The sequence below is a fragment of the Hordeum vulgare genome, chromosome 6H (genome assembly GCF_904849725.1).
Source record: "Hordeum vulgare subsp. vulgare chromosome 6H, MorexV3_pseudomolecules_assembly, whole genome shotgun sequence".
Lineage (NCBI taxonomy): Eukaryota > Viridiplantae > Streptophyta > Magnoliopsida > Poales > Poaceae > Hordeum > Hordeum vulgare.
Window position 1 is genome coordinate 19,885,070 of NC_058523.1, and position 72,089 is coordinate 19,957,158.

The 72,089-nt window shown below is 45.9% G+C and overlaps 2 protein-coding genes across 3 annotated transcripts; both read left to right on the forward strand.

Moving 5' to 3' along the window:
* The first annotated feature begins 27,634 nt into the window (after positions 1–27,634).
* Positions 27,635–34,593, forward strand: LOC123404512 (protein NRT1/ PTR FAMILY 8.3-like). Of its 2 annotated transcripts, none has more exons than XM_045098442.1 (3): positions 27,635–27,879; positions 32,509–32,776; positions 32,863–34,593. In XM_045098442.1, exons 1-3 carry the CDS (start codon positions 27,757–27,759, stop codon positions 34,434–34,436), a joined length of 1,965 nt encoding a protein of 654 aa, XP_044954377.1. In that variant the 5' UTR covers positions 27,635–27,756; the 3' UTR covers positions 34,437–34,593. The 2 variants fall into 2 exon arrangements, with proteins under 2 accessions (XP_044954377.1, XP_044954378.1); XM_045098443.1 differs by lacking the exon at positions 27,635–27,879 and adding an exon at positions 31,195–31,582.
* Positions 34,594–37,933: 3,340 nt separating this feature from the next.
* On the forward strand, positions 37,934–38,274 carry LOC123404940 (auxin-responsive protein SAUR71-like). Its single transcript, XM_045098841.1, has one exon. It carries the CDS (start codon positions 37,934–37,936, stop codon positions 38,225–38,227), a length of 294 nt encoding a protein of 97 aa, XP_044954776.1. The 3' UTR covers positions 38,228–38,274.
* The last annotated feature ends 33,815 nt before the right edge of the window (positions 38,275–72,089 follow it).

A 72,089-nucleotide genomic window follows, 5' to 3' on the forward strand; every position in this document is an offset into this window, starting at 1 on the left:
CATTTGAAATGGTCGTCGTTGGTGACCACACTACGAGGGCAGATGAGGAAATGAAGGATGTTGCCTCTGAGGAGCATACTGATGAGGAAATACAAATTGATGACAGTCCTCAACCTCATATTCCTCAGAAAGAGACTACTGAAGCCTCAGCTGCAGCAGCTGATGAATCTGCTTCTACCACAAAGTCAACTGATGAAAATCAAGCTGAAGAAAATGTCCAGTCTGAGCAGGCTCCTCCCACTGAACAGGCTGATCAAACTCCTCAAGCTGAGAAGGATGAAGAAATTCCTCAGCCTGATGCTCAGCTAGAACAAGAAATTCCTCATCCTGAGGAAACTGCTGAAGAACATGTTCCCGCCCCTGACAATGAGTTCATTGTCCTCAACCCAGAATCTGCCATGGTTGTTTCCCCTCCCATTCCTCAGCACAATCTCAATCCAGTTCAGCGCCTGCCATTCTCGAAGAGGCCAAAGTTTCAGAAAGAAAATTTCTTTGAGGAACGCATGTATTTCATCGGAGAGAATCCTTATGACAAGCCTCAAATGCGGCATCTGAAGTTTTGGACAAGAACGCAGATGAACTACTATGCTTCTGTGCTCTGTGGCCGCAACAAGATATTCCAGCACAGGCACATTCCTCATGCTGAACTTGAAGAAATTCCCTGCATGGAACCAGTCCTCAGTGTAATACATGATGCAGGTTTGCTCCCTATGTGCTCTGACATATCAGATTGGAATAGTGAGCTCATTCTTCAGTTCTATTCAACTCTGCACATCTCGGGCAATGCTGATGACATCAACACTTGGGTGTTCGACTGGATGACCCAAAATACTCACTACAAGGCTCCAGCGTCTGAACTCCTCAGAGAACTGCCCGTACCAATTCCTTCAGAAGGGGCCGTGAAGCTTTATGGTGAGCGTGAGCTGCCAAATGGAATGATGGAAGTCCTCATGAAGCCTTTAGCTGCAGGAAAACCCTCAAGAACCACATTCCTCGTCCATGAGCTAAAGTACACACCACGGTCTGTCTACCGCATTCTCTGTAGTGTGCTAGCGCCAATCAAAGGCCATGATGATGACGAAGATGTCGTCGGCCTCATGAAGAATATCCTCTTCAACATCATTCACGGTATCCCCATGAATATCCATGATTTCTTCTTGAGGACTTTGGCTGACAATGCAATGTGCCCATATGATCACAAAATTTATGCACCGTGGATCATGAGATTCCTCAGGACAAGGACAGGTATCAACTTCCACGCAGATTTCCAGAACCATGTTGGTTATATGCCTCCTATCCGAGTCAACAAGAAGATTTTCGAGCCTATTGAGGGAAAAGGAAAGTCTGTAATTGATGAAGGAAGCAGGCCTCTTGATGGTCAATTTAAAGAGCCAGATGAATATTCCTCATGGGACGATACTGAGACTCGTCCACCAAGCCCAGTTCCTCCTCGCGTGCTAACCACCAGAGAGCTTCTTCTCAGTCTTCATCAAAAGGTGGATCACAACCACAAATGGGTCAAACGCCAGTTTGGTGCCATTGTGAAAACCCTCACTGAGACACAGAACAGTGTGAAGCTAAATCATCACTATCTGCATGAGGTTTTTGATCGCACCTGGGCTACCCTTGCACATCTGAAGACCCAGACTGAGCTTGAAGAATTGAACTTTGAGCAGGACTTTGACTGGTCGTGGCCTCCCAAGAAGAAGTTCAGGCCCATTCCAGTGCCAGATCTTGAAGACAGCTCCTTCTCGTCCTTCCGCACCGCCGAATCTGATGAGGAACAACTTGACACCGCGACAGGCCCAAGGAAGAAGACTACACCCAAGAAGCGCCAAGGATCTTCATCAACTGCCAAGAAATGAAGTCTTCACGGGCGTTAGTCCTCAGTTTGTCCCTTTTTGTCACTTGATGACAAAGGGGGAGAAACTTGAGAGTTAGTCTTCAAACGGGATTTATTTTTGGGGCTTATAAACTATATTTAAGTTACAAACTCTTGGCTCTTCTGAAGTTTTTATGTAATGAGTTGTAACTTAAGCCCGATGGTACTCTGACGCTTTTGAACGTTTTTCTTCGCATGCTTATTCCTCAAGTTTTAAAGCACGCATGCTGAAATTCGTCAGATACCATTTGCCATCATGCATCCTCATTTTCTTCATATGATATGTTATATGTATGCATGATTTACAAGATTCAGGGGGAGATCTCCATGATATAAATCATCAATGTGCATAAGCTATGAAAGCAAAATCCTCAAGGTATGCACATCTTCAGGGGGAGTCTCTGTGAATCTTGTCTTCAAATTCCTCAATTAAGTATTTACACTTCACATTTTTTATTCCCTGTTGAAGACTTAACCTAATTGTCATCAACCACCAAAAAGGGGGAGATTGTAAGTGCATCTAGTGCCCCTTAGTGATTTTGGTGGTTTGAAGACTTATAGGTTAAGTATCTAATGTGTTTATAAGTGTACACAGGATCTATAAGTCATTGAGGAGTTTGAGATATTTGAAGAATATCGACCCCTAAAAATATATGTCTTCAGTTGAGGAAATTGGTCTGAAGCTGAAGAAATGAATCGCGAAGAAATTGCGATGAAATTGATATTCCTCATGAAGATATTGATATTGAGAAGATCGGTGGTTCCTGAAGAAATCGTTTTGAAGAAATTGAAGCATGAAGATTTACGTTTTCTGTTTTACTTTCTTCGCACTTAATGAGTAGGAACACCGTACTGTTAAAGGGGGTCAAAGTAACACTATGGAATGGATTTCCTCATGATGCTCAACCCAAGCCAAATCCTACCAAAAGCCTCAAGTGAGGAATATGAGTGACATGAGGACTCTCACAGTTGAGAGTCCCGACCGTTTCGATAAGCCACGCCAAGTCACTGATCTTATCCACTCCAACGGTCATATTATTTAAGGGCATTAATGTCAAATCATGTCGGGATGCTCCCAGGCTATAAATAGCCGCCCCCCACAACCACTAGCTAGTTGGCTGCTCCGCTAAAAACTGACACTTGTCATAAGAGCAACCCAATTCCTCAGAGCTTTAGAAAGTAAATCATCAGTGAGGAAATACACCACCCACCGAAACCACAAACCAAACGTAGTGATTGAGCATCACTGAAGAAGTTGTTCCTGTGTGGGACTGAAGCCTTTTACCTTTGAGGACTGTGCATCCTCCAGACGGTTAGGCGTCATGGTCTAGAGCAATCCAGCAGTCAATTGTGGATCGCCGGGTGACCGAGTTTGTGAGGGTTTGGAAGTCTGCCCTGAAGACTTACCACGAGTGTTGGGCGAGGACTGTGTGTCCTTAGCTCAAGGAGAATACGGTAGGGACTGTGTGTCCCGGGACTGGGTGTCCTTTGGTTTCAATACCAAGCCGCTCCAAACCAGATGTACAACTGTCACAGCAGTTGGAACTGGGTCATCAACAACAGTCTTCACCAAGAATCGGGTTCTAATTCCTCAACTCTTTACATTCTCTGTATTATGTGTTGATGACTTTCACTGTGACTGTTTGAAGAATTTGCTGAAGACTTTCTTCGAATTTCCTCAACCCCAAATTCTTCACAATAGTTAATCATCATCTGTATTCTGCGTGCCTGCTTACTGTGCAATCTGTTTTCACATTCTTCATTCTGTAATACTGCTATTGTGAAAGGTTGCACGTCTGATCTGTAATCGTTTCCGCTGTAAGTTAGTCATCAGTGAGGAATTTCCTCAAAAGGAATTTCCTCAGTGATGAATTTCTAAAAATCTCCTATTCACCCCCGCTCTAGTCGATATAACGCACTTTCAATCCAGCCATATGTAATGGTGTCTTCAACTTGTTGTCCCATCTAATGTCAATGATGTCCCACACTTTCAGAAATTGAGACTTGTCATTGTCAAACCTCACAGAGATATCCTTCTTTGCATCCAACATACAACCATGAAGAAACCCCATTGCTGGCACATCGCTATCCATCCTCCTCAAAAGATTTGCCATTGGCTCAAAGAAATTGACAGCGGTATCTACTGGCTTCCAAAAAGTTTCAGAGCGAATAGTTTTAGCTACAATCTTCCCCCTTACCTTCTTTAAGTAGTTCATCTCATTGAGTTCGTCGAACCTGAACAACTTCCGCAACTCCTTTTTATTGTCTTGCATGCTCTTCAAGTTTAGATATGTTGTGGCAAACCTAGTAATACCAGAACAGACCAAGTCTTTTCCAAGATACTTCCTCATCAGTGCCAAAACTCTTGGATATGTGCATATACGGACATAGTTAGAGACGTTCCTTTGGCAATGGTTTGATCAATTATAGGCAGCTTACCTACGTCCTCCAACATCAAATCAATTGTGTGGGTTGCACAACCATTCCAAAATAGGGTCGGGCGCTTCACTTTGATCATCGATGCTGCTGATATATTGACAGAGGCATTATCCGTTACAATTTGAACTACATTCTTCTCCCCAATTTCTTCTATGCATCTATCAACAAGCTCAAATATCATTTTGCCATCTTTCTCACATCTGAACAGTCAACGGAATCAATAAAGACAACACCATATGCATTGTGAACTATCAAATTCATCAATCCCCTTCCTCTTTTATCTGTCCATGCATTTGTCATGATAGTACATCTAGTGAGCTTCCATGCTTCTTTATGTCCAGTGAATCTTTCCTCGACTTTCTTCTTGCTCTTGTGCAAGAAGGGGCCACTCATTTCATAAGGAGTGGGGCCTTTCATGTCTGTTCCAAATGCTCCAACTGCTTCGAGCGTAAGTTCAAAGCTTGGAAGTTGGACTGCATTGTGGGTAATGTGTGCTTCATAGAAGAACTGAAAATGTACTCACAAGCACAAATCCTCCTCTCTTCCCTTCTTTGGGTGGACAACTTGGTTTACAACTTTGCAGAAAAGCCTTGCCCCTTCCTTGCATCCACGACCTCATCTGGTGTCTTGATGCAAAACTTATCCATAGAACCATATGTGGTGCCCTTACTCTGTTGTTTCCCTGATATCAGAATTAAACCGCCGCCACTACCACCGCCCAACATGTCATCTTCATCAGCAACCCTAACATCATTTCCATCCAAAGTGACATCACCTATATGTAATGCTGCTTCCATGGCCTTCTTTTCCTTTACTTCATCTTTCTTTGAGATCAACTCCCTCATTTTTTGCTTTACATCAGCAGGAACTAGTTGGAACAAAGTAACATTTTGATACTTGACATTTGCAAGGTGAAACTTCATTCGAGTAATACCACCAAAGTAAACACCATGGCAGAAGTTGCATTCTACAGAGGCCTTCTTGTTCATGTCTGGAATCGTGCAATGCTTCTATGTTGGGTCATCAGAGTTCACTGGAGGTACATGAGGTGTTGGGATTGTTGGTGAAGTGCTTGACCCAGCCAAACCTACAAAAATCAAATAGACATATATAATAATTAAATCAATGCGGGATGTGTCACTGAGAGCATCCTACAAACATAATATCAGGAGCTGTATAGTTTATGTTACAAGAGATAGTGGCATGGCATCACAAACCGTACAATGAAAAGTTGTATAGTTTATGTTACAAGAGATAGTGGCATGACAGGTTGAAGTCAACAGGGCGTGGGGTAGCACGACCAGCTACATGGAGTCATGTTGAAGGTGGAGTTGGAGTCTAGCGGAAGACTTCACTCTGTGTTGATGGAGGGGCTACGATGTAAGTTAACAAAGAGTCGAAACCTATTTCAGTGGGATAGCGAGAGACACGTGGATCGGACTGAGTACCCGTGGTCTGATGGAGACGTGATATTCGACATCGGTTGGTGATGATTGATGCTTCTCTGCAGTGGGGGTTGAGGGAGTGTGGGCTAGCTACCTGGGAGACTCGACCAGGACAGCAGAGGCTCGGTAGTGATAGTGGTGAGGCGTGCGGAGAGCACGGGACACAAAGACAGACCAAGGCACTGGTGATCAGACATGTGGTCAGAAAAAATTGTGCAAAGGGTGCTGAAGCAGTGTTGATGAGTATCAGATTCAAGTTGGTGACTCGGTCAATCGGTGCCGGTTGATGGACACGAGTTGACCATGAAGAATCTTAGAAAGTGATGAAAAGTCTGAATTGTCATAAACAGGGAGAGTACAGGGCCATATATTCTGTGGTGTTCCGTGCACATGGAAAAGTGCAGATGACAAGTACAGAAGGAGACCGAGTGCTATAGTTGTGGGACATGTGAGAGACTATCCGGAAAAAGGATGAGACAACTGCGAATTTGACTCCGGGGTGATACAGGGCGACGGTGAAATTCCTTCAAGTTTCAGACACACGGTCAAGGAAGAGCGATAACTCTTATATGTGGCATGCAATATATATGTGGGTTGTTCACTTCACGCAGGTCAATAATCAGTGTGTGATGATGTTGAATGGATACTCCGGAAGTTGAGAGCACAAAGTAGAGTAATGAGGAACTTAATTTTCCTCGAGTGTTGATTGTGAAGAAGACAAGAAGGGACTACAGTTACAGGTGGAGTCACGTGGAGTCTGGGAGTAGCAGCGGTGCTCGTGGTATAATCTCAAATCCAATGTACATGGAGGCTCGACGCATGAATGAATCCAAGATGGTGGTGAATATTCGCCAAAGTGAAGTTTGTTAGAGTTGTGTCGAATATTATTATACAAGGGAGGTTACAATTGAACTTGGAATCGTACGGTGTGTACACAAGGTAGGAGTCGTGTCCTTTAAGGACACCTGTACCCCTAGGCCTCTCATATATAGCGGAGGTAGATACACGATGTAACCTATGCCAACATAATAGCACAGGTACGCGGGGGAGCCCGCCGCGTGTGCTGCCGCCCAGGCGACTAAGGTGCGGCATTGTGACGATGTCATGGGGAGGAACGCATGTAGTCATGCCCCAGAGATGTAGTCATATATGTGAACCTCGTTAATAAATCTTGATGTCGTGCTCATGTGATTGTTTGGTACTCGGATGATCGACGAAGTGTCTCGAATTAATTTTAAGAGACGTGAGTATTTTTTATAATATATATCTCTTATTAAGTTGGTCAAATAAACGACCTAGTTACATGTGCCAGACATGTAAACTATATGATATGTATATATTATGTATCTAGATAGTTAATTTAATGATTAACAACCTTGCATACAGAACCTGTAGGTGCATTGAACAAAGGTCGAGAAGCCAAACTGGACAGTATATGTCTGGAATGTGTGACAAGAGATTGGGCATTTTAATTGCTACTTGTACATACATGAAAGTAATTGGACTGCACTGTTGAAACTCGGCCATGGATCGACCACATCAAATCACAATAAGTACGAGCACACAAAAACATGTAGCCAACGGCCCTTGTTGTATCATAATTTTTCTTTTTGTTGCTTTTCCTGATCTCACGATGTTACAACTTGATCCATCAAAGCATAGCCGGCTGATGTATATATATATATTGTCATCACCACCGTAAGATATGTCATAATCAGACCCAAACTAATAAACGTATATCTAGACTTGCACTCCTAACCGGACTCTACTACTAGCACCAGAACAAGCATCAAGGTACAAGTCCTAACCGGACAGGTACTACTTTCCTAATCACCGATAACCTTAATTACTTGTTACCTTAATCTAACATAGACTTCATAAACTACTCAAGCTTATTGCTAATTATATTACTACTCACAATGGAAGTAACATATGTAGTAATATAGATGCCACCTAAGCAAGAAATATGGTGTGACAACTAACTAATGAGAAGAGAGAGAAATTAAGTAACATGTTACTCATGCTAGTAGTAACATAATGTATACCAAGGCAGGATGAGTCAATAGGCTAATAAATGTAAAAGGTTCAATGTTACAATCATATGTTACTATCCACTGTGGAGGTAGTAACTTAGATTCCTAACATATGTATGTTACTACTCTATGTTACTCTTCATTGTGAGTGCCTAATGCACCGGGAGGGAAGAAGTAGTTGTTTTTACAACAGAGGGGCTCGCTCCTTCCCATCAGACCACCCACAATGGAAGTAACATAGGTAGTAACATAGATGTCACCTAAGCAAAAAATATGATGTGGCAACTAATTAATAAGAAGAGAGAGAAATTGAGTAATTTAGCATGTTACTCATAGTAAGAGTAACATAGCAAGATTAGTCTATAGGCTCATAAGTGAAAGATTCAATGTTACTACCTCTATGTTACTATCCACTATGAAGGTAGTAACTTAGAGGGTGCTTGGATCCAAGGGACTAAAACTAGTCTCTTTAAGAGGCTAAAGTCCAAGCACCCCTGACTAAAGAGAGGCTAAAACTAGTCTTCAGGCTAAAATCTTTTAGTCAGGGGTACCCCTACTAAAATGTGCATTAGTCCTCTCTCTCCTCATTTAACTCCTCAGACAAGTTCTGGATTGAAGGGTTTGGAGGATAATAAATGCTCATTAACTTGATTTTAGTCTCTTTAGGCCCTGTTTCTTTAAGAAGTCTTAGGACTTTTTTTAGTCCCAACTAAAAAGTCCCTAGTCCCTACCCGTTTCTTTCCAGGGACTAAACAGGGACTAGAGGTCATTAAATGACATGCAAAAAGACCATGTTACCCCTAGTAATGTAATAGAAGTTATTAAATGACATGCTAAAAGTAGGGGCACTGTTGTAAAAAGTGTCAAAAAAGTCTCAAAAAGTCCCTCCCATAGGGACTTCTTCCTTTAGTCCCAAATACCCCCTTTTAGTCCCTAAAAGTCCCTCCTGTTTCTTTCACATGGGACTAAAAAAGACTTTTTTTAGTCCCTGTAAAGAAACCCCCTTAGTATTTGGATCCAAGCATGAGTAAGGCTAGCAAGTTTTAGTCTTATTATTTTTAGTCATGAGACTAAAACGTATCCCAGCACCTTCGTAAACTAGTAACATATGCATGTTAATACTTTATGTTACTCCTCGTTATAAGTAGTCTCGAATGCCCTATGTGCCACTGAGAAATGTTCGAACCGGGAACAGAAAACCAAGAACCAACGACGGCAAGCCCTACCTGTAACCTAATCAATGCTTGCTCTGATCAGGTCGCTTTCTGTCCACATGTGATGAACTTATTCTCGAGCGAAGCAGTCAATGTAGTAAACAAAAAGAGAGTTCAATGCAACCAAAACAATTAATACTAGATGATGTTCCGCGCGTTGCTGCGGGAAACATGATAAGCTGATGCATAAATAGGTGTTAAAAAATATTACTAAAAAATATTAGGATTGCTCTCGTTTTGTATTTTAAGAAATAACTCATATGAAAAATCTCGACAAAAGATGCGTAAAAAGCTGAAATATGATCTATAGTATAACTCTAAAATATATAGGGCTTATGCCTATAATGAAAAATTAGTGAAAATATGTAGATTAATGCACACACATTATAACTTATGACTATATGCATGACTTGATGATGTGACATGGTTATATGAGAAAAAAAAAGTACTTGTGACTAAATGCATGCCTTGATGATGTGACATGGTTGCATGAGAAGGAAAAATAGGTAGTGGATTGTAACTGTTTAAGAATAGAAGATACATAGAGAGAACCACCTTGCTTAAAGACCAAATTTGCCATCCATTAGTTATTAATCGACTATCCGCAGTACTAGGAATTTGTTCGTTCCGTGACTAAAGAAACCTAGAAAACATATGCATCTGAGTTCCGAGATAATTACAATTTGAGCTGGTGCATCCCTCTGTTTCATTCTATGGCTGCTTTTGTTCTCTAGGCTTGTTGCTACGATGTGAAGTCATATGATCACCACCTATCCTACGTGGCTTTGCCCTTGCTACACATGGCTGTGACCATCCGGTGGAACTGCCGGCTATCGCAGGGGATCCTGAGGACGCCGGGCTGGCCGTAGCCGAACTGCTGCGCGGCCATCTCCAGCAGCGCCGCCATGCACGGCTCCTTGAGCGCCCCGATGCGCACCACCACCCGCTCCTCGCCGTCCCCATCCTCGCCCACCAGCGCCAGCGGGAGGTACCCCTTGGGCACCTTCTTTCCTCCCTCGCCCCCGGCATCGGCGGCGAGGTAGTATGCTTCGGCCGTCTCCTTCCTTCTCCAGGCGGCCATTGCTGCTGCTGCTCTGTTGGTTGCGTAGCTACCTAGCTAGCACGGGAATTGAAGGTGTTAATGGTTTGATGATGGTCGATCGTGTGGTGATGTCCTCAGTCCTGATGATGGAGAGAGCCATGCTAAGTGATTTTATAGTGTGAGAGAGGAAGATCGTCCCAGCTGGTTAATCGATCAGCATGCGGTTGATTTCGGAAACGCGACGCCAAGAGCACTGAGCGAGTTTGGAAAGCCGTTCAGTTCAGATAGTTAACGTAGGCTATATGACAAGGTGTGTGGTGATGGTGACGGCGACGTGGACGATGGGCTGTGATTCCGGCCATAGTGATTATATTAGTTAAACCATCTGCAAGTGGCCCCGGTCAACAGAAAAAAATAGTATAATACTTTATTGTTGATAGGTTGTTTGATAGTTTTGGAATTGCTTATCACGCTTGGCACGCGATAGTATGGGTGTGTTTTGTAAAATGCATGAAGGATGCATAAGCTCAAAAATTCCCTTCTCGATCTATTTTGGGTGTTTGGTAGCCTGTACAGACCTTTCTCAGCATACACGAACTTAGAGCATCTCTAGCGGACTACGTATGTGGTTAAACTCGTAAATTTTTTGCGTTTTACAGTTTTAGTCATAAAGAGTGTTCAGAAGAGAAACCGTAAAAATGGTCCATCCTGTAATTTTTTTAAGAGACACGGAAAAGCCATACCCGAAACCCTTATTTTTGAAGGTTGACCCGTATCACTGATTTACAGTTTGCGTTTTTACGGGTCTGCTAGAGATGCTCTTAGCCAAAATACCCTCGTAGCATGCATGAAGAGAGAACACCTCAACAGCCGTTCATTGTTCAGCATGCATGAGCAATGCGAGCGACAATGTGTTTAAAAAAATGTTTAGAATTTAAAATAAATAATTTATTTTTTAGAAATGTTCAAAATACCAACAAAATGTTCACATTTTCAAAATTTCATCAAGTTCTCAAAATTTGCAAAACAATTCCTGATCAAAAAGCATATAACTTCATTTTTTGTTAAAATTTTCAGAAAATGTTTGGAATTTTTAAAAATTCGAATTAGAAAAACAGATTTTAAATTTTGGTTCAAATTTTCAGAAAGATAAAACTTTTAAAGATTTTTTAAATTCACAAATAAAATTATATATTTTCAGAAAATGTTTAAATTAAAAAAAAACTATTTTTTTATGTTTCATTTTTTTCCTTCATATTTTTGAAATATTTTGTTCCCTTATTTGAAAATACCACTTGGTACACTACCGCCCATCATGTGTAAACAGATCCAAGCTACCAACAGATGCAAGCTACCAAATAGACTCTCAGCTTAGCATGTCTCAGTACATGCACCGCTACCAAACAATAGCAAATATATATAATCAGCATGTCTATATTCAGCATGTATCAGAGAAGAACAACCATGCTAGATTGGGAATGCTACAAAACACACCCTATAATACTCAGGGCTAGTTCTTTTCGTAGCTTCTTTTGGGCTTCTAGAATAAGTTGTCCTCTACCCAGCTTATTCTAGAAGTCCAATTAAAAATATATATTTTAAAAAGCCTACTAGTCAAGTTTAAATTAGTAAGCTTTTTATGAAATAAATTTAATTGAGTTTCTAGAATAAACTGAATAAAGAGCAACTTATTTCAACTTATTCTAAAAGCTACCAAAACAATTGGCCCCCAGTTGTATTAAAACAGTTACAATTAACATGGATTCAAGGGAGTAAGTTAATTCATCGGTGTTATATGGCTTTATACTACATGCAGATCTTGACGCTGGATAAGGCTGGACGAGCCAGATGGGTTTTTGAGCTCAGCCCCGCCCAACAAGAATATAGACCAATCCTAGTGGGCCTTAAGTACTTTTTTTTAATCTTACTTATTACCAGCTCCGCGCAGTTGAACCCGTGCACTAAATAGATGACCGGCCTGTGTAGCTGTTTCTTTTCTTTTGGGTTTCCCTGATTTTTGTTCTTGCTTTTTATTTTTAATTTGTTTCGCTTGTTTAGGATTCCGATCATATTTTCATATATATTTTTTTCTGTTTTTTTCTTATCTACTTATTTCAAAGTACGTGAACAGTAGAAAATGACATTATAATATATGAAAATGTAAACATTTTTAAAAATCTAAATATTTAGCAAATTAATAAATATATTTCAAAATAAATGATTTTACGAAAAAATATGAACATTTTCAGTCATCTATAGGAATTATATTAATAGTAAATCTGGCAACAGTAAATCATTTTCTTTGAATATAAGAACTGACAGGAAGACCCGTGGAAAACCACATAGAAGCCTAAAATGGGGTGGCTCGTAATTGCATGGGTGCTTGTGCTTGCGCAATTTATCTTAATATATATTCTTAGCTTAAGGTGGAGAACAGGATAACTCTGTGTTGGGATATTTTTCTAATGTGGTTTGTGAGGAGATGATCATTTAAAGCCTTTTAGGCAGCCCAAATGAGATGCAAAAGTCCACTACCCATTCGGGTTATGACCTAAGGTCATTTTGATCTTTGGACGTGAGTGGATGGGGACGCTTTATGCTTCATCCAGCAGCCACCACGTAGGATGACGAAAATCTGTTCAGCCTACATTGGAGAAGAAGAGAGAAAACCAAGTAAGAAAGGAAAGAAGAGAAAGATTGAAGGTAGAAGCAAAAGGAGTTCCTTCGCAAGGTTGTGATGATTTAGATCCACTACCTTGTCTTCTGTAAGTTTTGGTTCCATCATCTTTGATGAGATTGTTTTTATCCCCAGCTCTTGAGCTCCAAATCTTGTTATGTTAAATCATAAAGTATGAGTTCCTCTAGTACTATCTAGACAAAAAAGTTGTTGCATCCCCACTTTGATAATAGTGAGCCACCTCGCATGCTCTTCCGCTCCTCAGGCCTCGTTTGTTTTGCGTGGGTCGAAGAGGTTTTCAGGGGATTAACCCCGCGAGGCCCAGAATCCCCACGAAACCCCGACGGCCCGTTTGATACACGAGGTTACATGGGCCAACCCACTCGATTCCTCCTTCGATCCGCTTCTTTCCACGCGCTTCAGAACCCTCGAGGGTGGGCTCGAGGATTTGGCCGCCGCGCGACTCGTCCCCAAGCCGCCGCCCGACTCCTCAACGCCGGCGATCTGCTCCGGTAAGTCTTCGCCTCGCCTCCCCTCCTCTCCTTTCCCCGCGTTGTCTAGGGTTTTATATTTGTCCAGCCATGGCTCCTGCCCCGCATCCGCATCGTCCTTGCCTCGCTGCCTCCATTGCCGCGCGTACCAGCCAGGTCTCGCCCCGCAGCACCTGCATCTGCCCCTGCGGGTCCACCTCACCTCGATCCGAGTTCGCGTGCCTTCACTGCCTCAAATCCGAGCCCCTGCATAAGCCCCTGCTTAACATTGTAGTGTGTTGACCATCTGGATTTTGCTACCTCAGGGTCGCTTTGACTTCAGCTTTGCCATGGATATTCCCATCAACTCTAACATGCGCCGAAACTGCATAAACTGTACCAGCAGATACTCTATCTGTAATATCTTGTTCAAGACCTGTTCAGTTCTCTTTGAAACAACAGCATAATTCTGAAACTAGCACTACTGGTATTGCTGCAATTGGACAACACAAGTACTGAAATGCCAGCCAACTCCACTGACAAGTCATAGCTTAGGTTCTCGTTTTCATCTATGACGATTACTATATTCCCGTGTAGAACGAAAGGACTTCTTGTACCTCCGTTTGTCAAATGTTCACAGCCGAATGATACGTATACCAGAGGCGGAGACTGACAGTGACATACAAGATAAAAATATGACTCTGGAGGCAAGACCTAGTTAATTAGTACTCTACCACCACAGTTCATACTCCATTCATCTAATTCTACACACTAGGCTATTTATTCATTCCCAATCTCGGTATATATATGTATGATACGCACCTCGCGAGATCAAAATGTTGTGCTCCTGAATTAATCTTGTTTTAACATTTGGTTTGGTTTTGATGAAATGGCTCCCAGGATTTATTTTTCTTCTTTTTTGTGAATCGATCCTTGATGATCCAAGAAAAACAATTCGTGATCAGCCCAGCAAGAAAGACATGTTGGCAGCTGGCATATATATTTTCTCTCTTCCAAAGAGCAACTGGGGTGTTAGATAAAGATCCACATGACAGATAGCAGAGCCAATCATTCTCTGAATCCTGAATCGTTCGCTGTTTCTCCAGATAATGAGCAGTACGTACATACATACAGATAAAGAACACTCAAAAAAAGCAGCACATGATTATTTGTTGCCCGTGGATACATGTCGGCACCCACACTTGCACTAGTCCAGAACTCCAGATAGACAGGCAGAACCACTGGCCACTAGAAAATGCAATGGCCATAAATGCAATGGCCACTAGCAGAGGAGGAATCTGCTCTGTTCGCAGCGTCAAAAAATGCCCAACAGTCCACCATCAGTTCATGCATAAGCCCCTGCTTAACATTTGATATTCTATCATATACTATCTGCATACTTTTCAACTATGTCATATACTATATGCATACTTACTTCACCTGCATGTAGCTGTACATTTGATATTCCAGAAACAGTCATCAGTGTTCTGTAATTGGATTATCGATCCTTGCATTCAGCGGTGCTCATGTCGCAAATTCAACCTAACAATCGCCGACTTGTTTTCACAGTGATGTCAACCACAGTTTACAGTGTATTAATAGCTAGGGTTCTTGAACTGATGTACCATTATTTGAAGGTACAACCTTCTTTCCAAGTTTAACTGCTAAAAGTTTTAGGTTCAGCGTATAAATAGGGGCAGTAGATTAAAAAGGTATACAATTTACAATGTATTATGCTTACAGTGTATTAAATTCTGTGTAAACTGGAAGTATACACAGTTTACAGTGTATTAAAATTTAGTTCATGTCCCTTTTAACAGTGCTTCATTGTCCAAGTTTACAGTAATTTTAACAATTTGTACAGCAAATGTTTTCTTCATTTACAGTAACAACGTTCTTGAGTTTGCAGTGATTATATGTTGTTCCAAACTGGAAGTACATTTTCCGTAGGTGTATTATGCTTCATCTTTTTGTTCCGCTTAGTAGATAGCCTCTTTCCCGCAAAAAAAAAGCAGATAGCCTCTTTCTAGAGTTTAGTTTGAATGTTCTTTTGTTAGCTACTAAGATAACTAGCCCCTTTTCGAACTTGGGATGCCCGTGTATTTCTGTTTTGGCCGAATGTTCAAGTAAGAACCCCAGCAACGCATCAACCCATTCAACTGCTTGACTTAAATTAGTTTCTGCAGATTATGATCTGATTTTCTTTTGTTCCTATGATCTATCACTCTATCAGCCTTTGTAATTTGCGCCTATGTTCTGTTACAATGCTTGATGATGTTCAGAAAGAGCCATCTAATGCTCGCAACAACATCAAGTAGATCTAACCTTTGGACCAATTTATCTATATTTTTTGTAGGGACATGATCTTGCAGAAGACGGGCGACCATGCTTTGCTGCCACAAGTCTCCTTCACACAGTGCCGCCCGCAAACATGTCACACAACATTTGCCGATTAAACATGTGTTCATGTTGTGATGAACCATTCACTTTTGTTGACCGAACATCTTGTATTTCTCATTTGGATCATGGTTGTGTGAAATTTTATTGCTGGAAAAGATCACACATGGCATTTGATTCCAAGTAATGATGTTAGAAAATTTATGTTGTCGTTGTGATATACTCCATGAATGTGATGATATATCGATTGAAATTCATGCAAAATTGTGTTGTTGCTACAAAATTATCCCCTGTAGCAGTTCAAATTTTTATTTGGAGCCCTTTTTACTTTTGTAGCAAACTCTTCTTCATAAAATATTACATTTTTAGACGTTTCACAATATTGCATTCCCTGCCTACCAAACGTTTGATTCCGAGAGGATTGTGATTGGAGGGGTTTCAAGCGGATTTGAGGGGATTGGGTGGAAGAGGGGGATTCACCAAATCCCCTGAAATCCCCTCCCCTCAAAACCCCCTCAATCCCTTCCTATCAAACGAGACCTCACTGAGGTTGTGGCAACATTGCATCGTCACATCAACTCGTCATCGAATCCCGTCAGCCAATGAATATGGTCACGTTCCACCACACCAGCGCAGCCGCGCTCTGCCACGCGTTGCCCACGCTGCACACTGACATCCTCACCATGCACACATCGATCGCCATCACACACTCAGACCCGTCGATGAGGGCGGCCAAAGTGGCCGGCCGCACAGGGCCCCGGTCGAAGAAAACTGCCACGCAGGTCTGTGTGTGCGAGCCACCAGAGTCTGATGAGATCGCTCCCTCAATGCTGCGGCAAGCCCTAGGGTCGTAGCCCTCTCCAACACCACCCCCACTCACCCCCCCTTGCACTGTAATCTGTCGCCAGCCACTGCTGTCCCCTAATCCAGCTCGGCTTGCTAGCTAGCTAATCTTTGCTAATCTGTGTATGCCCGATTGGCTCAGCCCCTGCTGCTTCTGGACGCCTTCTCCCTTGCCTCCCCCTCGCCCAGGCCTGATGCACATCAAAACCAAGAGCACATTGCTAGGTAATTTCTAAGACCGAGACAGACATATAACAATAGCAGATGCATTTAAACTGACGTATTGTATGTGTTGATTTTTAAATTGATGTTGTATGTGTTGATTTATAAATTGATGCACTTGAACATTGAATCTAAATTAAAGTGAAAAAGAATCATTTATCCATTAAACTCAGATTGCGTTCATATTTATTTCAATCTCATTTGTTGAAAAAACAAGATGACGATATTTTTCGTCGATGCCCAAAACAGGAGTGTCTACGCATATAGGACGCACGAACGAAGCAACCTGTGGATCAAGTACTCTTTTGTATCATCATATTAGTTTTTGTCATATTTTATCTATTTTGTCCGACCGCTCAACATCAAGTATCAGTTATACTCATATTGTGTATATGAGCAAATATTTGGATTCTTTAGCCTGAGCAAATATTTGGATTCTTTAGTTATATTTATATATGATTTAAAGAAAAAATTGAGGCTGGAATTTAAAGCTCGCCCCCGGCTCCCAAGTTCCTGGAGACGGCCCTGCACACACCCATCAGGGTGACGCCTCTCATGCATGCTTCTCCCTTGGCGAAGTGCTAGCGCACTGCCACGGCGCATTTTCTTCCATGATGAGATACATAACAGCCGGAAGTTGTAGATGACATGAAAAACTAGCTTCAACTTCATGAAATATCAAATATATAACTTGTTATATTAATACATACATTTGGAAGTTTCAACAGACGTATGAGATGTCTGCTAATTGTTTTATCAGCTTGACATTCAATATTGCTAACTCTGCTAATGCTGCTAAAAATCATGTATCCATTACATCAACTTGGTTTTTAAAAAAATCAAACCAAAGTTCATTTTATCACTTGTAGGAGAGGCATAGCGTGGGAATTTTTTCACTGTTTTAACCTTTTTTTCTGAACATAAGCACAAAATGAATCAGATTTGAAACCATTTCACGATCTGACCCTTTTAGAAACGCCACAAGCCGTGGCGTTGCTGCCCCATTATGCAACGCCTGTCTACCGTGGCGTTGCTGCCCTACAGTGATACGCCTGTCTATCGTGGTGTTTTTTCTTTTCTGCAACGCCAGTCTACAGTGGCGTTGCAGACCCATTGTGAAACGCCAACAGTGTCGGCGTTGCTGCCCTACAGTGACACGCCTGTCTACCGTGGCGTTTTTTCTTTCTTGCAACGCCAGTCCAATGTGGCGTTGCAGACCGATTGTGAAACGCCAACAGTGCTGGCGTTGCAGACCCACTATGGAACGCAGCGACGACATCCAACCAGCCCACGGCATGCTGCCAGCAACATGTGTACTGCTGAAACGCCATGGACCATGTCGTTTCACTCGTGGCCTGCAACGCCACATTAGACTGGCGTTTCTATGTGCGTCTGCAACGCCACGGGCTCTGACGTTTCAAAAAAGGTCAGATTGTGAAATAGTTTCAATCCAAGTTCATTCCGTGAAATACTTTCATCCCAGGGGTCAAAATCGTGAAAATATCCCATAGCGTGTGGCAAATTTGTTTCTATTAGGATTTTGAGTTGAATTCTTTAATCTGTATTGACTCCTATGACCATGTATCCTAATTCCGAACACGGGCCAGCCCCTTCCTCCGTGTCAGTTGTCACCGTGTGCAACCATTGTACTGGATAATGTTATGTGAGATTTAACATTTTTTTTTAAAACTATTATAATAAATTTGAAAAGCATATGTGAATTTTAAAAAATATCAAAACTAGCACCCCGTCGGCCTCTGGTGGGCCGACGGGGCCTGTCGGCCTGTGGAAGGTCGAAGTGGGCCTGTCGGCCTGCCGGTGGCCGAAGAGCCACCTGTCGGTCTGCGGTTGGCCGAAAAGGGTCCGTCGGCCTTTAGAAGACTGAAAAGTGTCAGGGGCATAAAACGTGATTAAGATGACCTCAAATGAAAAGGTTATCAACATGAAAAAACTTTGTCTCGTCGAAACGGTTGATTTTGATATAAAACTTGTCTTAATTCAAGGTCGTATGCGATCTGTAGAGCCAAAACAAGATCAGGGATAGAAGTTGTAGAGTTATTTCGGACAGACCGAATGGATGTCAGAAAATTTATCACGGGACACCCGATGCATTCGATGAGACCGTGTGGAATACAGAAGAGTACACAAGTTTGGTCACGTTCACTCGATGAGACCGAGTGAATGTGATCAAACTCTCCGAGTGACTGCATAAATCTTGTTAACCCCATTTTAAAATATGCTTCCACCATACAGAAATTATGTTGAGATTAAATATGATGCATCCAATTTTCATGATTCATTTGTATCATAATTTTGCTTCTTTACGGTGCACAACTTGCTTCATACGCATCATAGTTATGCTTCTTCATTTCATATGATTTACTTTAAGTGCTTCACGCTGGTGCTCCTACATTGTGTTCAGTTTGCTTCATTGCATGCTTCATATTGTTTCTTAGGCATCATCTTTGTATCCAAATCAAACTAATCATGCTTCTTGAACTTCTGCAAGGCTAGCAAGAGTGGAAGATCATGCTTTCCCGACGGTGGGCATGTCATGCTCATCGATGGTGGGCATGGAGTGTAACATGAGATCGAGCATCTCGAGTGCCCAATGTTTTGTCATCATTTTGGAAGCAAACTAGCAACACAAACACTAGGTTGTTCAAGTTCATGGGCGTCGTTCCCTCGTTGGTGACAGTGTCGCTGCTCTCCACATGACTCTTGGGGCTCACGATGTAGACACCAACAGACATGTAACTATATGTCATTGTTTCTCACATATGTTACTATGGCAATGAACTTTTGTTTGAGCCGCCGCTAGAGTATGTTTCAACCAACATTAAAGTATGCTTCAAACAATGTTGTGTTGCTTATCTTAGCAAATTGTACTGACATTTTGATTCTTTTGGAGAATTTTATTTTTGACCTATGTTGGTGTGTGCTTCATGACATCTCTTTTCATGGGTGCTATCATTGTACATACATTTTGCTGCACTGTTTCTGGACGTGCTTGTTAGTTTCTCATACAATCAGGATGATATTACTATGAATATGAGTGGTGGCTAAATTGTTGATGATGGACTGGACAAGACACAAAAGTGAAACATACTATCGTAATATTATTTTTGCCTACAGAGTTGTAAATTGTTGTTCACATCAGATGAAATTTGTTTCGATGCTTCGTGCTTCTCTCTGTGCTCCGAGTGAACGTGATCAAACTTGTGTACTCTTTGTATTTCATACGGTCTCACCGAGTGCACCAGGTGCCCCATGACAAATTTTCTGACATCCATTCGGTTTGTCTGAAATAAATCTCTATCACTGACCTTGTTTTGGCTCTACAGGTCGCATACGACCTCGGATTAAGACGATTTTTATATCAAAATCAACCGTTTAAACGAGATGAAGATTTTTCATGTTGATAATTTTTATTTGAGGCCATCTTAATAACGTTTTGTGTCCCTGACACTTGTCGTCCTCCTGAAGGCCAACGGGCCCTCTTCAGCCAACCGCAGGCCGACAGGTGACTCTTCGGCCACACGCGGACCGACAGGCCCACTTTGCCCTCCCACAGGCTGACAGGTCCCCCGTCGGGCCACCAGAGGCTGACGGAGTGTTAGTTTTGATGATTTTTAAAAATTTACATATGCTTTTTGAATTTATTAAAAAATACATAGTAGTTTAAAAAATACATAGTAGCGAGACACGACTCCACCGAGGTACGCTCGAGCGACGACGAAGGCAGCAGCACGCCGCTGCTCACCCTCACCGGCATGCGCGGCGACAGCGCGAGTATGACGTCCACGCCGTGCCGCGGCCTCACGCTCCTGCACGACCCCGACAGCGGGTTCCACGTCCTGAACGCCGCCACGCGCGCGGTCACCATGCTGCCGCCGTGCCAAGACAAGATCCTTCGTTCAACCACGGCAGGCCTCGGGTTCGACGGCAAGACCAAGGAGTGCAAGGTCGTGCGGCTGTTCCCCGGCGACGGCGAGACACCCAGGGAAGCATTCACCAGGGGCAGGTGCGAGGTGTACACCCTTGGTGGAGATTTCTGGAGGTCCATCTCTGTCGAATCCGTGCCAAGCAAGTTCGCCGGGGCCGCGCTGTCCGGGGCCGTGTGCCACAATCTAGCGCCGGTGTACGCCGACGGGTTCCTGCACTGGCTCATCCACCCAAGGTTTCATTTCGCGACGAGGCCGGCAGCAGCGGTGCTGTCTTTCTCCGTCGCGGACGAGACGTTCAGCTGGGTCCGGCCGCCGCCCTTCGACTGGGAAGGGGCGCACCTGACGGAGCTTGACGGCAGGCTGTGCATGGTCCGGGAGGACCACCCTCGTGTCTCTGTTCTCATCTGGCTGGAGGTCTGGAAGCTCGGGGCAGATGACGGTGGCTGGTCGCTGGAGCACCGCGTCGACTGGCTGCGGCTTGTTCGTAACACAGGATATCTGCATGTTGTGCCGCGGTATGTCAGAGTTGTTGGCAAACAAGGGAAGAAGGTGGTCCTTGCCACGTCCTTTGGCAGGGTTTTCGCCTATGATCCCATGTATCAAACCCTAGAACTAATCCTTCAACTCGAAGGGATTCCTCGTGTTGATGTTGAGCGACCTGTGACGACAATCTCTTTGTTTAAAGAGAGGCTTACTCCGGTGCAGAGGCATAGTGCTAAACAACAATGAAGAGTGTACAATATGAACAATCAACAAATGAACGTGTTGCCTATATATACCACGCCGGGCGGGGCGACACGGGAGGCGATGGTGATCTAGTTTCTGAGCTCTACACTACAGGAAAAAAATTTGTTTTACCGTGTGATAAGTCATAAGCCGAGTGCTTTTTTTGAACACTCGGCTTATCGGCATATAAGCCGTGTTCCATATAAAAAACACCCGATAACAACAAAGCATTCGGCTTATGCTAACAGTGTTATTACTTATTACTCCTTCTGTAAACTAATATAAGAGTGTTTAAATTACTAAAGTAGTGTTCTAAATGCTTTTATATTAGTTTACGAAACGAGTAGTATTTTTAAACATAGTATAGGGTTTACATTTCTCATGTAAACAGCTGGTTAGACTTAGTATAAGATTGGAACATTAACATTTCTGTCCCTAACTCGAACCATCTACTTAAATTCGTCTTTAATTTCGATGCACGTTCAAACTTAACCTTTTGTCGTCGCGTAGCAGTCATTTTTGCACGCGTAGCGGTCGGTTTTACGCGCGAGCAGTCAGTTGCTTCATCAAACGGTGCAATGTTTTAGCGTGTCAGCGTGCCGTTTCAGCAAGCGTGCTAAAAATACACACACGCTCATATTTTAATCATAGTTCATAGACAGAAACTACTCCTCATCGATAGTTCATAGATAAAAACATAGTTTATACATAATAAAAACTACTCCTCGTTGTCTTCCTGCGACACGCTGGTGTCCGACTCCTCCGTCGTGATGAAAGCGCCAGCCCATCATTCATCGTCGGGGTCCCAAGTCGACGATTCCTTGAGCTCGATGCTGAAGATCGCGGCCTACTCCCGCCCTCCTCTCGGCCCTCCTTTGCCACGCAAACATGCCATGCTCGTCCATCTCAGCGATGCCGAGGCGGGCCTCCCGCCTCCGGTTCTCGCGACAATCCTCGTCGGTGACAATCCGCAGGGGAGGCGCGAGCCTCTGCGCCGACTCTTGGGTCATCACCTCGAGTAAATTCATCTCCCTACGAGGCCATCGGAGGCGCCATGCCGCCGCGACGTGCGCGCGGGGCGGCGTCTTCGGGGTTGTCGAACATGCCGAGACCGAGGCGCAACTGGCCGGAGCAGATCTTGGTGGACAAGGCACCGGAGGGGCGCGCGCGGACGCTGCGGTAGCCCGAGCTTCCCCAGCGGCACGACGGCATGGTGACATGGCAGTAGCGAGGCGAGAAGGAAGAACGGCGGAGAGGGAGCGTGGCGAGGCAGAGCCGTGGAAAGGGCGCGTGGCGAGGAAGAGCGATGGAGAGGGCGCGTGGAGTGATGCTGGATTTATATAGCGCGCGTCGACACGAGCAAAAAATATCGCCCGCGCTCCGTTTTTTCTACGCCCGTGCCCTTTTTTTTTACACGCCACTTTTTGCCGCGCCCGCTGGAGTGCGCCGCACGGACGCTCGTGCGCTAAAATCGCTATTTTCCGCGTGCGCGCTTTATTTGCCGTGTCTATTGGAGATGTTTTTATAAAATGTCTTTTCGTGTCGTTACTATCCAGTCTAGGCGTTTGCTGGACATTTTCGCCACTCGACATGCTTACCTTATGGCCTAGGAAAGCCCAACCAGGCCGACCCATTAGCAGGTCATCTTCTTCCTCTATGAGGCCGAGGGCGTGTTGCCGGAATTTCCTATTCGTCGCCAGCTGCGGCAAATAGTCGCCGCTTCGCACAGGGGGTGCGAGCGACCGACTGGGTTTGGGCCGGCCCTTTCAAACTTTCATCGATTCCGGTTTTGGGAAGAGGTTTTCAGTCGGGTTTTTCCGGTTTTTATAAACCTCTTTTATTTAATTTTTCTGTTTTTTTGTTTCTGTTTTTTTTTTGTTTCTGCTTCAAAATTGTTTTAAATTTTCAATAATTGTTTCGAAAGTTAAAAAAAAAATTAGAATTTGAAAAAGTGTTCCGAAACTTGAAAAAATGTTCCGGAATTTGAAAAATGTACCGGATATTTAAAAGAATTTCCGGAATTTGTAAAGTGTTATGGAATTTGAAAAATGTTCTGGAATTTTAAAAATGTTACGGAATTTGAAAAAAATGCTCCTTATTTGAAAAAATGTTTCAGAATTTGAAACTTTTCCGGAATTTTAAAAATGTTCCAAAATTTGAAAAACGATTTTGCACATATTTTATAAAAATGTCCCCATTTAAAAAATATTGTTCTCATAATCCAAAAAATGTTTGTGCTTGAGAACTGTGTTTGCACATTCAAATTTGTTTGGGATTTTTTAAAATTGTTCTCCTTTTCAAAATTTTGTTCTCAAGATTCATAAAATGTTCACGCTTCCAAATTTATTCACATTTTTAAAAAAATGTTTTTAAATTCGAAAAATGTTTTTGCTTTAAATAAAAAAACAAAGGAAAAAGAAAAAAAGAAACAAACAAATGAAAATAACAATGAAGGAAAAAGGTAACAGAAAAAAGAAATAAAACTGGGCTGGCCCACTAGGGGCGCCCCCCCCCCCCCCCATGCGGCGCTGGAGCTCCCTGTCGCAATGAGCGGCAGGTAGGAGCTCCCCGTGTTGCCCTCACACGTGCACCCTAGCGCCGCCGCTCATGTGGCCAACAAGGGCGGGCAGCCGCACTGCCATGTCTGCAAGCCTCATCATCAAATGAAGCATCACCACGTTGTCGAAAGATCGTGACCTCGGGTGCCTTGCAACTCCGCCAATGACACCATCTCCGCTGCTTCTGCCCGTCGGCTGTCGTCTTTGATTCGGCGTCGTGCAAGGTCCTCGGTGCCCCCTTACCGTCCAAGAGATCCATATGGTGTTGCGGATCTTCCAGACACGTCGTTAATATGATCTCTTCTTCATCCAGCAACCTCCCCACGACACCTCGCGCCAGGGGCCATAGGCGAGGTCCATGTGCTCGCCATCGGCCCTCCCAGCCCCTTCGTCCATTCTAGAATGTTCGACGTGATGCGCTGAAACCGATGCACCTCTATCTCGTCTTCCTCATGCTTTCTAGCCTCCTGCCACCTAGCTTTGACCGCCGCCGCCGTTGGCCTCGGCCAATCCCAACACTCATGGCGTTCCCGCTCGCCCTACCACCTCCATTCAACGTGGAGCAATCCCAGGAGCACGTAGGATGATTTCAGCGGTAGTTTTGTCGTTGGAAGAGAGCTCCCCCACCATTTGTCGTGGCATATGCACGCCGGTGGTTATTACAAATGTGCCCCACTAGTTAGATTAGCACTAATCCTATCAATTGGGATACAATTTTTCTTTATTTTTCTAGTGGGTTCTACGTGTAAGTGACACGTGGAAAGGGGGTAAAAATGTTCAGCAAATACATAGAAAACGGTCAAAGCCCTTTGACTAAACGACAACAACATGAAAGGGCACTTTTATAAGTGCATTTGATGGTAGATGAGCAAATTTGATCATGCTTCTAAATTAAGGACAAATACGAGTATTGGTCGAGTTAGAAACACAGATGTAAAAGACCCTGTAATATTTGTGTTAAATTGTGGTCCAAATTCTACCGTATTGGACTAGACGTAGTACAATCGGTGTGGGCCTTTGCGTTGGTACCGACGCGTACGAGTACAACTCGTTTACTTGTCCTCCAAGGACTCTTATGTATTGCCCCTCATATATACTCCATGTAGTCGCACCTAAAGACGTCCTGTCGTCTCGTGCTTGTAATACTCCACCCTCATAGTGATTGCGCCTTCGTGCGTCCGTGGTTTTTTCCCGCAAGGGTTTTCATGTAAAAATCCGTGTCTCTCGTGTCTCGTTGATCTCGTTTTATCTAACAATTTGTATACAAACAACTTCTTATTTCTTTGGCGGGGAGGCATACAAACAGGCAGGGCATGTCCATGCTTAGTACACTGGGTGCCGACAAAAGCGACACACACACCAGGATAAGAGCTCTTGATCGTCGCACACGAACCAGTCGTACGTCTCCCCGCACACATGCCCGCTTGGCGTGTGGCGACCAAATCCACCGGACGTGTCACCATCGACGATCGGTGAGCAAGTATGCACGCATGTGCAGCATGCACCGAGTGGTGCTCCACATTCACTATATGGCGATCTGATTTCTTAACGACGCGACACGGTCGCACGGTCTTTAAAACGCAATTACGACCGTCAACGGCGAGCACAAAACCAGTGATGTTGACGATGTCAGGCCCTCGCACTTGGGTTGGTCGCTGGCTGGAGGAAGATGCGATGGAGGTGTCAACTTGGCTTGCCGCACCAACTGAACTGGGCTCAATATGCTGGCGCTGACTCGGCTGGATGCGTCTCTTAATCCGCACCAGGATGAGCGCCCCGGCGACTGGTTCACAAAATTCCGTCACCGTAACTGTTTTCTGGGTCCCAGCTGAGGCGTTGGCTTGGTATTTGGGCTTTGGGGTTGTACGCAAAATCATTAGGACCGCAATAGTCATCCACTGTTTGTCGCCAAGGATGACATTTCCAAACGACGTGATTAGGAAGGTTTTTTAGCAAAGTATAATTGAAGTCGCTCACATACACGAGCATATATACAATAATCATCTCTATGAACGTACGGACGTACATCACATCCCGATAAACATTTTTGAGGGAATGGGCTGACACATTATCTTAGATTGACAAAATCATCACATATGTCTTCGTTTAGGGGTAGGGAAGGTGGCAGTTTCTTCGATGCATATGAAGAACGATGTCTGACAAAGTAGAGAAAACGCCACCAACTCAAAGTCAAGCAAGAGTACACCATATCTGAAAGGATGCATTATTTGAACCCAACGACTAGGTACGAGATAATGCCTCCTTGAGGGGCCTTCGGACACCGTTACACAGCGCACACTAAGGATTGGCCGGAGAGAGCCAGCTACCCCCTCTCTCTCTCCCTGTCATGGAACGCCGATCCTGCCTGCGAAAGCGGGACCAAGAACACTGAAACAAGGTCACATGTAAAAGGTATGAGACAATGAGACCGCCCCATGCCAGGGTAAAATGAGATCACATGTAAAAGGTGCTCCCTCCGTTCAATAATATAAGATGTGTCCCATATTGTGGAGCGGAGGAAGTAGGAGACAAACCAGTCCTGCCGATGCTGTCAAAGAAGCTTCATATCATGATCATAGCAAGCCCAAAGACGACAACAGGCTCCTACTTGGCAGGTACTTGAGCTTGATGACAACGCCGTCAAAAGGGTGACAGAGCAACATTCCAGCACCGCCGAGTTCAAAATGATGGACTAGAGTTTTCACGCTGAGTCTTGTCACAGGGAGGAATACCACAATGACACCCTCAAAAGGGGTGCAACACCCACACGTGTCGTCAACACCCGCGTTGAAGCGCGGATCTTTCGTCCGGACTCCCACATGCACCACACCGTGTATCAAGTTCGCCACCCAAATGCCAGGGAAGGGCCGCCCCCATCAGATCGAGGCCTCCAAATTAAGACCAGGGTAGCTCCATCGCCGAAGCACGGGCAACAACCAGATGGTCATCGGCGACACTTCCGCCCCCCAGATGGCCATTGGAGGAGCTCTTTGGTTCATTGCAGGAGCCAAACTTTTATGTTTGCATGAAAAAAAATCCATGTGATGTGACATGTCCAGAACCTCGAGAGTGAAAACAATAAGCACATGTGCTGTGGCATGTTCCAAACCACTTCCTTGTAATTGATCAAGATGGCAAGTCTCTGCTTCCGCTAAAATAAAGGCAAGTCTTGGACGTTGTCGTTTCATTATCAACAACAGGACGGAAGGGGCGGCCGGAGGGAGGAGTGGAACAACTCAAACATAAGAAAACAAAATTTTACCTAACCGGCCGGTGTGAATACTACTTCGATCGTTTTTCAATTTTCAGGGAGACGCGAGCTTCATATGGTTAGGGGTCAACAATAACTAAACTATAATCTACCACACGACTTTCTCAAACATCATAAAATATTTCGTAATGGCTGTAGTGGTGTAAGATTGAGTATTATTAGTAGTAAGTTTCTTTGTATTTTCACCGTTCAAAAATAAGTGTCTCAACTTAATATAATTTTATATTAAAACTATTATAAAATTAAAACACTTATATTGAGACAGAAGGAGTAGTACTATATAAAATAAGAAATCCGTGCGGTTTGAACTTTGAACCGTTCTCGCGCCATTAATAATAGGCTCCACCAGCCAGCCACCGAGACCCAGTGGAAGTAGCATATTATCGTCGACACGGCGGCTCACCTACCCCTACTCCTGCTGGATCACATGCCGGCCGCCCGCGCCATGGAGAGCTAGCCCGCGACCGACGACGCACCCGTTATATAAACCCTAATCAGCGCGGTTGTTGTGGTAGTGTCTGTGAGAGTGGGGGCAGAGATAGGAGGCTGCAGGCGTCACGATATAATCTATCTATCAGATCAGACGCGGTATGCAGAGAGCGACCATGAAGAAGCACACCATCCAGGTGCCGTCGCCGCGGCCGTACATCCTCCTCGACGCCGGCGAGGACCTGGAGCAAGGCGTCGCCGTGCGCGCCCCGCTCCTCCGCCAGGTACGCACGCGCGCGACGCCCCCGCCGTGGGCTTGCTAGCTAGCTGCGTCGTCGTGCATCCTCAGTGTCCATCCCTGATTCTTAGCTTGGTTGCATGTGCGTTCAGAATTCAGGGTAGGATCATATTTTTCTTAGCTCGATTACTTCGATGGATCGATCGATTTGTCAACTTGTCAGCATCGTCGTGAGATTTGGATACGTTTGTATGACTGGTTCAATCCATGACTGTCAATGCCGTGCGGCGGAATTTAATTGGTATGCATTTTTTTACTGGCCATGAGGCCGGAAGAGTTGCTTGCAGCTTTCATGGACAGTTGTGGCGGGCACAGACAAACTTCCCCATTGCTACGTCGAGCTGTTGTGGCGGGCACTAACCTCCCTGAGCCACTAAAAGAACTCTACCAGCGGCGGACAACATGCCCGTCACCGTTGAGATGTTTGCCTAGCCCTGAGCCACTAAAAGAATTCTACCAGCGGCGGACGACATGCCCGCCACCGTTGAGATGTTGGCCGTGTCGGACAGACCCTGAAAGCATTGTTCATCGACACTTAGCGTTCGTCACTGTTGGTCATTCCTGGAGTTGTGATGTCGACGTCACTGAGACCGAAACAAGAAACTAGAGTTTTCACCCGCAGCCCTGCCCCCTCCCCCGGAGAAGTACCACAACGACGCCAACAAGAGGGATGTGACACCACATATGTCGTCGGCATCGGCATCGAAACATCGCACACCAGCCCCGCACTATGCCGAGGTACCAAGGTCGCCACACCAGCCGGGAGTTAAGGGGGGGGGGGGGGGCACCGGATCAGGGGTTCCAGAGCAAGACTAGGGAACCACCATCACCGAAGCACCGAAAACATCCGGCTGGTTATCGGCGACACAAGTGCCCCCACAATGATCATCGTCAGCAAAACCAAGGAGGAGGTTGCTCTTTAGTCCATTGCGGCTCGCACAGTTTTGAGTTTTGTAATGTCGAGAGAGTGAAAAAATATGACAAGTTTTCTCTCCTGTGAAAAAAAATGGACGATGTTTGCAAACAGTCATAGTGTGACGGACGTATTTTGTCATCATACGTCCAACACTAACACTCAAACTGCCAGCAATCATCCGAACCACGAGGTCTAGACGTGTTTTGGCATTCAACGTTGGTCTATGTCGGTTCGCGGGTCAATCTAAAAGTGTTTTTGTTTCTACAAACCAGAGAAAGAGAGGTGGTGCTTTGATGGCGTTCGGATCGCTGCCATGTTAACATCTGGCAAGTGTGGCCCACCTAAAACCCTCCTCCCTCGCCCGCGTACTTTCCCACCTAACGCCAGGTACCCACATTGATAACGGCCCAGAATGAACACGACCTCTCGCAGTTGGTATTGAAGCGACGCATCGGTTGAGAGAGCGCCGCACGCTGCACTCCGGGCTGAACACGTCTCCTCGCCGTATTCAAACGGCTAGACTATCTGCCTACCTCCATTAAACCTGCGTGTGTCCCGAGAAATCTACTTCAGCCACACATCTGTTCGCGAGCCGGTGGGCACTAAACACAACGTCTCTTGGCTCCTCGCATTTGTCCGCTATTTAAACGAGGTCACACGTTGGGCAAGAACCGCACCACAGCTTCACTCCCCATCTTCTTCTTGCACCATATTATTCACACTCTCCATGGCATCCGACAAGCATGAAGAGGAATTCTCTGCATAAAAGCCGGTTGGGTAGCCCGTCAGGTACGAGCCAGGCAACTCGCTGGTCCACCTCCCTCGTCGCTCTAGGCTATCACTAGCATGGGCAAGGCTGCAGGCTGGCGCGCGGAGGAGATGTGGCTGCTCCAAGCTAGCTCGTGGTTCAGCAACTCGCCGCTCCAAGCTAGCTCATAGTTTAGCAACTCGTCGTTCCAAGCCAGGTCGTGGAGGAGTGGTGAGTTGCTTCAGGCCGGCACGTGCGGGAGCACGGCGACACAGGCATCGTGGCTACCGTGGACGAGAACATGTTGTACTGCTCCCCCCATGCCATCTGACCTTGGATCGACAACGGTGGCGGCATCGAGGGGCTGATGGACGGGTCGGTGGCATGTGTGGTCTGGCCTCCAGTTAGATCTGATCTGGCCGATGCAGGTGGCCCGCTGCACGACGACATAGATCGGTGCCGGCCAATGCATACGATGCTAGATGGGCGTTTGTTGAGCGGATGTGGGTGAAAACCTCGCGCACGTCTAGTTGCCAAAACCGGCAATGGCAACGCTCTTCTGTGTCATTCCCTTCTTCATGGCATTGTCGTGGAGAAACTCCAGACTTCTAGCCTCTATCTCCGACGGATATTGTAGATCAATTGATTGGATGATGGCGGCACTCTTATCGTTACCCCCTTGGGGCATCATTTTTGGAGATGTGCATAGCCTCGATGGACCAGTGGATGGCTTCTGCAGTGGAGCGCCGGCTCCTGTGACGTATCAAGGGCGTCGAGTCTCGGTAGCGTGGTGCTACAGGGTCTCGGTGACGCACACGTCATGATGGACGTGCGTAGAAGGGTGGCATTGTCTGACGTCGTGGTGGCGTCGACGGCATGCCTGACAAGGGTGATGCGTCAGTACCTACTCCAGAGATGGATCGATGAGAAACGGTTGTGACGGCCCTTGCAGCGTGCGCATGTGATGCCCGCAGAGAGTGTGTTCGACTGGTCTATGATCCAGACCCAACAATTCGTCTTGGTTGGGTCCTCCGACTTTAGGTATTATGCTTGGTGCGAGGTTTGCGTATACACGATCCCGACAATCTGCAACCCTTCATCAAATGGATAGGAGTAGCAACAAATCTTTTACTAGATGGTGGGTTCATACACATTAAAGTATTGTTGTAAGGTCCTGTTGAATAATTAAAAAAAAAACGTGTATAGTCTATATGATGGGTTCAAACCGGGTAAAAAAGAATAAAAAGATAGGGTATTACGCTACACATAGATCAGTCACGGTTTAGAAGACGTGCATGAAATTTTTTTAGGATCTAGATGATTATTGATTGGCTGTGAAATAAATTAAACATAACATTCACACTACGCATGTATATAGAAGTACTAATTAGCTGTTAGAAGTAAATGCAACGCGCCGTGATGGAGGTAATATTATACGTACTCCCTCCGTTCCTAAATATAAGTCTTTTAAGATATTTCATTAGAAGTCTACATACGGAGCAAAATGAATAAATCTACACTCTAAAATATGTCTATATACATCCGTATGTAGTTCACTCATGAAATTTTTTAAAGACTTATATTTAGGAACGGGAGTACTATTTTTCGAGTATAATAACAGTCCGTGCGTTTGAAGCGTTCTGGCGCCATTAATTAGGAGCCACTAGCCAACTACCCAGAGTCCCAGACCCAGTGGCGCTAGTATACTACCGGCGAGACGGCTACTCACCTACCCCTTCTCGATCACATGCTGGCTGCCCCGCGCCATGGAGAGCTAGCTAGCTTGCCCGGCCTCGCAACCGCCAACCGCTGTATATATAACCGGCGTGGTTGTTGCGTGTCCTCCGTGAGAGAGAAGAAGAGTCGGGCGCCACAGTACTCCACCAGACGCGACATCTGCTGAGAGCAACGATGAAGAAGCACAGCATCCAAGTGCCGTCGCCGCGGCCGTACGTCGTCCTCGACGCCGGCGAGGACCGGGACCGGGAGCGCGGCTTCGCCGTGCGCGCGCCCCTCCTGCGCCAGGTACGCACGCACGCACGCACTCGATCGACTCCCGGTCGACGCCGTACGTCGGCTTCTTAGCTCTACGCATCGTCCATCTCGAACTCTCGACCCCTTCTTCTTAACTAGCTTGCATCTACAAACACGGCGTCGATCGCCGCCCGTTTCCGCCGTTACGATCTTCATGCATGGATGGATCGACGCCGTGTTTGTAGATGCATGAAGATCAAAACGCCCCCGGTTGTTTCGGCGTTTTGATCTTCATGCATGGATGGATGGATCCATGGTCAACTTCCCAAATCCCAAATCATCGTGAGGTTGAGGTTGGGGATAGGTTTATGAGACTAGTTCAATCGGCGGATGTCAATGGCGTGCGTCGGCATTTAGTTATGTATATTATGCACATTTTTTTTACTGCCAGGAAGCGGGCAGTTGAGATGTGGCAACCATGGACCGAGTCTAAGCTCATCACCATCAAGCTTGACTATGCCCCATACATACTTATTGAACACAAAGTTGCTAGGATAATTAACGGGCTTGATGCATGGTTGCATCATTAGATAGTTGGTGGAGGCATCAATGTTGGTTCGTTTGATCGGACAGTGGCAGCAGCTAGAAAACAAGCACAAACAAGTACAGAAAACGGGTAGCGCCACGCAGTCGCGGGCATGATCAGTCCAAAAGCTGACAGTTTGGTCTCCATTAAACTACATGGATCATGGCCGGCGGCTAATGCTCTGTGCGATTTGGCTCTACTTTCAACCATACCCTATGCTTCCCTATTAATATCATGATCTTGCCAATTAACACGTACGTGGTCCACAGGAAAAGATTCCTCCCGCTAATTTTACAAATTGTGCAATTTTTCCAGTGTGTCACGCCATTGTTCATGTGTTGTTGCTTGGATTCGGCTTTCTCACTCCGTTTCTTCTTGGAACCATGGGCAGCTCACCTACCGTTCGTCTCCATCGTTCAAGAGATCCAAGAGCAGCCTCACCTCCCCCTCCTTAGCGGCGTCGCCCTCCTTCTCGGCGTCCCCTTCCTTCTCCTACTTGGCGTCCCCCAGGCCCAGGGTCCTGCCTTCTCCGAGGATCAATGAAAACGAGGCCCTGCTCGCCATCTCCTCGCCGACGATCGAAGAGGAGGCCACCTCGCTACCGCCCCTTCTCGACGACCACAACAGACCCAGCAGCAAGGCGCCATTCGTAGTGCTAGGTGAGCTCGATCCATGCCTCCTTGAGCCCATGTCTACTCTATAATGAATAATGTAATAACTAACGACGATGGTGGTGGTGGTGCAGGGTTCGAGTGCCTGGAGAGCACGGCGTTCAACGGCATCTCGACGAACCTGGTGGTGTACCTGGAGACGGTGCTGCATGGGAGCAACCTGGGCAGCGCCTCCAGCGTCACCACCTGGATCGGCACCAGCTACCTGACGCCCATCTTCGGCGCCATAGTCGCCGACACCTACTGGGGCAACTACAACACCATCCTCGTCTCGCTCGCCTTCTACCTCCTCGGCATGATCCTCGTCACCTCCTCGGCATTCCTGCCCCCGGTCGCCGCCGTTGGAGCGGCCACCGGTTTCTTCAGCACTAAGACGCTGGCGTTCGTGGGGCTCTATCTGGTGGCCATCGGGAGCGGCGGGGTCCGGTCCTCGCTGCTGCCGTTCGGCGCAGAGCAGTTTGATGACACGGTGGTGGCTGACCGGGAGGGCAAGGCGGCCTTCTTCAGCCTCTTCTACCTCTGCGTCGACTTCGGGCCCATCGTCTCCGGCCTGCTCATCGTCTACATCCAGCAGAACGTCAGCTGGGCGCTCGGGTTCGGGATCGCCACCGCCTGCATCGCCGCCGCCTACGCCGCCTTCCTGCTCGCCACGCCCATGTACAAGCGCACCATGCCCACCGGCTCGCCGCTCAAGAGCCTCTGCCAGGTCGTCGTCGCCGCATGCAGGAAGGTCAGCCTCTGCCCGCCCGCCGACGCCGGCCTGCTCCACGAGGCCAGCGACAAGGACGACGAGTCCCAGCCCAGGATCGCGCACACCGGCGAGTTCAGGTTCTTCGACAAGGCGGCCATCTACTCGGAGCTGGACCTGGCCGAGAGGATCGACGGCGGGGAGCCGGGCTCGTCGTGGAAGCTCTGCACGGTCACGCAGGTCGAGGAGCTCAAGATCCTCCTCCGGCTCCTGCCGGTCTGGACGACCAGCATCATCGTCTCCGTGGCATACTCCCAGATGAACACCACCTTCATCCAACAGGGCAGCGCCATGGACATCAACGTCCTGTCCCTGTCCATCCCGGCGGCGTCGCTGGGGTCCTTCGAGGTGCTCTGCGTGCTCACCTGGGTGCTCCTCTACGGCAGGGTCATCGTGCCGGCGCTGAGCAGGTTCTCCTCGCGATCGGGCGGCGGGGAGCCGTCGCAGCTGCAGCGGATGGGCGCCGGGCGCGTCCTGATGGCGATCTCCATGGCGTTCGCGGCGGTGGTGGAGACGAGCCGGCTCGGCAGCGCGGCGCGCGGCGAGCAGATCAGCATCGCGTGGCAGCTGCCGCAGTACTTCTTCCTGGCCGGCGGGGAGGTCTTCTGCTACATCGCGCAGCTGGAGTTCTTCTACAACGAGGCGCCAGACACCATGAAGAGCATGTGCACCTCGCTGGCGCTGCTGACCATCGCGCTGGGAAGCTACCTGAGCTCCTTCATATACGCCGTGATCGCGCTGCTCACGGCGACGGCCGACAGCCCGGGGTGGATCGCCGACGACCTCAACGAGGGGCACCTCGACTACTTCTTCTGGATCATGGCCGCCATCTCCATCATCAACTTCTTCGTGTACAGCGCGTTCGCCAGGAACTACAAGCTCAAGACGGTCCTCTCGTGATCTCTGTCTGTATGCTCTGCTTTTTGGTCGTTTCTATACTTGAAATGTTTGATTACACGCCGCACAATGGCGAGTGTATATTGTCTTGTATCCAAGCATCATGTACATATATACAGGAAACATATACTTATAATTAAGCTCAAGGGCATTTACGGGATGAGTTTGTGTGTATCTAGGCAGTGCTCGAAATCCAAGTAGAAGAAATACTCAATGCATTGTAATTCCGGAACTGAAGTAATTAACTTCATCAGAGTCCAGACTTCGGTTTGTTTTTTAACCTCTTGCATCCAACTGTTCTGGTTCTGTCCCATGACAATTGGCAAAGTTCATCATGCCATGAATTGGACCAAGTTTTGGATTATGGATAGATTCTTTTTCCGAGAGGCACAGAGACTTTTGATTTCCACGGCAAAATGTTAACGGTTGAACATCAGATGGGAGAGGGATGGCGAGCGACCGTTATTTTCTGCCAACTTTACAAGGTAGGAGATGGCAAATCCAGGCAAAATTCATTCAAATTCTAACTTTGGTTCTTTTTTGCGCTACCGTAATTTGGGGCTACCGGACTGTAACTGAATTACCGCCTAGAAATCAAAACCTTGCATTTGACCACATGTGGCCAAGAAGTGATATTTTTTTAATAAAGGGCACTTATTGTCTTGACTCAAAATCCACATCAAGGGACAAAAGAAATTAAATATCTATATCTATTAATAGAAAAAAGAAAACAATATGTATCCACGGATGGATCCTAAAGGAACGATCCGCTGCCTTGTCCAGCTAACATGTGCCTCACCACGAACCAACAACTTGCACATGCTTCTTCCTTATCCTTTTATATGGATAAACAACACAAGCCACATGTAGTCGCACTAGCAACACAGCGGGATGGTCTCCCGACTTGCCGTGAGCAATGATTATTTTCTTGCAACATCCTTCTTGTTGCAAGAAAATTTTCTGCAACATTAATTATGTTTTAAAACTAGTCTATTGAAAAAACTGCAACATTAGCTTTGTTGCAAAAAATAATCTGCAACAATATATGCATTGCAAAAGTTCTGCAACACGAACTCTGTTGCAAACGTCCGAATGGTAGGTATTTCTGCAACGCGATCTTTGTTGCAGAAAATACTCTATACCTGTCGTAAATACAATTATATAGATATTTTCACAACACAGTCTTTGTTTCTGAAACATAGGCATTGTTTCAAAAAAAAAACAGTTCGACCGTAGCACAACAAGACTCGTGTTGCAATGTGCCGAGCGCAACACGAGCCTTGTTGCAAAGCTCATTGAAAGAAGATCGGACGGTTGACGAGCTTACGATCCTACGGTTATCAAGGTGGTGGATGTTTTCTAAACATCACCCGACGGATGCGTAGCAGCCCCTTAAAAAAATAGATATTCTTTATCTGTCGTACTTTTTTTTTGGAAACCCCCCTCAAGTTTCTGGTAATCAACACGCAGTACATATTAATTGATTTTTTAAAAATTCATATATTTTTAATGCTAACTCCAAATTTAACATGTTATATATGAAATTTGATTAGAAAAATATGTAGAATCTGAATATGATATTATTTTACGTGTTAACCATTTAAAAAATGCTATTTACGGTGAAACCTTAATCAATAGCGCATGATCAGTCTTTCCTTCATATCGGTGCGGATTCGAATTGAAAATAAACACTTTGGCAAAACTAGTCTGGAGGACAAACACAATATCTATAATCACGCATACACTCCTCGTCAAAACCTCATACAAAAAATAGATTTACCATTTTATGTCGAGAGGGAGACACACCTTAAAATTGACAACATTCAAACATGTTGTGATGGTGTGAACACTAAGGTCAGCGTCGATGAGCGTGGGAAGAAGGGTAAATAGAAATATAGATGGGATATCATGTGTTGAAATAAAGGACATGGGCCTATGGACTCATGATTGTTAGATTAGTGAGTGTTTTTCTTACCCGTTGCAACCCATGGGCTCTTTTACTAGTCTAGAATAAAATCAGCAATAATATGAAGTCTAGAAGCTTTCCGGCGGTAAGCAATAAAAGACAAGAGGCTGCACAGCGGCCCCTCGATGCTTCGATTTAGTGCCTATCGGTCGCCACGACCTTATATAGCTCCCAAACCCTCCATGATTTTTAGGCCTGAATTTTTTTGCTACTGCACACCTCCGAAATCCTCGAGGATAGGGGAGAGGCACTTCATGGTCGTCAACAACAAGCAAATGATAGTGGCGACAGAACAAAGCGGAAACGGCGGCATTGCACAACGTGAGCTTGCCAAGACTGCTTTGCACCCGCAGTTGAGCGGCACAAACAACATCAAGGAAGGTAGGTGAAGCTCTCGGAGGAAGCATTCGGGGGGAAACTCGCTCTCGATTACGAATCAATTAGTGAGGCCATGACGGCTTCCTCTGGCGAAGACGAAGAAGAGTGCGAGGAGGGAAGAAATTGGAGCCGGGGGAGCTCTATTGAAAGTAGGAGTAGGCATACTCGAGTTGGCTTATTTGCAGGTGTTTGCCGTTGCGCCATAAGCAGTGTCAAAGGTTGCGCGCGGAAGGCACGATGATGAGCATGTAGATATTTATTGCCTTACACTATGGCGCAGACGGCAGAGGATCCCGAGTGCCACGACGACACAAGTGGGTGAAGGCCATAGAGGCGAGGGTGGACCACGACATCGGCAGCCATGCACTGCGGTGGTTGCGGCGGTGGCGGGTCCCCTTTCCCGCACTTGACGATTTTCCCCATGTCTAACCACCTATCACCTCCTCCGCTCCGCCGTACGTGGATGGCGGCTATCGCCGCCTCACACTCCCTGGTCGTTGCCCAGCCATCCCTCTATGCCATGCATCACCGGTGAACAACTCTGGCGATCGCTTGTACCCGCACTCCAGATAGTGGGGCTGATTGTTCTCCAGCGAGGTCCGGCCTCCCTATCTCGTGTGCTCCGGAAGTATTAAAAAGTGACCGACGCAACAAAAAAATCCATCTATATGGAAAATAGCAAAACCGAACAAAGAACATTCTTTGGGAGTTAAATTTGTTTCATCTCCGTCGTCCAAAGGTAAAGATGTGTGCCTAGTACAAAACCGTACGGACCCCGCGGATTAACCTGCTGCCTCTGTTTTTCTTGACAGCGACACCATCTGTGGATCTGTGGATGATTTGACTAATCCCAGAACATGAGAGCCCATCGTCCACGCACGCAGTCACCATCAACCACGCCGTGTCACACACCCTACGTTTCCTTATCTGAAGTTCTGAACGTCTGAACCCCTTTCCAAACTCAGTCACTGCTCTTGTCATTTTGGATGATCGATCCTCATCTCTCGCACTATAAAAGCATATGGTATATGTCTCTCAAGAAATCATCTGGACATCGCCACAGCCCACAGGATCGGACCGTCAATCAACAAACCATCAACACCTTCAACTCCCGTGCTAGCTAGGTAGGCACGCAACCCACAGAGCAGCAGCATCAATGGCCGCCTGGAGAAGGGAGGAGACGGCCGAAGCATACTACCTCGCCGCCGACGGAGGAAAGAAGGTGCCCAAGGGGTACCTCCCGCTGGCGCTGGTGGGCGAGGATGGGGACGGCGACGAGCGGGTGGTGGTGCGCATCGGGGCGCTCAAGGAGCCGTGCATGGCGGCGCTGCTGGAGATGGCCGCGCAGCAGTTCGGCTACGGCCAGCCCGGCGTCCTCAGGATCCCCTGCGATAGCCGGCAGTTCCAACGGATGGTCAGCGCCATGTGCAGCAAGTGCAAAGCCACGTAGGATAGGCAGTGATGGTCATTAGTTTATTACTGTATATACTGTGCTGTACATCGTAGCAGCAAACAACAAACGGAGATCCGTATAACACATCGACAGCAAATTTGGTCTTTCAGCGAGTTGCTTCTCTGTCTGTATATTACCCCCACGGCCACGGCCGCCCCCGCCTTCTTCCTTATTCGGTTCTCCCGGCGACCCGGCCCGATTCGCCGGCGTGCTCCGTGACGGCAGATAAGACAGAGCAGGGCGCGACCCCGCCGCGCCGAGGAGGAAACGTTGCGCGGCTCTGCCCCGTGACGCCGCAGAGGAGGACACCACCCCACCACAACTATGGCCAAAGTAAGTCCCCCTTATCAATCCGTAGTTTCTACGTATTTCAGTAGCTAACTGAAATTCCACCAGATTGGATGATTCAGAGAGCTCTTCCGTCACTTAAACTTCCCGTGATGATTAGATAATACAGTTGATTACAATACGGAATCATCAATTTACGCAAATCATTTTACTATGCTGTAGTGCTGCATACCAAGCTTAGGTTCAGATAACCACGAACCAGCTTCTAGTTCTAAGCATTGTCAAATCAAGTAGGTACAGGTTACTGGATTTAAAGTTTTCCATGTCTACCCTGATCTTGGCTCGACGTAACGGAACACATATATTTGGTCTTCCAAGTAGATTGTACAGCTCTAGTTTTGTTGGCTCATTTGTTGGCAAAATCGACAAATTTGATCCTTCGGTTCAAAAAATTCACAAACTGGACTACGTTTGAAAAGATTTCACCCGGATGACCCTTTTATGTGACGACCGACGCTTAGACGTCACACTATACTGTGTGACGCCTTAGACGTAGGCGCTACACACCCGGTCACGTTGGCACCGCAGACCCCACCTTCAACAGTGTGACGCCTAAACTTTAGGCGTTGCGCTTGCAGTCCAGTCCAGTGAAGATGGCAGCAGCACCTTTGCAAAAGATCGTGGAGCCGCTTGTTCTTTGCCCAATCTACCGGCATAGAGCTCATGTGATGAAAAAGAAAGAAGGGACATGGTATGTATGCCCTGCCTGCCTTCTCGGTTCCGGCTCTCTAGGCTGCATAGAAAACAGCTGCATCTTGGAAACTAGCATGATTGCCACTCACAAACCTGCAATAAGCCTTGCACACACACACACGCATAGAGAGAGAGAGAAGGGGAGGGAGAGAGAGAGATCACGTCTTTTGCCGTGGTTGCATTCGCCTGGAGGGCCGCCTTTTCCAGACATGACCAGCTTAGATGCAGAGCATTAAACCTGGCTTTGCACTGACCTTTCAACCATTCAAACTACCTTGACCTAAAATAAACTAAAGCATCAAATCATTAACTGAAACCTTCAAGTAGTTTTTGCTACAGCATCGCTCATGGATGAGAAAGAGCATGCATGCATGCATGGATGCATGCAGAGGATGGATCAACAAGTCATTTCTGCACGGCGTCATCGACCATCTCCTACGGCTTTGGCGACGCGACGCATGCAGAGGCAGCCGGTGGTGACTGCACGGCGAGAGGTGTGCGGAACAATCAAGCCCATCCCGACCCGTGCATGGCTCTGTGTCATGGACGGATCGCAAGGGAGCAGGGCATGCGTCCAACCTCATGCACTGCACACGTGAGTGGACGACTGGACGTCAGGGCTCACATCCGTGAAGCTACCAATCTCACCCCATCTCTCTCCTCTCATTTAAACTCGAGCATGCGCATCCTAGCTATCAATCTGCAGAACTGCATGGCGTGTGGGGCGCGCGTATTGCAGCCCAGTCCAGGACTCCAAGGCAGGGCAGTGCGGCGGATCTCCCCGGGCATGCATAGCGAGTTCTGGTGCCAGCGTGGGTGTGGCGCTAGGCGTCACACTTCCGTAAGTGCAACGACTGAGGCTTAGGCGTCACACTGCTGGAGGTGGGGCCTGCAGCGCCAGCGTGGTCGGAGGTGTGGTACTTATGTCTAAGGCGTCACACCGTGTAATGTGGCGTCTATGTGTCGGGCGTCACACAAAAGGGTCAGCCGGATGAAATTATTCCGAACGCAGTTTAGTTTGTGAATTTTTTGGATTCAAGGGTCAAATTTGTCGATTTTGCCTCATTTGTTGCCTTATTTGTTGTTTGTAGATGCATGAACAAGAGCAAACCAACATGTGGTTGGATGGTTGGAGAGACCGTACGGTATCTCCAGCCCATCAGGGTTCAAATTCTGATGCTTGCATTATTGCTGAATTTATTTCAGGATTTCTGGCGATACGCTTTCAGTGGACGAGACGTTCCCGTCGACGACGAGGCGCCTACGGTGACTTTCGTAAATCTCAAAATGACATGCCGGCTCAGTTTTTTGGAGGTGTTCATAGGGATAGTGTAGTGCCCCAAGTGTAAACCTTCCCTATTTGGAACCTATTGCAAGTGGGTCCACCTTGTCAGGGATATGATGATATCATTTGTGCCATGACTTCATGAGATGTCCCTTGTATTTTTTATCCTTGCATGCATGCATGTCATATCATATCTTCCATGTTTCATTGAGACTTGGTGATTGCAAGTGTGGTGGTGATGATGTGGTGTCTTGTGATTTCTTGTGATGTTGGTGCATATGTGTTGTGGTGATTAGAAGTAGTGTTATGATGATAGTTGGTTTGCAAAACCCTTTGGTTACAAAACCCCTCTCTCTCTATTAATCCCCTAGTTAAAATATTTACTTGTTCCTTCCCTGTTTTTAAAATGTCCAAAGTTTAGAGAATATTGTGGGGATGATGGAATGACATATTTGATGTTTTGTTGAGTTGAATAAGGGTGCAAATAAATCCAAAACAGAAACCAAATTGTTGTTTTGCATTTATTCAACTTGCTCCAAAAATTCCCTTTGCATTTTATTCAAATATGTTAAATGTTTTCATGACCAGGGGCATTTTTATTTTGTTTTTATCTCCTGCAGAAAGCCCTGGTCTATTTTTTCTTTCCTCTGGTTTTTCTGTTAATGGGAATTAGCCCAGGCGCTTCTTCCTCTATCTGCCGCCCTAGTGGGCTTCCTCCCACCTAGGCCGGCCCATCCTTCCCTCTCTCACACGCACGGCGCCTTCTTTCTCCCCCTTTCCAGCGAGGCAGAGGACCCCACCTGTCATCCCCTCTCTCCCGTTCCCCTCTATTCCACCGAGAGAGAGCACGCGCACATGGCCGACGGCACGCCCACGCTCCCCCTCACGCTATTTAGCCCCTTGGCGTCCGTGCAGAGACGTTAGGGTTCCTCCCCGACGCCGCTCCGTCCAGATCTCGACCCCCCTCTCTCTCTCGTCGCAGCAAGGTAAGAGGAGGCTCGGATCCGCCATGACCGACGGGTGAAGACCGCCGTCGCCGTCGTTCTGCTACCTCTACTTCCTCGTCGAAGGCTCCAGCAACTCGAGGGTATCTCCAGGAGCCCGTTCCCGCCGCTGGATCGACCTCCCCCGCTCTGATTCCTCTACTTCCCGACGGCGTCTCTCCTCTCACGAGCAGCTTCACCGGCGGCCTTTTTCCTTTACTTCCTCTACGGGGCGCTCCCTCATCGACCCGTACGTGAGGTAGTGCTCCTCCTCCTTGCTCCCTGTCCTAGATCGAGCACCGTAGCAGTAGAGATCATCGGCGAGTTGTCTCTGTCGCCGGAGGCGCTGATCACCGTGGTCACGTCGTTGTAGAGCCCCTCGGGCATAGCTGGGAGTTGGAATGAACTCATGTGGGTGTGGGCTTCCTCCCATCCACGAGCCGGAGAAGGATTTGGCCTGTACCGCCGGCGAGCACCTCCCCTGTTTCGGCCAGCCGTCTGTAGCAGATAAGCAGAGAGGATTCTTCGTCTGTTTCTTTGCGCGTAGTAGTTCAGTAGTCGTAACGTAGCCGAGTGGTATGTGTGTGTGGTGTGCCTGTTGGAGGGCGCGGGTTCGATCCCCCCTCGGCGCTATTTTTGTTTACTGATTTTTCGTGCACAGTAGCAGCAGGGAGCAAGTTAACCCTGCTTGCTTCCTTTCTGTGTCGAGCTTATGGCAGTAATGTTGTGGCGAGGTGTGTTGCAGTGCACCAGGGGCACAGGGGTTCAAATCCCAGGCTGCCCCTTTACTTTTCCTTCTTGCTATATTTTCCCCCTCTTTGCTTGTTGCTATTCTTGTGCCTAAATCCATAGGTGACAATGGCATTTTATTTTTCCCTTTGCTGCTATAGAAGTGCCAAATGATGTTTTGCATGTGTGTGTTCATGTGAGAGATGTATGTGTGTGTGTTTGTGCATACACATGGTGTTAGACACATGTGTAGGTGTGTGGGTGTGGTGCCTCCCTTGTAGGTGATGTAAGTGTAGGTGGTTTGTGTTCTTTTGCTTGTGTGTCTAGTTAGATGGCAGTAGGTATGTGCATGTGTGTGTGAGTGTTGCACACACATGAGGTGTTGCTAGTGTATGTGAGCATGTATGTGTAGCTTTCATATCACTTGCTTGATAGCTTTCCCTTATGTTGTTCTTGGGGTCTTAGAGCTTATGATGAGATTGTGGTGTGATATGTATGTGGTAAAACAGCCCCATATGCAAGTTGTGCACCTCCTCATGTTTAATATGAGAGAGAGCATGAACTGTGTGTGAGTGGGTGACTTAGTGAGAAGTATTGTGTTGTTGATGTGCTTGACACCAACATGGGGTCCAAACCCTCATGTCCATATTGTCTTTGTGCACATGAGCATAGATATGTGATAGTGGTACTAGTGGGAGTTGCAAGAAATGTTGCACTATTCACTATGTTGGATTCTATGCAGTTTTCCTTCCTAGTTTGAGCTCACTTGCTCCAAGCAAGTGCATGTGTTTGATATATGGTTTTCGGGTAGAAAGATCCCATGAATTCATTGGTGAAATCATTTTTGCCATTGGAACATTTTTCTGGAAAAGTCATATTTGCATTTTCTTCTAAGTTTAGAGCTTGATTCCATGAATTGTGATGTGCTCTTGTGTTTGTTTCTTGTTTGTGGTAGTAGAGGGTGACTGTGACAGCCTGATGCCGACGTTCCAGAAGATTCCCCTTTCTTTCCGTTTTCATCGTGTGGATATTTTAATTTGTCGCATCATCATCGCATCATGTGCATCATCAGCATTGCATCGGCATCCCGTTGCCGCCAGTTTTCGAAACTTGCATCCGTCGTTAGTTGCCGGTTCTCGTCGTTGTCCGTTCTGAGACCGACCGCACCCGCACGCGTCCGCGGCATCGTTCGAAACCCTGTTTTTAAAGTGTGCGTAAAACTTTCTCTGATCGGGTTGAGATTTGACGTGCGGTGTTATTTTAATATAGCTAGGCCGCCTGTTGAATTCGTCGCGATCGGAGTCCGTCTGGTACCCGAACGGTCGACAGTAGCGGCACCGTATTCGGTTTACCGTCGGACGTGTCGGTGTTTTAAAAATCGTTGCCGCGCCGCCCGTTCTCCCTCTCGTCTCCGGATATCCCCTCTACACGTCCGCGCACCCATTCCCGCGTCCGGAATCGTCCGAATCTGACCGTACGGTTGGATCCGGATCGGAATTTCGCTAAACCTAGCCCCTCATTTGTCTATATATAGTCCCCGTGTGTATTTTTTGGACAGCCCCCCTTCCACCTCGGGATCCGCGCCCCTAACCCTAGCCTCCCACCTCTCTCTCTCCTCCCAACAGTCGCCGGGCCCGCCGAGCCCGTAACCGGCCCGCCGGGCCCATCTGCGCACCGCCGCCAGCCGCCGCATCCCGTGCTCCGGTGCACCCCGCGCCTCCTGCCCGCAGCCGCGCGCCGCCGGCCTCCCGAGCGCCTCGCCGCCCTCTAGCGCGCCGCCTCGCCGCCCCTCGTGCCTTCCCCGTCGGCCCCGCCTCCGGCCGCCGCTCGCCGGCCTTCGGTTGCAGCCCACCGGAGCACCGCGACGCCTTGGCACCAGCCGGATCCGGCGAGCCGACCACCGCCCGCGCCAGATCTCGCCTCTCGTCGGCCCCGTCTGTTGGAATTATGCCCTAGAGGCAATAATAAATATAGTCATTATTATAATTCCTGTATCAAGATAATCGTTTATTGTCCATGCTATAATTGTACTGAATGAAGACTCATTTACATGTGTGGATACATAGATAAAACACCGTCCCTAGCAAGCCTCTAGTTGGCTAGCCAGTTGATCAAAGATAGTCAGTGTCTTCTGATTATGAACAAAGTGTTGTTGCTTGATAACTGGATCACGTCATTAGGAGAATCACGTGATGGACTAGACCCAAACTAATAGACGTAGCATGTTGATCGTGTCATTTTGTTGCTACTGTTTTCTGCGTGTCAAGTATTTATTCCTATGACCATGAGATCATATAACTCACTGACACCGGAGGAATGCTTTGTGTGTATCAAACGTCGCAACGTAACTGGGTGACTATAAAGATGCTCTACAGGTATCTCCGAAGGTGTTAGTTGAGTTAGTATGGATCAAGACTGGGATTTGTCACTCCGTGTGACGGAGAGGTATCTCGGGGCCCACTCGGTAATACAACATCACACACAAGCCTTGCAAGCAATGTAACTTAGTCTAAGTTGCGGGATCTTGTATTACGGAACGAGTAAAGAGGCTTGTCGGTAAACGAGATTGAAATAGGTATACGGATACTAACGATCGAATCTCGGGCAAGTAACATACCGAAGGACAAAGGGAATGACATACGGGATTATATGAATCCTTGGCACTGAGGTTCAAACGATAAGATCTTCGTAGAATATGTAGGATCCAATATGGGCATCCAGGTCCCGCTATTGGATATTGACCGAGGAGTCTCTCGGGTCATGTCTACATAGTTCTCGAACCCGCAGGGTCTGCACACTTAAGGTTCGACGTTGTTTTATGCGTATTTGAGTTATATGGTTGGTTACCGAATGTTGTTCGGAGTCCCGGATGAGATCACGGACGTCACGAGGGTTTCCGGAATGGTCCGGAAACGAAGATTGATATATAGGATGACCTCATTTGATTACCGGAAGGTTTTCGGAGTTACCGGGAATGTACCGGGAATGACGAATGGGTTCCGGAAGTTCACCGGGGGGGGGGGGGCAACCCACCCCGGGGAAGCCCATAGGCCTTGAGGGTGGCACACCAGCCCTTAGTGGGCTGGTGGGACAGCCCAAAAGGGCTCTATGCGCCAAGAAGAGAAAATCAAGAGAAAAGAAAAAAAAGGAGGAGGTGGGAAGGAAGGGAAGGACTCCCTCCCACCAAACCAAGTCCAACTCGGTTTGGGGGGGGGAGCCTTCCCCCCTTGGCTCGGCCGACCCCCTAGGCAAGGTCCCCTACGTCCCACCTATATATACGGAGGTTTTAGGGCTGATTTGAGACGACTTTTCCACGGCAGCCCGACCACATACCTCCACGGTTTTTCCTCTAGATCGCATTTCTGCGGAGCTCGGGCGGAGCCCTGCTGAGACAAGGTCATCACCAACCTCCGGAGCGCCGTCACGCTGCCGGAGAACTCTTCTAACTCTCCGTCTCTCTTGCTGGATCAAGAAGTCCGAGATCATCGTCGAGCTGTACGTGTGCTGAACGCGGAGGTGCCGTCCGTTCGGTACTAGATTGTGGGACTGATCGCGGGATTGTTCGCGGGGCGGATCGAGGGACGTGAGGACGTTCCACTACATCAACCGCGTTCACTAACGCTTCTGCTGTACGTTCTACAAGGGTACGTAGATCACTCATCCCCTCTCGTAGATGGACATCACCATGATAGGTCTTCGTGCGCGTAGGAAAATTTTTGTTTCCCATGCGACGTTCCCCAACAGTGGCATCATGAGCTAGGTTCATGCGTAGATGTCTTCTCGAGTAGAACACAAAAGTTTTTGTGGGCGGTGATGTGCGTTTTGCTGCCCTCCTTAGTCTTTTCTTGATTCCGCGGTATTGTTGGATTGAAGCGGCTTGGACCGACATTACTCGTACGCTTACGAGAGACTGGTTTTATCGTTACGAGTAACCCCGTTGCTCAAAGATGACTGGCAAGTGTCGGTTTCTCCAACTTTAGTTGAATCGGATTTGACCGAGGAGGTCCTTGGATGAGGTTAAATAGCAACTCATATATCTCCGTTGTGGTGTTTGCGTAAGTAATATGCGATCCTACTAGATACCCATGGTCACCACGTAAAACATGCAACAACAAAATTAGAGGACGTCTAACTTGTTTTTGCAGGGTATGCTTGTGATGTGATATGGCCAACGATGTGATGTGATATATTGGATGTATGAGATGATCATGTTGTAATAGAAATATCGACTTGCACGTCGATGGTACCGCAACCGGCAGGAGCCATAGGGTTGTCTTTATACTAACGTTTGTGCTTGCAGATGCGTTTACTATTTTGCTAGGATGTAGCTTTAGTAGTAATAGCATGAGTAGCACAACAACCCCGATGGCAACACGTTGATGGAGATCATGGCGTGGCGCCGGTGACAAGAAGATCGTGCCGGTGCTTTCGTGATGAAGATCAAGAAGCACGTGATGATGGCCATATCATGTCACTTATGAATTGCATGTGATGTTAATCCTTTTATGCACCTTATTTTGCTTAGAACGACGGTAGCATTATGAGGTGATCTCTCACTAAAATTTCAAGACGAAATCGTGTTCTCCCCGACTATGCACCGTTGCTACAGTTCGTCGTTTCGAGACACCACGTGATGATCGGGTGTGATAGACTCAACGTTCACATACAACGGGTGCAAAACAGTTGCGCACGCGGAACACTCGGGTTAAGCTTGACGAGCCTAGCATGTGCAGACATGGCCTCGGAACACATGAGACCGAAAGGTCGATCATGAATCATATAGATGATGTGATTAGCATAGGGATGCTTACCACTGAAACTATCCTCAACTCACGTGATGATCGGACTTGAGATAGTGTAGGTGGATCATGAACCACTCAAATGACTAGAGAGATGTACTTTTTGAGTGGGAGTTTGGCGAATAATTTGATTAAGTTAAACTCTAATTATCTTGAACATAGTCTAAGTCCACTTTGAATATATTTGTGTTGTAGATCATGGCTCACGCGACAGTCATCCTGAATTTTAATACGTTCCTAGAGAAAGCTAAGTTGAAAGATGATGGAAGCAACTTTGTAGACTGGGCTCGTAATCTTAAGCTAATCTTACAAGCTGGGAAGAAGGATTATGTCCTTAATGTTGCGTTAGGAGATGAACCACCCGCTACGGCTGATCAGGATGTTAAGAACGCTTGGTTAGCACGTAAGGAGGACTACTCAATAGTTCAATGTGCAGTCTTGTATGGCTTAGAACCGGGACTTCAACGTCGCTTTGAGCGTCATGGAGCATTTGAGATGTTCCAGGAGTTGAAGTTTATCTTTCAGAAGAACGCCCGGATCGAGAGGTATGAGACCTCCGATAAATTCTATGCTTGCAAGATGGAGGAAAACTCGTCTGTCAGTGAACATGTGCTCGAAATGTCTGGGTACTCAAACCGTCTAGCTGAGCTGGAGATTGAACTCCCGCAAGAAGCTATCACTGACAGAATCCTTCAATCACTTCCGCCAAGCTATAAAGGCTTTGTGTTGAACTACAACATGCAAGGGATGAACAAGTCTCCCGAGGAGTTGTTTGCGATGCTGAAAGTCGCAGAGTCTGAACTCCGTAAAGAGCATCAAGTGTTGATGGTGAATAAGACCACTAGTTTCAAGAGAAACGACAAAGGCAAGAAGGGAAATTCGAAGAAGAGCGGCAAGCCTGTTGCCAATCCGACGAAGAAACCCAAAGCTGGACCTAAGCCTGAAACAGAGTGTTACTATTGCAAGGGTATGGGTCACTGGAAGCGCAATTGCCCCAAGTATCTGGCAGATAAGAAGGCGGCGAAAGAAAAATCAGGTATATTTGATATACATGTTATTGATGTGTACTTAACCGGCTCTCGTAGTAGTGCCTGGGTATTCGATACCGATTCTATTGCTCATATTTGCAACTCGAAACAGGAACTGCGGAATAGACGAAGGCTGGCGAAAGATGAAGTGACGATGCGCGTAGGAAATGGTTCCAAGGTTGATGCAATCGCCGTCGGCACAGTGTCACTTCAGTTACCGTCAGGATTAGTGATGAACTTAAATCATTGTTATTTAGTGCCTGCGTTGAGCATGAACATTATATCTGGATCTTGTTTATTGCGAGACGGTTACTCTTTTAAGTCAGAGAATAATGGTTGTTCTATTTCTATGAGTAACATCTTTTATGGTCATGCACCGAATGTGAGAGGATTGTTCATATTGAATCTTGATAGCGATACGCATATACATAACATGGAGACCAAAAGAGTTAGAGTTAACAATGATAGCGCCATATTTTTGTGGCACTGCCGCTTAGGTCATATTGGTGTAAAGCGCATGAAGAAACTCCATGCTGATGGACTTTTGGAGTCACTTGACTTTGATTCACTTGACACGTGCGAACCATGCCTCATGGGCAAGATGACTAAGACTCCGTTCTCCGGAACAATGGAGCGTGCAAGTGACTTGTTGGAAATCATACATACCGATGTGTGTGGTCCGATGAGCGTGGAGGCACGCGGCGGATATCGTTATTTTCTCACCTTCACTGACGATTTAAGTAGATATGGTTATGTCTACTTGATGAAGCACAAGTCTAAAACATTTGAAAAGTTCAAGCAATTTCAGAGTGAAGTGGAAAATCATCGTAACAAGAAGATCAAGTTCCTACGGTCTGATCGTGGGGGTGAATATCTGAGTTTCGAGTTTGGTACTCACTTAAGACAATGTGGAATTGTTTCACAGTTAACACCGCCTGGAACACCACAGCGTAATGGTGTGTCCGAACGTCGTAATCGTACTCTATTAGAGATGGTGCGATCTATGATGTCTCTTACTGATTTGCCGTTATCATTTTGGGGTTATGCATTAGAAACAGCTGCATTCACTTTAAATAGGGCACCATCAAAATCCGTTGAGACGACACCATACGAACTGTGGTATGGCAAAACACCAAAGTTGTCGTTTCTTAAAGTTTGGGGATGTGATGCTTATGTCAAAAAGCTTCAACCTGAAAAGCTCGAACCCAAAGCGGAAAGGTGCGTCTTCATAGGTTACCCAAAAGAGACAGTTGGGTACACCTTCTATCTCAAATCCGAGGGCAAAGTGTTTGTTGCTAAAAACAGAGCTTTTCTCGAGAAGGAGTTTCTCTCGAGAGAATTGAGTGGGAGGAAGGTAGAACTTGACGAGGTTGTCGAACCTCTCATCCCTCTGGATGGTGGCGCAAGGCAAGGGGAAACCTCTGTCGTTGCGACGCCAGTTGAGGAGGAAGTTAATGATGATGATCATGAAACTCAAGTTCAAGTTTCTGTCGAACCACGCAGGTCGACGAGATCACGTGCTGCTCCAGAGTGGTACGGTAATCCCGTCTTATCAATCATGTTGTTAGACAACAACGAACCTGCAAATTATGAAGAAGCAATGGTGGGCCCAGATTCCAACAAATGGCTAGAAGCCATGAAATCCGAGATAGGATCCATGTATGAGAACAAAGTGTGGACTTTGGAGGTACTACCTGAGGGTCGCAAGCCTGTTCAGAACAAATGGATCTTTAAGAGGAAGACGGACGCTAACGGCAATGTGACCGTTTATAAAGCTCGACTTGTGGCAAAGGGTTTTTCACAAGTTCAAGGAATTGACTACGATGAGACATTCTCACCCGTAGCGATGCTTAAGTCCGTCAGAATCATGTTAGCAATAGCTGCATTTTTCGATTATGAAATCTGGCAGATGGATGTCAAAACGGCGTTCCTTAACGGTTTCCTTAAGGAAGAGTTGTATATGATACAACCCGAAGGTTTTGTCGATTCTAAGAATGCTGACAAGGTGTGCAAGCTCCAGCGATCCATTTATGGACTGGTGCAAGCATCTCGGAGTTGGAACAAACGCTTTGATGAGGTGATCAAAGCATTTGGGTTTATACAAGTGGTTGGAGAATCTTGTATTTACAAGAAAGTGAGTGGGAGCTCTGTGGCGTTTCTAATATTATATGTGGATGACATATTACTGATTGGAAACAACGTAGAGTTTTTGGAGAGCATAAAAGGTTACTTGAATAAAAGTTTCTCTATGAAGGACCTAGGAGAAGCTGCTTACATTCTAGGTATTAAGATCTATAGGGATAGATCAAAACGCCTGATAGGACTTTCACAAAGCACATACCTTGATAAAGTTTTGAAGAGGTTCAAAATGGAACAGTCCAAGAAAGGGTTCTTGCTAGTTTTACAAGGTACGAGATTGAGTAAGACTCAGTGCCCAGCAACTGATGAAGATAGAGAGCATATGCGCTCCGTCCCCTATGCTTCAGCCATAGGTTCTATCATGTATGCAATGCTGTGCACTAGACCGGATGTTAGCCTGGTCATAAGTATGGCAGGTAGGTTCGAGAGTAATCCAGGAGTGGATCACTGGACAACGGTCAAGAATATCCTGAAGTACCTGAAAAGGACTAAGGAGATGTTTCTCGTGTATGGAGGTGACGAAGAGCTCGCCGTAAAAGGTTACGTCGATGCAAGCTTTAACACAGATCCGGACGACTCTAAGTCACAAACCGGATACGTATTTATTCTTAATGGGGGTGCAGTAAGCTGGTGCAGTTCCAAGCAAAGCGTCGTAGCAGATTCTACATGTGAAGCGGAGTACATGGCTGCCTCGGAGGCGGCTAAGGAGGGTGTCTGAATGAAGCAGTTCATGACGGATCTTGGAGTGGTGCCAAGCGCACTGAATCCAATAACCTTGTTCTTTGATAACACGGGTGCCATTGCCTTAGCAAAGGAACCACTGTTTCACAAGAAGACCAGACACATCAAACGACGCTTCAACCTCATCCGCGACTACGTCGAGGGAGAGGACGTAAATATATGCAAAATGCACACGGATCTGAATGTAGCAGACCCGCTAACTAAACCTCTTCCACGGCCAAAGCATGATCAACACCAGAACTGTATGGGTGTTAGATTTATTACAATGTAATTCACATGATGATGTGAGGGCTAGATTATTGACTCTAGTGCAAGTGGGAGACTGTTGGAATTATGCCCTAGAGGCAATAATAAATATAGTTATTATTATAATTCCTGTATCAAGATAATCGTTTATTGTCCATGCTATAATTGTACTGAATGAAGACTCATTTACATGTGTGGATACATAGATAAAACACCGTCCCTAGCAAGCCTCTAGTTGGCTAGCCAGTTGATCAAAGATAGTCAGTGTCTTCTGATTATGAACAAAGTGTTGTTGCTTGATAACTGGATCACGTCATTAGGAGAATCACGTGATGGACTAGACCCAAACTAATAGACGTAGCATGTTGATCGTGTCATTTTGTTGCTACTGTTTTCTGCGTGTCAAGTATTTATTCCTATGACCATGAGATCATATAACTCACTGACACCGGAGGAATGCTTTGTGTGTATCAAACGTCGCAACGTAACTGGGTGACTATAAAGATGCTCTACAGGTATCTCCGAAGGTGTTAGTTGAGTTAGTATGGATCAAGACTGGGATTTGTCACTCCGTGTGACGGAGAGGTATCTCGGGGCCCACTCGGTAATACAACATCACACACAAGCCTTGCAAGCAATGTAACTTAGTGTAAGTTGCGGGATCTTGTATTACGGAACGAGTAAAGAGACTTGTCGGTAAACGAGATTGAAATAGGTATACGGATACTAACGATCGAATCTCGGGCAAGTAACATACCGAAGGACAAAGGGAATGACATACGGGATTATATGAATCCTTGGCACTGAGGTTCAAACGATAAGATCTTCGTAGAATATGTAGGATCCAATATGGGCATCCAGGTCCCGCTATTGGATATTGACCGAGGAGTCTCTCGGGTCATGTCTACATAATTCTCGAACCCGCAGGGTCTGCACTCTTAAGGTTCGACGTTGTTTTATGCGTATTTGAGTTATATGGTTGGTTACCGAATGTTGTTCGGAGTCCCAGATGAGATCACGGACGTCACGAGGGTTTCCGAAATGGTCCGGAAACGAAGATTGATATATAGGATGACCTCATTTGATTACCGGAAGGTTTTCGGAGTCACCGGGAATGTACTAGGAATGACGAATGGGTTCCGGAAGTTCACCGGGGGGGGGGGGGGGGGCAACCCACCCCGGGGAAGCCCATAGGCCTTGAGGGTGGCACACCAGCCCTTAGTGGGCTGGTGGGACAGCCCAAAAGGGCTCTATGCGCCAAGAAGAGAAAATCAAGAGAAAAGAAAAAAAATGTACGTGTGCTGAACGCGGAGGTGCCGTCCGTTCGGCACTAAATCGTGGGACTGATCGCGGGACGGATCGAGGGACGTGAGGACGTTCCACTACATCAACCGCGTGTTGAGGAACGTCGCATGGGAAACAAAAATTTCCTACGCGCACGAAGACCTATCATGGTGATGTCCATCTACGAGAGGGGATGAGTGATCTACGTACCCTTGTAGATCGTACAGCAGAAGCGTTAGTGAACGCGGTTGATGTAGTGGAACGTCCTCACGTCCCTCGATCCGCCCCGCGAACAATCCCGCGATCAGTCCCACGATCTAGTACCGAACGGACGGCACCTCCGCGTTCAGCACACGTACAGCTCGACGATGATCTCGGCCTTCTTGATCCAGCAAGAGAGACGGAGAGGTAGAAGAGTTCTCCGGCAGCGTGACGGCGCTCCGGAGGTTGGTGATGATCTTGTCTCAGCAGGGCTCCGCCCGAGCTCCGCAGAAACGCGATCTAGAGGAAAAACTATGGAGGTATGTGGTCGGGCAGCCGTGAGAAAGTCGTCTCAAATCAGCCCTAAAACCTCCGTATATATAGGTGGGAGGGAGGGGAGGAGGCAGCCTCAAAACCTAAAGGTTTGGCCGAAATTGGAGGTGGAGGAGTCCTACTCCAATCCTACTTGGAGTAGGATTCCACCTTCCCACTTGGAAACTCTTTCCACCTTGTGTTTTTTCCTTCTCAAACCTTATGGGCCTTAGTGGGAACTTATTCCAGCCCACTAGGGGCTGGTTTATCTCTTCCCATAGCCCATGAGACCCCTTGGGGCGTGACACCCCTCCCGATGGTCCCCGGCACCCCTCCCGGCACTCCCGGTACACTACCGATGAGCCCGAAACCTTTCCGGTAATGCACGAAAACCTTCCGGTAACCAAATGAGGTCATCCTATATATCAATCTTCGTTTCCGGACCATTCCGGAAACCCTCGTGATGTCCGTGATCTCATCCGGGACTCCGAACAACATTCGGTAACCAACCATATAACTCAAATACGCATAAAACAACGTCGAACCTTAAGTGTGCAGACCCTGCGGGTTCGAGAACTATGTAGACATGACCCGAGAGACTCCTCGGTCAATATCCAATAGCGGGACCTGGATGCCCATATTGGATCCTACATATTCTACGAAGATCTTATCGTTTGAACCTCAGTGCCAAGGATTCATATAATCCCGTATGTCATTCCCTTTGTCCTTCGGTATGTTACTTGCCCGAGATTCGATCGTCAGTATCCGTATACCTATTTCAATCTCGTTTACTGGCAAGTCTCTTTACTCGTTCCGTAATACAAGATCCCGCAACTTACACTAAGTTACATTGCTTGCAAGGCTTGTGTGTGATGTTGTATTACCGAGTGGGCCCCGAGATACCTCTCCGTCACACGGAGTGACAAATCCCAGTCTTGATCCATACTAAATCAACTAACACCTTCGGAGATACCTGTAGAGCATCTTTATAGTCACCCAGTTACGTTGCGACGTTTGATACACACAAAGCATTCCTCCGGTGTCAGTGAGTTATATGATCTCATGGTCATAGGAATAAATACTTGACACGCAGAAAACAGTAGCAACAAAATGACACGATCAACATGCTACGTCTATTAGTTTGGGTCTAGTCCATCACATGATTCTCCTAATGATGTGATCCCGTTATCAAGTAACAACACTTGCCTATGGCCAGGAAACCTTGACCATCTTTGATCAACGAGCTAGTCAACTAGAGGCTTGCTAGGGACAGTGTTTTGTCTATGTATCCACACAAGTATTGTGTTTCCAATCAATACAATTATAGCATGGATAATAAACGATTATCATGAACTAAGAAATATAATAATAACTAATTTATTATTGCCTCTAGGGCATATTTCCAACAGTCTCCCACTTGCACTAGAGTCAATAATCTAGTTCACATCTCCATGTGATTCCAACGAATCCAACACCCATATAGTTCTGGGGTCTGATCACGTCTTGCTTGTGAGAGAGGTTTTAGTCAACGGTTCTGAAACTTTCAGATCCGTGCGTTCTTTACAAATCTTTATGTCATCTTATAGATGCTGCTACTACGTGCTATTCGGAAATGCTCCAAATATCTACTCTACTATACGAATCCGTTTCACTACTCATAGTTATTCGGATTAGTGTCAAAGCTTGCATCAACGTAACCCTTTACGACGAACTCTTTAACCACCTCCATAATCGAGAAAAATTCCTTAGTCCATTAGTTACTAAGGATAAATTTTGACCGCTGCTAGTGATTCAATCATGGATCACTCTCTGTACCTCTCAACATACTTTGAGTCAAGGCACACATCAGGTGCGGTACACAGCATGGCATACTTTAGATTCTACGGCTAAGGCATAGAAGACGACCTTCGTCTATTCTCTTTATTCTGCCGTGGTCGGGTTTTGAGTCTTACTCAAATTCACACCTCACAACGCAACCAAGAACTCCTTCTTTGCCGGTCTATTTTGAACTCTTTCAAAAACTTGTCAAGGCATGCATCTTGTTGAAACTTCTATTAAGCGCTTTCGATCTATCTCCATAGATCTTTGATGCTCAACGTTCAAGTAGCGTAATCCAGGTACTCCTTTGAAAACTTCTTTCAAACAACCTTGTATGCTTTACAGAAATTCTACATTACTTCTGATCTACAATATGTCAACCACATATACCTATCAGAAATTCTATAGTGCTCCCACTCACTTCTTTGGAAATACAAGTTTCTCATAAACCTTGTACACACCCAAAATCTTTGATCATCTCATCAAAGTGCTTATTCCAACTCCGAGATGCTTGCACCAGTCCATTGAAGGATCACTGGAGCTTGCATACTTGCTAGTATCTTTAGGATCGACAAAACCTTCTGGTTGTATCACATACAATGTTTGCTCAAGGAAACCGTCGAGGAAACAATGTTTTGACATCCTACGTGCAATATTTCATAAATAATGCAGCAACTACTAACATAATTCTAACAGACCTTTAGCATCGCTACGAGTGAGAAAGTCTCATCATAGTCAACTATTTGATCTTATCGAAAACATCTTTGCGACAAGTCGAGCTTTTCTTAATAGTGACTTATCACCATCATCGTCTGTCTTCTTTTAAAGATCCATTTTTACTCAATAGTCCTATGACCATCAAGTAGTTCTACCAAAGTCTACACTTTGTTTTCACACATGGATCCTCTCTCGGATTTCATGGCTTCCAGCCATTTGTAGGAATCTGGGCCCACCATCGCGTTCTCCATAACTCGTAGGTTCACTGTTGCTCAACAACATGACCTCCAAGACAGGGTTACCGTACTACTCTGCAGCAGTATGCGACCTTGTCGACCTACGAGGTTTGTAGTAACTTGATTCGAAGCTCAATGATCACCATCATCAGCTTCCACTTCAATTGGTGTAGGCGCCACAGGAACAACTTCCTACGCCCTGCTACACACTGGTTGAAGTGATGGTTCAATAACCTCATCAAGTTCTACTACCCTCCCACTCAATTCTTTCGAGAGAAACCTTTCCTCGAGAAAGGATCCGTTTCTAGAAACAAACACTTTGCTTTCGGATCTGAGATAGGAGATGTACCCAACTGTTTTGGATATCCTATGAAGATGCATTTATCCGCTTTGGGTTCGAGCTTATCAGACTGAAACTTTTTCACATAAGTGTCGAAACCCCAAACTTTCAAGAAACGACAGTTTAGATTTCTCTAAACCTCAGTCTATACTATGTCATCTCAACGGAAATACGCGGTGCCCTATTTAAAGTGAGTGCGGTTGTCTCTAATGCATAACCCATAAACGATAGTGGTAATTCGATAAGAGACATCATAGTATGCACCATACCAAATAGTGCGTGGCTATGATGTTCAGACACATCATCACACTATGATGTTCCAGGTGGCATGAACTGTGAAACAATTTCCACATTGTCTTAACTGTGTACCAAAAACTCGTAACTCAGATATTCATTTCTATGATCACATCGTAGACAGTTCATCTTCTTGTTACGACGAACTTCACTCTGAAACAGAATTGAACTTTTCAATATTTCAGACTTGTGATTCATTAAGTAAATACTTCTGTATCTACTCAATTCGTCAGTGAAGTAAGAACATAATGATATCCACTGCGTGCCTCAGCACTCACTGGACTGCATACATCAAAATGTATCACTTTCCAACAAGTTACTATCTTGTTTCATCTCAACGAAAACAAGGCCTTGCTCATGTGGTATGATTTGCATGTCACTAGTGATTCGAAATCAGGTGAGTAAAGATCCATCAGCATGGAGCCTCTTCATGCAATTTATACTAACATGACTCAAGCGGCAGTGCCACAAGTAAGTGGTACTATCATCATTTAACTCGTATCTTTTGGCACCAATGTGTAACACTACAATCGAGATTCAATAAACCATTGAAGGTGATTATTCAAGCAAATAGAGTAACCATTATTCTCTTTGAATGAATAATCGTATTGCAATAAACACGATCCAATCATGTTCATGCCTAACGCAAGCACCAAATAACAATTATTTAGGTTCAACACCAATCCCGATGGTAGAGGGAGCGTCCGACGTTTGATCATATCAACCTTGGAAAACCTTCCAACACGTATCGTCACCTCGCCTTTAGCTAGTCTCCGTTTATGTCGTAGCTTTCATTTCGCGTTACTAATTACTTAGCAACCGAACCGGTATCCAATACCCTCATGCTACTAGGAGTACTAGTAAAGTACACATCAACATTATGTATATCAAATATACTTCTCTCGACTTTTGCCAGCCTTCTTATCTACCAAGTATCTAGAGTTGCTCCGCCTCAGTGACTGTTCCCCTTATTACAGAAGCACTTAGTCTCGGGTTTGGGTTTAATCTTGGGTCTCTTCATTAGCGCAGCAACTGTTTTGCCGTTTCACGAAGTATCCCTTCTAGCCCTCGCCTTTCTTGAAACTTAGTGGTTTTTCAAACCATCAACTATTGATGCTCCTTCTTGATTTCTACTTTCGCAGTGTCAAACGTCGCGAATCGCTCAAGGATCATTGTATCTATCCTTGATATGTCATAGTTCATCACGAAGCTCTCAAAGCTTGGTGGTAGTGACTTTTGGAGAACCATCACTATCTCATCTGGAAGATTAGCTCCCACTTGATTCAAGTGATTGTCGCACTCAGACAATCTGAGCACACGCTCAACGATTGAGCTTTTCTCCTTTACTTTGTGGTCAAAGAATTTTGTTGGAGGTCTCGTACCTCCTTAACAAGGGCACATGCATGAAATCACAATTTCATCTCTTTAGAACATCACTTATGTTCCGTGACGTTTTAAAACGTTTTCGGTGCCTTGCTTCTAAGCCATTAAGTACTTTGCACTGAACTATCGTGTAGTCATCAGAAAACGTGTATGTCGGATGTTCACTGCATCCACAGACGACGCTCGAGGTGCAGCACACCCAGTGGTGCATTAAGGACATAAGCCTTCTGCGCAGCAACGAGGACAATCCTCGGTTTTACAGACTCAGTCTGCAAAGTTTGCTACTATGAACTTTCAACTAAATTTACTCTAGGAACATATAAAAACAGTAGAGCTATAGCGCAAGCTACATCGTAATTCGCAAAGACCATTAGACTATGTTCATGACAATTAGTTCAATTAATCACATTACTTAAGAACTCCCACTCAAAAAGTACATCTCTCTAGTCATTTGAGTGGTACATGATCCAAATCCGCTATCTCAAGTCCGATCATCAGGCGAGTCGAGAATAGTTTCAGTGGTAAGCATCTCTATGCTAATCATATCAACTATACGATTCATGCTCGACCTTTCGGTCTCATGTGTTCCGAGGCCATGTCTGCACATGCTAGGCTCGTCAAGCTTAACCCGAGTGTTCCGCGTGCGCAACTGTTTTGCACCCGTTGTATGTGAACGTTGAGTCTATCACACCCGATCATCACGTGGTGTCTCGAAACGAAGAACTGTCGCAACGGTGCACAGTCGGGGAGAACACAATTTCGTCTTGAAATTTTAGTGAGAGATCACCTCATAATGCTACCGTCGTTCTAAGCAAAACAAGGTGCATAAAAGGATTAACATCACATGCAATTCATAAGTGACATGATATGGCCATCATCACGTGCTTCTTGATCTCCATCACCAAAGCACCGGCACGATCTTCTTGTCACCGGCGCCACACCATGATCATCCATCAACGTGTTGCCATCGGGGTTGTCGTGCTACTTATGCTATTACTACTAAAGCTACATCCTAGCAAAATAGTAAACGCATCTGCAAGCACATATGTTAGTATAAAGACAACCCTATGGCTCCTGCCGGTTGCCGTACCATCGACGTGCAAGTCGATATTTCTATTACCACATGATCATCTCATACATCCAATATATCACATCACATCGTTGGCCATATCACATCACAATCATACCCTGCAAAAACAAGTTAGACGTCCTCTAATTTTGTTGTTGCATGTTTTACATGGTGACCGAGGGTATCTAGTAGGATCGCATCTTACTTACGCAAACACCACAACGGAGATATATGAGTTGCTATTTAACCTCATCCAAGGACCTCCTCGGTCAAATCCGATTCAACTAAAGTTGGAGAAACAGTCACTTGCCAGTCATCTTTGAGCAAAGGGGGTTACTCGTAACGATGAAACCAGTCTCTCGTAAGCGTACGAGTAATGTCGGTCCAAGCCGCTTCAATCCAACAATACCGTGGAATCAAGAAAAGACTAAGGAGGGCAGCAAAACGCACATCACCGCCCACAAAAACTTTTGTGTTCTACTCGAGAAGACATCTACGCATGAACCTAGCTCATGATGCCACTGGTGAGGAACGTCGCATGGGAAACAAAAATTTCCTACGCGCACGAAGACCTATCATGGTGATGTCCATCTACGAGAGGGGATGAGTGATCTACGTACCCTTGTAGATCGTACAGCAGAAGCGTTAGTGAACGCGGTTGATGTAGTGGAACGTCCTCATGTCCCTCGATCCGCCCCGCGAACAATCCCGCGATCAGTCCCACGATCTAGTACCGAACGGACGGCACCTCCGCGTTCAGCACACGTACAGCTCGACGATGATCTCGGCCTTCTTGATCCAGCAAGAGAGACGGAGAGGTAGAAGAGTTCTCCGGCAGCGTGACGGCGCTCCGGAGGTTGGTGATGATCTTGTCTCAGCAGGGCTCCGCCCGAGCTCCGCAGAAACGCGATCTAGAGGAAAAACTATGGAGGTATGTGGTCGGGCAGCCGTGAGAAAGTCGTCTCAAATCAGCCCTAAAACCTCCGTATATATAGGTGGGAGGGAGGGGAGGAGGCAGCCTCAAAACCTAAAGGTTTGGCCGAAATTGGAGGTGGAGGAGTCCTACTCCAATCCTACTTGGAGTAGGATTCCACCTTCCCACTTGGAAACTCTTTCCACCTTGTGTTTTTTCCTTCTCAAACCTTATGGGCCTTAGTGGGAACTTATTCCAGCCCACTAGGGGCTGGTTTATCTCTTCCCATAGCCCATGAGACCCCTTGGGGCGTGACACCCCTCCCGATGGTCCCCGGCACCCCTCCCGGCACTCCCGGTACACTACCGATGAGCCCGAAACCTTTCCGGTAATGCACGAAAACCTTCCGGTAACCAAATGAGGTCATCCTATATATCAATCTTCGTTTCCGGACCATTCCGGAAACCCTCGTGATGTCCGTGATCTCATCCGGGACTCCGAACAACATTCGGTAACCAACCATATAACTCAAATACGCATAAAACAACGTCGAACCTTAAGTGTGCAGACCCTGCGGGTTCGAGAACTATGTAGACATGACCCGAGAGACTCCTCGGTCAATATCCAATAGCGGGACCTGGATGCCCATATTGGATCCTACATATTCTACGAAGATCTTATCGTTTGAACCTCAGTGCCAAGGATTCATATAATCCCATATGTCATTCCCTTTGTCCTTCGGTATGTTACTTGCCCGAGATTCGATCGTCAGTATCCGTATACCTATTTCAATCTCGTTTACTGGCAAGTCTCTTTACTCGTTCCGTAATACAAGATCCCGCAACTTACACTAAGTTACATTGCTTGCAAGGCTTGTGTGTGATGTTGTATTACCGAGTGGGCCCCGAGATACCTCTCCGTCACACGGAGTGACAAATCCCAGTCTTGATCCATACTAAATCAACTAACACCTTCGGAGATACCTGTAGAGCATCTTTATAGTCACCCAGTTACGTTGCGACGTTTGATACACACAAAGCATTCCTCCGGTGTCAGTGAGTTATATGATCTCATGGTCATAGGAATAAATACTTGACACGCAGAAAACAGTAGCAACAAAATGACACGATCAACATGCTACGTCTATTAGTTTGGGTCTAGTCCATCACATGATTCTCCTAATGATGTGATCCCGTTATCAAGTAACAACACTTGCCTATGGCCAGGAAACCTTGACCATCTTTGATCAACGAGCTAGTCAACTAGAGGCTTGCTAGGGACAGTGTTTTGTCTATGTATCCACACAAGTATTGTGTTTCCAATCAATACAATTATAGCATGGATAATAAACGATTATCATGAACTAAGAAATATAATAATAACTAATTTATTATTGCCTCTAGGGCATATTTCCAACACCGCGTTCACTAACGCTTCTGCTGTACGATCTACAAGGGTACGTAGATCACTCATCCCCTCTCGTAGATGGACATCACCATGATAGGTCTTCGTGCGCGTAGGAAAATTTTTGTTTCCCATGCGACGTTCCCCAACACCGTCGCCTCTGCCAGCCGCCGGCCCCGCTCACCTTAGCCTGCTCCTCCCGTCGCCTGAACCTCTGCCAGCCGCCACCTCGGATCCCTCTTCGCAGCCACGCCGGCGGCCAAATCCGACGGGATTCCGGCCGGATCCGTTGCCCCAAGCGCCGGCGAGCCCAGATCCCCGTCGTAGCCCTGCGAGCTGCCGCCGCCGCCCCGCCCGCGTTGAGCTCGGGACCGAGCCAAGCTCGGGGACGAGGAGCCCCGCTCCAGGCCGCACTGCCCCTCCTGGGCCTTCCCCGGCGACGCGGCCCACCTCGCCTCTAGAGTTGCCCCGCGCCCTGGGCCTATTCCTCGCCCCCTCCCAAGCCGGCCCAAGACCTGCCTCGCCTCGGCTTGCCTCCCCTCCGACCGGGCCAGGCCCGCAAGGTGAGCAGCCTCCCCCCTTCCTCTAACCCTCGCCCGTGGCGGTATTTAGTTATCTTGCGCCAGTGCCTGTTCGGCCCGTTAGAAGTTTAGGCCCGTAGCTATTTTTTTTTCAGGTTTCGGATTTTATTCAAATTTCAGGAAATATGCTAGATTTTAAAAATCCCGTAGAAATTTAACCGTAAGTCGGATCGCGGCATATTGTATATGGTTTTGGGGTAGCTTCGCGAGTAGAACACGATTCCACAACTTGCAGATTTGTTTGACTCCGTTTAGCGTGCTGAATGCATCGTTTTGCGTGATGTTTCAATAGGATCCGTTCCGTAGTTATTTCTCGTGCGTGTCCGGATTGCCCGTATACCGTAGATTAAATGTCCATGTTTTAGGGACCTATTTTCCAAGCATTTTAGAGCGGTCATTTGTATTTTTGCGTGTAGGGAATTGCCTCTAGTTTATTTTACCGTATATAGGTTATTTTCTCGTATTTATGTGTGGCTTTATTTTGTTGTGCAACCCCACATATTTATATATGTTTCCGGGGTAGAAAAATCCATGGGTGTTTAGACTAGCTTTTGAGAAATTAGTTTTAGCTTTTGAGCAAGTTAGTTCACGAGATATTTTGCCGTGATGCCCTTTTTTTTAATTCGTAGGATTTATTCCGTGCTTCGTTTGATTAAGTTGTCAACTAGGGAGTTGTTCTTGAGTGTTTAGACTAGCCCCTGGTATTTTTAGTTGCAATAGAAATGCATGTTTATGTGTGTTTTGATTGCCCTCAAGTTGCTAGAAATAGTGCTGTTTTGGAGGAGCTGAAATATTTCTAAGTCTGGAATCTGTTATTATTTTGTTGCTGTCTTGTCTTGCTTGTGTCTTTTGATCCGTAGCTCTTTTGATGTTGGTCCAATGGAGTTAGTTGTACCCCTTGTGTTTCTCTTACATGCTGTAAATTTTCATGCCATTTGGAGTCCTTTAGCTTATGGTTTTTCTGCTGTCAATATTGCTTCAGATCAAAAACTGCACTTTCATGAGGTGTAATTTTCACGAAGTATGAAATAGTGTGTGAGATGTCATTTTGTGTCTTCTTTTCCTAGTGTTCCTTGTTGCTATGCTAGTTGTTGTTAGTTGTTTGTAGTAGTGCGTCTTGCCCTCTTTCGTGCCATGCCTTGGTTGAGTTTATCGGAGTTGTGTAGCTCGTGGTTGTGGGGTGTAGAAAAGGCTATGTGGCTGATTTTGGCAGATTGTAGTGATTTCTTGATTTGCTCGTATCTTTTGAACCGTAGCTCCGTTTTGATCGTGCCCTACATGAAACTTGCTTACAATCTCGTGTAGTTTCAATTTCTCTTGCTGGTTGTATGTTTTGAAGTGCTCGTGACCGTCGTAGCACACATATTGCATTCATGCCATCATATCTTGTGGTGTCTGTATCTTTTGATCCGTAGCTCCGTTGGAGATGATCTCTATGTGTAGATTGCTTGAAATGACGCGTAGATTCACGTGAACCTATTTGTTTTGCCGTTTAACAACTAATTAAATGCATTAGTTCAGATCTGGACAGAATTGTAAATTAACATGTGAGGTCGTTTCGGAGGTGCTATATGTCATTTTCGATCTCATTTAAAATGCCTAGATAAGTAGTTTAATTACGCTTCACCTCTTGTCATGTTTAATAACATTTAATATTGCCGTGTACCTACTCGGGATAGAACTATATAAATAAACGTGGAGTTTCGTCAATATACAACTCGTTGCATATTGAAGTTCACCTAACGTGTAGTGTTTGATTGTGTGGTTTGACATGCCGTGACTTGCATGTGTTCAGCTGCTCATGCATCATATGTGTTGTGCATCGTGTGGTGAATATCGTGTGTTGATTCTTGTTTCCGGTTTTCTTCGTCTCGTTAGAGTTCCGCAAGCGTGTCGGATTGTGAGGATCCGTTCGACTACATCGGTTCGTCTGCTTCACAGAGGCATTCTTCTTTCAAGCGGGATCTCAGGCAAGATGACCATTTCCCCAGATACCATTACTATCATTGCCATGCTAGTTTTACCGTTGCTACCGTTTATGTCTCGTTGCCTACCACATGTTAAATATCAGCCTCTCAACAATGCCATGAATACCTTCAACCTGTTCGACCTAGCAAACCACTGATTGGCTATGTTACTGCTTGCTTAAACCCCGTTGATAGCGTTGCTAGTTGCAGGTGCATTTGCTTCCATGTGATAACATGGGTCCCTTGTCATATCACCATATTAAAATGTTATTTAATTTAATGCACCTATATACTTGGTAAAAGGTGGAAGGCTCGGCCCTTTTCTAGCCTGGTGTTTTGTTCCACCTTTGCCCCCTTAGTTTCCGGCTACCGGTGTTATGTTCCATAATTGAGCGCTCCTAACACGATCGGGGTTGTTATGGGGACCCCCTTGATAATTCGTTTTAGATTAAGACTGGTCTGGCAAGGCCCAACTTTGGTACTACATTTTCCTAATCACCTAATAAAATTGCATAGGGACTTTCCGGACCCCGAGGATAATTTAATCAACCCCCGGGCCAATGCTCCTCATGAGTGTTGGTCCAAACTGGACAGACTGCGGGGCAACTCGAGGTTTGGTACCTGTAGGCTTTTCCATCTGTCGTGTCCTGAGAACGAGATATGCGGCTCCTATCGGGTTCGTCGACACGTCGGGCGGCCTTGCTGGATTAGTTTTACCTTTGACGAGATATCTTGTGCATCGGGATTCCGGTGATGCTTTGGGTAATCTCAGAGTTGAGGTTTTCCACTAGGGAATCCGACGAGATCGCGAGCTTCGTGATTGAGGATTTCTATGCGTCTTGTGGTAATTTTTTATGGACTAGTTGGAGCACCCCTGCAGGGTTAAATCTTTTTGGAAAGTCGTGCCCGCGGTTATGTGGCAATGTGGAAGCTTTGTTTAACACTGGTTCTAGGAAACTTGAAGTTAACTTAATTAAAACTTGCCAATTGTGTGCGTAACCGTGATTGTCTCTTTCGTGAGTTCATTCTCCGATCGAGGACACGGTGGGGTTATGTCTGACGTAGGTAGGTGTTCAAAATCATTCATTTGATCATCAGTAGTTCACGTCCATTATGCGTAGATCTTCCCCGTCTTATTTCTTGTACTCGTAAGTTAGCCACCAAATATATGCTTAGCCGCTGCTGCAACCTCACCACTTAACCATACCTCACCCAGTAAGCTTTGCTAATCTTGATACCTTTGGAAATGAGATTGCTGAGTCCCCTGTGGCTCACAGATTACTACAACACCAGTTGTAGGTACAGGTAAAGGTTACTTGATGCGAGCGCGTTGATTGTTCATCTGGAGTTGCTTCTTCTTCTTCTTCTTCATCGATCTAGGATGGGTTCCAGGCCGGCAACCTGGGATAGCATGGATGGACGTCGTTTCATTTTTCTCGTTTATTTTCGTCCGTAGTCGGACCCTACTCTTCTTCATGATGTTTATGTAATGTACTGATGTGACTCTGATGTAGCTTGTGGCGAGTGTAAGCCAACTCTATATATATCTCTTCTTTTCAGTACATGTACTTGTAACGATATCCATTCTTGCGACACGACGAGATGCGCTTCTATCCCTGACGAGGCCCTCGTGCCAAATTGAGGATAGGGTCGCATCTTGGGCGTGACAGTGACCCCCTCTACCACATGTTGGTTTCAATTCATGATTTGGAATCCATGTGTGCAAGTTGTGCCCATCCAAAGTAGGCATGTGGCTGAAATTCCAGATTAGTGGAAATCTGAGATTTATTTTCACTAAGTCTGAGAATCTGGTTATATTTTATTCTTCTGTAGATGAGGTTGTGCTGATTATTGTGTTGTGATCTAGCCCTAGCTTGCAACTAGAAAGTTGGACCTGATATGTTTGTCTAGCTCCTTGTAAAATTTCATGTCATTTGGAGCCCTGTAGGTATTGTTTTGGCTTCTGTCAAAAAGCTTCAGAGCAAAGACAGAAAGTTAGGTGCAGGAATTTCCACCAAGTCCCTATGATCTGATGGTTTTGGGAAAGTTTGCAGCCCTGTGTTTAATTCCTTTTTGTGTGATTCTTGCTTGTGCTGGTAGTATTCTTGTCTAGTTACAGCCACATATATTATTTGTCATAGTTGGGTGGCTGTAGGTGCTTTGCATGTAGCTCACAAAGTGCTATGATGAAGTTTATGGCAGATTATGTAGTTTCGTCATTTTGATGTTTGTGAGTGCTTAGTTGAAGTTGTGGTGTTCTTCTTTACTCCACCCCATCCATGATGGGTTGTTTTATGTCTTGGCAACCTGGGATTACCAGATCCATGATGGACTAGTTGGAGCACCCCATTCATGAGACGCATCTGATCATGTCATACTCATGCATGTCAAAATAGGTTAGCATGCAGTTCTGTCCAGGAACTTGTGTTAGCTTCTTAAGCTTGTGTTGGTGATAGAAATAGTGATGCATGCTCATTTTTCATCTCATGCATCATGTGCTTGTTGCATCTTGAGGTGCTGTTGTTCATTGGATGTTATTCTTATGTTGGGTAGCACCGGGATCGGAGAACGAATACGTGGAGTCAGGAGAGTACGTGCAGGACGAACAAGAACCATTCCAAGCTGAGGATATCAGAGGCAAGATGATATGACCTTGATTCCATCTCTAGACTTGTTATGCTAGATTACGTTTCCTTGTCATATGCTCGCTGCCTACCACTGAAATATTTGCCTCTTGATATGCCATGAAACCAAACACTATCCCTACCTAGCAAAACTTGAATGGCTAAGTAGGCTTTGCTCAGCTACTAATGTTAGCGTTGCTAGATGCAGGTGCTTTGTCTCATGTGACAACATGAGCTTGATATCATTATCTAAAATTCTGTTATTTAATCAATGCACCTATATACTTGGTAAATGACGGAAGGCCTAGCCTTTTGCCGGGTGTTTTGTTCCGTTATTGCCACCATAGTTACCGGCTACCGGTGTTTGATTCCATAATGATCGCTCCTAACACGTTCGGGGTTGTTATGGGGACCCCCTCGATAAATCGTGTAGTGCTAAGGCTTGTCCGGCAGGACCCAACATTGGTGTTAATCTGACAATCACTTAATAATAATCTGCATAGGGAGTAGCTACCCCGAGGAATTTAATCAACAACCCGGGCCAGTGCTCCTCATGAGCGTTGGTCCAACCCAGAGCAGCTTATTACGCTCCCCGGGGCAACTCAGTGTTTTGGCGTGGTAACCATCGCTCATCCGGCGTGTCCTGAGACTGAGATACGCGGCTCTTATCAGGGTCGTCGACACGTCGGGAGGTCCTGCTAGCCTTGCCTTACCTTAGCGATATATCTTGCGTATAGGAATCCCAGTGAAGCTTTGGTTTCCCCAGAGTTGAGGTTTTCCTCTAAGGAATCCGACGAGATCACGAGATTCGTGATAGAGGATTACTTTGCGGCCTGTGTACGTTTGTGATGGACTAGTTGGAGCATCCCTGCAGGGTCTAATCTTTCGGAAAGCCGTGCCCGCGGTTATGTGGTAACTTGGAATATTTCGTTAACATCCGGTATTAGATAACTTAAACAAAAGCTAATAAAATTGTCAAATGTGTGCGTAACCGTGACTGTCCCCTCGAAGATCTCTCTTCTATCGGGAACACGATGGGGTTATGAATGACGTAGGTAGGTGTTCAGGATCACTTAGTGATCAAGTATTCACGACCGCTATTATAGACCACCTTCATAAATGTTATACGTAAGTTAGCCACCAAATCAAGCTTAGGATGTTGCAACCTTAAACACTTCACCTTATCCTACCTAATAACTTGACTAGTTCTGGTACCAAGGTCTTAGATTGCCGAGTCCCCGTGGCTCACGGATTCCTCCACAATACCAACAGGTTCAGGTACCCCAGAGACAGATGATCCCGACGGCACGCAGCTGGCGTGGCAGTACGATGAGGAGATAGACCGCCTGTACGTGAACTATCCAGAAGATTGAGGCGTGGTCGTGATCGTGGGCCTGCAGACAGGGTAGCATAGCCTTTCTATGTTTTGTAGTATGTAGCGGAACTACTTTGGTTGTATGTGTGATGTACTCTGATATATTTATGAGAAGGCAATTGAACACATGATTGTCTATCTTTATTACTATGTATGTGTTGTGTTACCTGTTTGCGAGACGCTTAGATGCGCTTATTTTTAATTCGGGGCCTCGATCCCCAGATCGGAAAGGACCGTATCTTGGTCGTTACAGATAGGATGTACGTGTGTGCATTTATAGGGATGACTGTATGCGTTGTATATGAGCGCTTGCGTCTGTACTATGTTAAAAAAATGCCTAAAAAGGAAGAAAATGTTGGCAATGACGTATAATGTAAAGAAAAGGGACTCCCAGAAGGATAAAGCACCCAAGGGAATGGCGCCAAGGTAAGATGCTTCAGAATCTTCTACAAACATCCTTGTGTTCATAAGCAGGGCATGTGTCATGTAATTTATCAATCTTTGCTGCAGAAGCAGAACTTGTGACATAAACTAAACTAAATGAAACACAGCAAGTGATTTGTTTCCTAGGTCATAATAATTACATAAAAACAAGGAAAACTTCAAGCTTTAGAGACTCCACAAAATAGCTACCACTAGTAGAAAACAGGGCATTGAGCCAACCACATTGGACCCGGATTGGATATAAACCGGTTCTAAAGGGTCTGTCCGCTGGGCCCACTCCCTGCAGCAAATGGCCGCAAGGCCTTTAGGACCGGTTTGTAACACAAACCGGTCCTAAAGGACTTTGGACCGTTTGCTGCAGGGAGGGGGGGCCCAGTGGACAGACCTTTAGAACCGGTTTATATCACAAACCGGTGCTAAAGGTTTTCTCATTTTTGCAGCAACTGCGGGCCCCCGCCGTCAGACCCTTTAGCACCGGTTTTGAACACAAACCGGTCCTAAAGCCCTCCCCTATATTCCACCCCCGAGCTCAGCTCAGCTCCATTTTTTCCAGCTCGAGCTCAACTCCATTTTTGCTCTCTCCTTCCTCTTGGGAGCTCTAATCCATCCCCATTTTTCTCCACCATTTGTCAAGATTGTTGGCACCCATCGGTCCTACGGTTAGCATCAACATTCCCTCTTCCGGCATTGCAAGTTTTGCTCGTTTTCTTGCTCATTTCATTTTTGTTGTGCTAGCTAGGTGTTTGATGAAATGCCTAAGCTAGAGAGAGTTCATCATTTGTTATGTATACATATGCAATTTGAGCTCAAATTTAATTATGATTTGTTGTTTTTTTTAGTGTCGCGCGCCTTGTCCCCTTCCTCACCGCCGTCGATCGCCCCGTCACCGACACAACCTTGGTGAGCCTATTGTTTTTATTTACCAAAACAAATTTTGATTTGTATGATTTACATATTTACTTGTATATAATTTTCTTATTGTGTAAGATTTTTTTTATATGTATAGCGCCATGGTTTTGATATCCGTCCCCGTTGGCCCTCGTCCAGTCTATGATTCGGATGTGGTATATTATCTTTTATAACTACATATTTTCATTTCCTGATTATATGACAATTAATTACGCCGACCAACTTGACATAGATATTTTTATCTAGGAGGTAGTGGAACCGGAAATGCCAATCGACCCTATTGTTGAGAAGTTACACTTAGTTGAACAAGAAAATGTTGGCCTGAAAGAAAGATTGAAAAAAACTGAAGAAAGGTTGGAAAAAACTGAAAGAGAGAAGATGACCTTGGAAAAGGTTCTTGCCGGTGTCGTCGATGATCACAAGAGCGATATGGACGCAATGCGCCTGAAGATTAGAAAGATTAGAAAATATGCAATTAGTAAAGAGGCTTGGTATCATTATGCCATCGGGTCAATTTTTACCTTTGTTGCGATTTTGATCGCATTTGTTGTTGTTTTTAAATGCATTAATTAGAGAGAGTTTTTATGGTTGGTTTCAGTTTGTATTTTTATGAGAACTATATATGTATGGTCACTACGCTACTTTGGTTTTAACGTGTGATGAACTTTTTGTATTAATTAATTAATTTAGTCATGATGATTTAGCATAATGGTTTTTGATAAATTTATATAATGCAGATGAACCGGCAATGGATGTACAATGATCGACGTCGTCCCGAATTCCTTAATGGCATGCATAGTTTTCTCAATGTGGCTGAGAAAAACAGGCAGAATGGATTTATTTTTTGTCCATGTAAAAAATGCCAGAATAAGAGGAATTTCCCTAACTCAAGAACCATACACACCCACCTGTTGCAAGAAGGCTTCATGCCCAGTTATTTTTGTTGGACCAAGCACGGAGAAAGAGGGGTTGTAATGGAAGACAATGAAGAAGAAGAGGATAATGATAACTATCCTATGTTCGGTGAACACGGTGATACTGAAATGGGGGAAGACGAGCCTGAACTTGAGGACATTGTTGATGAGTCTGATGATGATCTTTGTCAGGTCATTCGTGAAGAACAGATAAACTGCGCAAGTGAAAACGATAGGTTGAAGTTGGAGTGCATGTTAGAAGATCACAAAAAATTGTTGTACCCAAATTGCGAAGATGGCCAGAAAAAGCTGGGCACCACCCTGGAATTGCTGCAATGGAAGGCAGAGAATGGAATATCTGACAAGGGATTTGAAAAGCTGCTGAAAATAATGAAGAAGATGCTTCCAAGAGATAACGTGCTGCCCTGCAGTACGTACGAAGCAAAGAAGGTTGTCTGCCCTCTAGGATTGGAAGTGCATAAGATACATGCATGCATCAATGACTGCATCCTCTACCGCGGTCAGCACGAGAATTTAAATGCCTGCCCGGTATGCGGTGCATTTCGGTATAAGATCAGGCGAGATGACCCTGGTGATGTTGAGGGCGACGATCGCCCCAGGAAGAGGGTTCCTGCCAAGGTGATGTGGCATGCTCCTATAATACCACGGTTGAAACGTTTGTTCCGAAACAAAGAGCATGCCAAGTTGCTGCGATGGCACAAAGAAGACCGTAAGGAAGACGATATGCTGAGACAACCCGCTCATGGGTCGCAGTGGAGAAACATCGACGATAAGTACGAGGACTTTGCACGTGACGCAAGAAACTTAAGGTTTGGTCTAAGTACAGATGGCCTGAATCCGTTTGGGGAGCAGAGTAGCAGTCATAGCACCTGGCCCGTGACTCTATGTATCTATAACCTTCCTCCTTGGTTATGCATGAAGCGTAAGTTCATATTGATGCCAGTGCTTATCCCAGGCCCGTCGCAACCCGGCAACAACATTGATGTGTACCTGAGGCCACTGGTTGATGAACTTTTAGAGTTGTGGGCTGACGAAGGTGTACGTGTGTGGGACGAGTACAAACAGGAGGAATTTGACCTATGAGGGTTGCTGTTTGTAACCATCAATGATTGGCCCACTCTTAGTAACATCTCAGGACAGTCAATCAAGGGATACAGCGCATGCACACACTGTTTAGACGAGACTGAAAGTATACATATAGGCAAGAATGTGTACCTGGGGCATCGTCGATTTCTTCCAGACAGGCATCCCGTAAGAAAGAAAGGAAAGCATTTCAAAGGCGAGGCAGATACACGGAGGAAGCCAACCCTCCCTAAAGGTACTGATATATATGACATGGTCAAAGATATAAAAGTAATCTTTGGTAAGGGTCCTGGCGCACAATCTGTTCCGAATGACGCCGACAACCACGTAGCCATGTGGAAGAAGAAATCTATATTCTGGGAACTACCCTATTGGAAATTCCTAGAGGTTCGCTCTGCGATCGACGTGATGCACGTGACGAAAAATATTTGCGTGAACCTGCTAAACTTATTGGGCGTGCATGGGAAGAAGTCGAGAGATACACCAAAAGCACGGCTGCACCACCAACGTATGCACGAACGAGACGATCTGATGAATCCAGAGAATTTCAAAGGTCCTGCCAGCTACGCTCTTACCAAGGAAGAGAAGGAGATCTTTTTCCAAGTCCTGAGCAGTATCAAGGTCCCGTCTGGCTACTCGTCGAACATAAAAGGAATACTAAACCTGGAAGAGAAAAAGTTCCAAAACCTAAAGTCTCATAACTGCCACGTGATCATGACCCAGTTACTTCCGATTGCATTGAGGGGGCTTCTGCGAGAAAACGTGCGAGTACCCATTGTGAAGCTATGTGCATTCCTCAACGCAATTTCTCAGAAGGCAATCGATCCAGCAACTCTACCAAGTTTACAGAAGGACGTGGTCCAATGTCTTGTCAGCTTCGAGTTGGTGTTCCCACCAACCTTCTTCAATATTATGACGCACCTCATAGTTCACCTAGTCCAAGAGATTTCCGTTCTCGGTCCTGTATTCTTACACAATA

Bases quoted from the DNA above. Each gene is read 5' to 3' on its own strand.
- LOC123404512 (XM_045098442.1), top strand. From the start codon at position 27,757: ATGCAGAGAGCGACCATGAAGAAGCACACCATCCAGGTGCCGTCGCCG. The intron at 27,880-32,508 runs GTACGCACGCGC...AACCATGGGCAG, and splicing joins GCGCCCCGCTCCTCCGCCAG to CTCACCTACCGTTCGTCTCC. The intron at 32,777-32,862 runs GTGAGCTCGATC...GTGGTGGTGCAG, and splicing joins GGCGCCATTCGTAGTGCTAG to GGTTCGAGTGCCTGGAGAGC.
- LOC123404940 (XM_045098841.1), top strand. From the start codon at position 37,934: ATGGCCGCCTGGAGAAGGGAGGAGACGGCCGAAGCATACTACCTCGCC.